The sequence below is a fragment of the Gouania willdenowi genome, chromosome 10 (assembly GCF_900634775.1).
Source record: "Gouania willdenowi chromosome 10, fGouWil2.1, whole genome shotgun sequence".
NCBI lineage: Eukaryota > Metazoa > Chordata > Actinopteri > Blenniiformes > Gobiesocidae > Gouania > Gouania willdenowi.
The window spans coordinates 2,738,084-2,810,172 of record NC_041053.1 but is presented as its reverse complement, the minus strand read 5'-3'; the positions used below and the strand labels follow the sequence as shown (position 1 = coordinate 2,810,172).

The window sequence follows — 72,089 nt, the reverse complement described above, 5'->3', positions numbered from 1 at the left end:
ATATTTTCACTGTAATTCTATTTCATCTCAAAGATCTATTTTCCTGTAACAACATGTGAACGAGGCTGTAAAAGTCATCTGAGTGTGAGATCCAGTAAAATGTGATCCAGCTGTGGTTTGTGGTGAAATTGTGTGTGTGTGTGTGTGTGTGTGTGATGTGAAATTAAGAAGAGGGAACAGTTGGTAAATCTCTGCTAGGATTAGGTTGTGTGTGTGTGTGTGTGTGTGTGTGTGTGTGTGTGTGTGTGTGTGGCCACTAGGGGCGCTGCAGACTGCACTATAAACTCACTGCAGCAGGACGAGGGAGGATTTAAAGCTTTGGGTTTTAAGACTCACTGAATTTATTTTGGGCTTCAGTCGTGTTTAAATGTAAGAGATGTTTCAGCAGATGTGATGAGATGATAATCACGTTAGTAATCTGTTGCTTTTAGCAGTAAAAGAAAGAAAGAAAGAAAGAAAGAAACAAGGTTAAATATCCTTACAAATAAAAATGTTTGACATAAACTGCGAACATTTTTGCTGAATTTATTAAGTCATCCTCAGGTAAAGATGAAATAATTTACAGTGTGAGATAAGCTTTATGATTAATTCTTTAAAGTGTCTAACAGATGATATCAGCATAAAGTAAACATGACTCATTGTGTAAATGAACTCATTCATTAATAATCATCTCAGTCCCATCAAACACATGAACTCAATGAAACAGTATTTACACACTTTGCTCATATCACATGATATCAGTGGCTTTTAATCTCTCACTGTTTCCACGTTTCTGCAGTTTTCCTCACATTTTTTCACAAAATTTCCCTAAATTAAAAAATAAAAATAAAAATTGACGTGAAGCTCCTGCAGGGACTGAAATATTAAACTTATTGTTACATATTATTTATACATGGAGGTACAAACGAGGGACATTCATGTTAAAATTGCTTGTTTTCCAATTTGAGATTAAACTGATCTGAATTTAATCCCAGAACTGAAACAAGTTTGACAGAAACAGAGATATTTGTATATGAACAGTTTTAATGTTGATGTTTTAACACAATCTTATTTTATTCAGTATTTATTAGAAGTTAGAAGCTTTTCATGTTCAGAATTCTGTGTTATCGCTGCATTTTGCAAGATTAAATCCATATGTTTCAATAGTTTAAAGAACAAGTGAATGTTTTTTGGGTTTTTGCTGTTTTCCACTTTGCCAACAAACATCTATTTTGTAAGACAAATGCTTCCAGATATTATTACAGCTCAACTTTTCTTATTTGCACAAAGAACCAGTTTAATTTTTCATTTTTACAGGCAAACAACGATTCTGAGTTTTGTCCTAATCCTAACACACACTGTCACAAACAGTGTGTGTGTTTGTTCTTCTACCCAGCAGACAAATATATTATTATAATAGACCAAATGTTTGACTAAAGGAAGGAAATGTCAATAAAAGTAGTTCCTAATCCTCATCACATGCTCTGATCTCTCCTAAAGCGTCTTCTCGCCTTTGTTTATGTCAGGGGTTCTCAACTGTTCTGACCCTGGGACCCACAGTTAGCCACAGTCATTCAATCACAACCCACTTTCTTTTTAGAATTCAACCAATCAATCAAATATAGTTTTTCAAAAAAGGCTGTTGAAAACACACATATATAATCTTTTTTTTTTAAACATAAATCTATATCTTTTCCTGTGCAACATGAGAGATATTAAGAATGTATTTATTTTTCACCATCTGTCCCGACCCACCAGTTGAGAATCACTGGTTTATGTCACATTTGAATCACCACTAGAGGGCAGCGCTTTCACCTTTTCTGTTTGTATTAAAGGACAAAAATATCACAATCAGAAAATAAGTCATTGGAATCTTCACTTTAAGAGGAAAATTATATATAATAGCTTTTCTTCATAAGTGGAAGAACAGCAGCTATGGAAGCGTTGTCATGGAAACTAAACAAACAGATGAAAATGTGTTTTTTTTTTTTTAATTATATGTGCAGTGAGAAAAATGAGCCAGAAATGTCATGAATAAATTATTATTCTGTTTGTACAAATAAATCACCTCCAACCTGATAGACAGGAATATTTAATCATGTTTTTTAGCTCAGATTATGGAGCAGTTTGTAGCTGATAATAACATGACATGACATTTGGCTAATGCTACAGGACCTAGCCAAACAGACTAGCTTACCACGTTAGCCAGGGTTGGGCTCAATTACATTGTTCAGTTATAATTATGTTTTCAATTACACATGTTCAATTATGATTACAGTGACCAGCATTTTCACTGCAAATTCTAATTAAATTCCAATTATTTTTTTCATCATCAGAAAGTCAATTACAAAAAGTTCTCGATTACTGAAGTTCAATTACAATTAATCACAATTACTGAGCCTGAAATAAATAACCTAATTAAAGTCACCCTTCCTCTTGTCTTAGCTTTCTGTTAGCATCTCTAATGATAACAGGTTCTAAATCAGCTGTAAAATACACTAGAAACTAATATCTATCATTTCATTTATTTCCTATTGATTGGTTACCTTGTTAATAATTAATATATGAGTTTTAATATTTTTTGGTGTGGGCGTCTGAGCCGAGATTTCATTTTTGTTAATGGTAACATGTGTGAAAGCTTGATATGAAACATATGTAAATAAATGTTAACTACATATGTGTAGAACTGTACATAGAACTGTAACATGGTTCCCCAGTTTTGTGGTAAATTAAAATTGACCATTTTTATAGAATGTTCATAGTAATTACAATTACAAAGTCACTATTCTGTAGCAATTTACAAATTAATTACAATTAAGACAATAACAGCAACAAAATGATGCCATCATTGTAATTAATTATCATTTACGCAACTACAATTATCATAGACCCCAACCCTGCTGTTAGCCACACTGCTAGTCCCTCAGATGCTTGTTTAAAAGGAAAATATTATGATATAATAATAATATGGTCCCAGAAAATGTTTTTAAAAGATTTAATTACTAAAACAGCAAATCACCCTCATGTTTCCCACAAAATCACCAGTTCAGCTAATACACCAACAGCTAGACCAGTATGTGTACATTAGGCTTTTCACATTTGAATGCAGTCATAATAATCAGAACCAACACATTAAAAACACACTTCAGATGAAGCTCTGTGTTCATGTTTTAATCACATGATCACTAGTTTTTGTCTAATCAGCATATTGAATCTGATTGGCCTAAGCTACAATAATGCTAATGTTTAGGGCTGTGCTAATGGAGCAAGTTCAAATACACACATTGGCATCCATGTCTCACACTCAATGTATTTTGAAATACAACAGTTAAAGCCAACTTTGTGAAGATATAAACACTTAAAACAATAACGTAGATTCAGGAGAATCATGTGTTTGAATGATCTGACAATATCAATCAATTCAGCCTTAGCCAATAAAAAGAAAGGAGTTAAAAGTTGTTCATTTGGATAAACAAGTGCTTATGTTGTTAGACATAGAAAGTGTTTATACGTGCTGAAAATGTCTTGAAAGTGCAAAAAATGTGGAGAAAAGGCATTGAGATGTGATAGAGAAGTGACAGAAATGGGAGTACTGTAGCAAAAATGTATTAAAAGGAGCAAAAATATGGCAAGAAACAGTGAAAAAAATAGTAAGTTTGGTGTAGTTGCAGACAAAGGCTAAAAAAAAGAACAAATTGGTTCAAATTGTTCTGAAAATATTCTTAGTTTCTTGAAGACATTGGGCGACCCCCTCCCAGTGTCTCAGGACCACAGATGGGGTTTGGGCCCCAAGGTTGAGAACCCCTGCCTTAAACCACATTAGAAGCAGGCTCACTGTGCTAAAAGCCAACAATGTGTTGCATTTTTTCTGCCTCCATCACAGACGCTGATGAAGGAATGAAAAGCAACGGCGTCTCCGCGGCTAATGCTAATTAGCCAAAGCCTCCCAACGAGAGGAAAAGCAATCCCTGGCCTCTCAAACAGCTGCCTCATTAAACGCCAGCGCTGCTCTGTTGGCTCGCTAGACTCACATTTTCACACTGTTTGGTGACATTCACAGAGAAAAACCTCCCGTTACTGTCAGACACGGCCATGGCAGCCTGGAGGGAGAGCTGATTGGCTGCCTATTACCTCTGCTTTAAACAACCAAAGCTGATTTCATACGTGCCTCCCTATCAGTGAACAGAAGAATGTGTGTGTGGTTCATTAGACGTGCAGCTCAACACCTCTGTGGAAAAGCAGGAGTCAAAGTGAGCTGTATTCAACATCTATGGAGGATTTCTAATAAAGCAGTCCCCGCTAAAGGACACTCCTAGAACTGAACACTGCCTTCAGGGTGGGTGTGGCCTCCATGTCTGCACTAATACATTTCATCCATTTCTCATTCAAAGTGACGTTTTTTAAAAGCAGCTTTGGTCAGAGAAGATGAATCCAGATGAAATATTCACTCTACAAAAGCTTCAGAATGAGTCTGACAGAATCATTCATTTGATCACCTCTCAGACTACACTGGACCTTTTTTTCATGATTTAAAGTCTTTTTGTGTTGCATGACTCCTCTTTCCAATCATTACGTGGTTTGTAACACAATATAAACATGTTCAGAACTCCACATGGATCAGAGTCAATCAGTGTTTGTTAGCGACACATTCAAACTCTGGCCCATTCAATGATGTTTATTGACAGTAGAATAAATCTGTCATTCTGACTCATCATCATCTCTTCTGTTGACAATCACCATGTGACCATAAACTAGTGACCAAATAAAACAAACTACAAAACAAACAAACCTCCACAGTTTAACCTGAATGTTCATTCAATAACAACAACCTAAGACACATGTGTCAAACTCAAGGTTCGGGGGCCAAATCAAGCTCTTAAAACCATCCAATTTGGCCCCAGGAGAAAGTTAAAATGATAAATTATTAACATAAATTATTGTCTCAATTACCAAATAATTCAGTTGCAGATATCTCAGACTTCTAAATACACAAATTCAATGAAACTCCACAATATTTGGATGATTGTATTTTTTCCATGCTTTTATCACAAGACTGCAGTCATTTTAAATCTCAAGTTGTTCAATGAACTAAATGTTCCTAAAATTATTTCACATAAAGTCCCCAAATAAAATGAAATTGGTCACAAAATCAATGAAATATCTGCCACTTATTGCCTGGATATTATTGGCACCTTACATACTTTATGTATGATTTACATGTCGTGTAAAGTACAAACTGTGGGACATTAATGTTGAAATAACTCGTTTTCTACCTAAAATCTGTGGCCCACTGAAGATCAAACTACTTCTTATTTGACCCCTGAACTAAAATGAGTTTGACACCCTGAGCTAAGCACTTGTTTATGAATGTACAATATTTAATTCCTGAGTATTTATGTAAAATATTTTCATTTAATCTTCCAACAGTTTAATTTCAAACCTGTGGCAGATATTATCAGACCATCTTAATAAAGGATCCTCTCAAATCTACGCTAAAGTGTTTTAAGAGTTTATATTTTCACAAAGTTGGCTTTAACTGACTGACTTCATAATATATTGAATATGAGATGTGATACCAATGTGTGCATTTGTACTTGTTCAATTACCATAGTCAAAAAGATTCAGCCAGTTACAGTCAATACGCTGATTAGACAGTTTGGGTTGTGAAGAACAACATCAGATACTTTAAGGTAGGAGTTTCTAAACATGAGCCTCTCTGGTAAGATCTACTCATGGGTACTGACTGTAGAGGAGGGTCTGCTGAGTAGTCCAACCTTAGATCCAGGAGAAGCAATGAGGGTTTTCATCCAGGTCGTAGAACAGTGGACCAGATCTACACCATCATCAGGTCCTTGAGGAGACATTGGTGTTTGGTCAACCAGTCCACATTTGCTTTGTGAACTTGAAGAAGACATTGTACGTTGTCCTTTGGGGAGTCCTGTAGGGTGTTCACCTGGAGTATGTGGTATCTGACACGGGCCATACGTTCCCTGTATGACCAGTCTCAGAGCTTAGTCTGTATTTCCAGCAGTAAGTCAAACTGGTTTCCAGGTCTCATCCTGGGCTGCCCTTTGTCACCAAATCTGTTCACAACTTTCCTGGACTGAGTTTCTAGGCACAGCCAGGACATTGACAGGATCCGGTTTGGTTTCCTCGGGTTTGAGTCACTGCTTTTTGCTAATGATGTGGTCTTGTTGTGACCTTCAGCACTTACTGGATTGTTTCACAGCTGAGTGTGGATGGTGGAGCGGGTTCTCCGGGTCAGGGATGTGCTCCTGCCCCAAGTGGAGGAGGTAAAGTACTTCATAAGTGAGGGAAGGATGGAGCAAAATAATGGTCAGCAGTGATGAGGACCCTGAATGTGTAAAGAGACGCACACAGACTTTGACCATAATGAGCAGACTGGAGAGAAACGAGCAGGGAGAATAAGTTTTATACATGAGGCTGACATAACGCTGTGATTATCTGTCATTAGCATTAATAAGGTGTCATGAAGTGGATTATCTAAATGTAGTTGTGATGATGGTGATGTTGAAAGATCCTCCTCTGATGCCGATATGATATAAATATAACATTAATTCACATATAAAAACAGGGTCAGTGTACAGACAACCATGGCTTGTCTGGAGAGATACATTTCCAATGTGTACTCTGCCTCAAACAGGAAAAACAAATGCATATATGATCTGAACAGAAACTTGAAATCAACATATTGTGTCTAAATTAAGCTTTAGCTTTAACCAAAAAAGGAAGGAGCAACTGTTTCTTGTGGAAAAAAACCCCTATTTGTCAAAGCGCTGGAGCCAGAATCAGACATTTTTATAACTAACAACTGTCACAAAGGAAGAAGGTCGTCTGGGACCAGAACACCTTTGATGTTCCCAGATCACACTATGACAGAGACTACTTGTTTTAAGTGTAAAAGCATGTGTGCATGTATGGGAATAAACCAACAATCAGGTTTAGTTAAAAAGAGTATATAGCATCAAATGATTTTACTATAGCGTAGTTAATATACCACACTGACATTAAGTGTTGTTTTATATATGTGCAAATAAGCTGGTTGTTAAGCACAGTTTTTTCACAAAAAACAATGATTCCTGCTGCATCTGGGCTCTAGCTTACCACCCCTGTTAAAACAGGGCAAATGGTACGACCCGCATGTGTATCTGCTGCTGCTGTGGCAGGTAGTCTGAACTGTGGATGTGACATGGAGCAGGAGATAGACAGCAGCAGGAAACCATGTCTTTCCTCAAGAAAGGAAAACCAGACCATAAACACAGAGAAAGAAAGAAGAAGAAGAGAAGGTGAAATGAGAGAAATCTGCTGCTTAATCAATTCTTCAGAGGTGAACTTTAAGACACACATCTTTTTAAGGAAATATATTCTTTTGTTTGAAATAAACTACGTACACATTTAAATGTTGGAACATTCCTTTTGCAAGTCAAATCTTAATGGGAAATACAATTATTTTAAAAAAAAGATTATATATATATACCCCCTTCCCCACTAATATCAAATAACTGTATCCTATACTTTAACTTTCTCAAATATAAATCTAATTCAAATAAAATGCAGTATAAAAATATCTAAGGTGGTGCACTTATCACTTTGTCACTAATCCTGGTTACTACACTTAATAAACACAATCAAAAACATTTTGGATATTAAAATTAGGTCACGACCCAAAAAAGGTTGGGAAGTAAAAAGAAAGCTTATAAAATAATGCAACAACACTAGTAAAAAAAAGTGTACATAACTTACAGTAGAGGCCCAACAAGATGTTTGTACCCAGGGCCTAAAATGTGGTGCTACGCCCCTGGTTAAGGTTATGGTAACAAAGGGTTAGGGTTAGCACAATGAATGACACTAAATGACTGCCTTAATGACACCTTATTCATGCTAATGACAGGTGCTCATGTCATAATAATGACAGAATAATGTCAGCCTCTATGTATGAAACTTTAATTTATTTTATTTCATGTGTGTTCCCTGACACACTCTGTTGCTTTGGTTTAAACACACACACAGAGTTGGACTGTCCTGTGATATACGGCTACATCACATGTGTACCACACTTCTCTGTGTACGGTATAAAGAGGGGGCTCGGCCCAGAAGATCACTGTGCTTATGTTTTACTTTAGAACAGACAGAGATACACAGACTTCTTCCTCCAGACACCTGCGTGTGTGCTTAGTCAGCTAAACTTTAATTGTAACTAGAATAAACAACATAGAAAAAGACCAGATCATGGAGCTGTTTAATTAAAAGATCTAGGAAGAAGGTGGAGAACAACCTGACACTGTGTTGCAGACATGTGTAACAGTAACAATCATTGTGTGTTGTTTTCAGCTGTAGGTGACTGGTAATCTCTTATGGTGCCTCTTCTTTGTTTCTGCCTGTGAGCTCCTCCCTCCTGCTAAGCAGGGGGAGGAGCCAGGTGGAAGCCCCTCCCACTCACGAGTGTGCACACCTGGTTGTTTTAATGACACAATGGCAGTGTTAGCTTAGCAGCTACAGAGGAAATAGTTCTTTACCCTCAACAAGGACTGAACGTTGATATAAAGACTGTTTAATGTTTGGATGAACATCTGGTAAGAACCTCTACATAACCACAGGTTTCATTGAAACTTCTGTTGCTTAAACATTTAATTCAAATAGCCGTTGGCTACAATCTGGCATATTTACTAGTGATGGCAATATGAAGCCTCATGAAGCATTGAGGGATCGCAGCCTATTACGCAGCACATGGTTCGAAGGGTCGCAGTGATACATGCTCCACTACGCCATCATGTGGACAAAAAAATGTAATACATGCCAAGGGCCTATAACAAATGGTGGGGTCTGAACTATGGTCTGAAAGAATACAGCCAATAATGTGGAGAAAGTTGTGATGTAAAATGAGCTTGTGTGACTTTGTTCATGTATGTGCTTATGCAACTATTGACAGAGTTTAATAAAAACAAAAAAAAAAATTATTCATTTTTATTTAAAAATAATAATTTTTCGAGAGTATTTGGACTGAGGCGATTTCTTTTTATGCACAGAATTTCACCCGCCTTTGAAAAAACCCGTTCACAGGGCACAGATGATGCAGGTGTACATAGATATGTAATGGCAAGTTTGTACAGATTTGGAAATGTAGATTTATGTTTTTCCCAATATTGAAGGGGACTTTCAAGTCGAGCAATATTTGTTTCACCCAGGTATGTTTGGACCTCCACTGTAGCATTGGCAGTTATATTAGGGGTTCTTGTCTGCTGGCATGTCGTGTCAAAACGTTGCCACAGTTTGTTCCCTAGAACAGAAAAAACAGGCTGTAAGTGACTTATTAGCACAATTAGAGTACACATATTACCTTCTTCTACAGATGAAGAAGGTCCTGATGATGATGATGATGATGAAGCTGAAGCAGATGAGGACAATCCAAGTCTTAAGACTCGAGCACATTCTCCGATCAATCTTTTTTCTGCTTCTGCTGCCTTATTAGGGTTGAAGAATCCTACTTTTTTGAATCTTGGATCAAGTAACGTAGAGAGGGACATGATGCTCATTGATTGAAGGTGGCTGAGCTTGTCCCTCAGCTGTATATGCAAATACTCAGCCATGTCTCTGCTCTCAGGTGTCTGGATATTTCAAATCTCCTCTTCTTCCAGAGCATTATGAAGAATGGAATGACTTTTGACCCAGAGACTTTCTTCTCCTCAGACACCTCAATAGTGGCATAGTTAAAGGGGGCGAGTACTTTCAGACAGTCTGCAATTATATTATATTGTTGTGCTGAGAGTGGTACAATGTCTGTACGGAGCCCAGCCAAAGCTGCTCCAACGGGCTCTCTCAAATTAAACAGACGCTGAAGCATTAGGTATGTGCTGTTCCATCGTGTATCCACCTCCTGAATAAGTTGAAGTACGGAGAGACCCATTTGCAATTGAATCTGTGTTAGTCTCTCCTATAAAAGAGTAAACAAAATAAAACAATGCAGGAGCAGAAATAATAATAGACATATTACAAGTAAGGACCTTACCTTTGCAGTGGTGCTGCTCTTAAAATATCCAACCATCTACGACAGTTCGTCCTGATGTCACACAATTCAGGACTTCGGTCGAGAGCTTTCTTTATAATTAAGTTTAGAGTGTGTGCCACACAAATTGTGTGACGCAAATGTAGCTCTCGAGCACAAGCACCATATTGGCAGCACCATCAGTCACCAGACATGTCACCTTTTCAGCTAAACCCCACTCAGATATGAGAGAGGTCTTCACTCTCGCTATATTTGCTGCTGTATGTGCCTCAGGGAAATGCTGCACCCCAAGGACAACAGTCTGCAGAGAAGTTGTCTCATCAATAAAATGACAAGTCACAGCGAGATAGGCATCCGTGTTGATTGAGGTCCACATGTCTGCTGTTAAACTAACAGCAGATGCAGTAGACACGACCACTTTGGCCTTGTCTTTGGCTTCCCTATACCTCTTCTCCACCATGGCTTTCAAAGTCTAAAAAAAGTAAAGTATTGAAATAGCAGATCTGAGAAAAAGAACTTGTTAACATTGTTTCATTTGTTCACATAAATACCTGCCGCGTGGGAAGAACATAAGATGGAGCCAAAGCTTTTACAAGCTTCCGGAAGCCACTTCCCTCCACAATGGAAAAGGACTGGGAATCCTCAATCACCATATCCACCAACACCTCAGTCAAGTCAACCGTCTCAGCTGAATGAGAATGCATATGTTATAGTTAGACATTTTAATGGACAATTAAATTCAAATAACCATATAAAGTGTAATTGTAGGACAATCATCATCAATTATTATCATGAAATAAAATGGTTGGAATCCACACTGCCATGCAAGGCTCAGTAGTGCCTTAACATAGCTGAGGTGTTATTATTATAACCCAGTTGTTTAGAGCACAACTTCACCTACAATTAAAAAAACAATTATTCAAACCTATTTAGAAAAGACAAATGTAAGCAAGAGAAATTATATGTTGTCATATTTGTGTAATCTATTATTACATAATTATTGCTATGCCTTACCTTATTAGGTGAGATCTGCTCAAAGTGCTCCCAAACTGGAGAAAATCTTCTCTTTCTTGCTGGTTCCATCGCAAAAGAAGAAGCGTGAATAAGATGCCAAAAGAAGCGGAATAACCCAAAAACACTAAAAGTGAGGGGGAATCCATTGCGTCGACTCATCTGTTTTATTTTGAATCGCGCTCCAAACCAGCGAATAATTTCCGGATTCAGTCACGTGGTACGGCCGCTTCGCAAGGCTTCGAACGTCACCACATACGTCACCAACACGCGCCTCGACCCACGCTTCAAAAAAAACTCCCTTAGATTACTCGGTACACGCTTTGAAGACTCGGCACGCTCAGCACATTACTAATATTTACATTTTTTTTTAATGTTCATTAATATGTACTGTCCCTACTTGAATAGATAAATAAATAAATAAAAGTAATCAGGAAACTTAGACTCAAACATTGTTTAGCTTGGAAACTTAAATTGAATTCATTTCTTATTTATTTATTTGTAAAGTTTGGGAAATAGTTTATAGTCTGACAGGCAACGTAAGGAATGTTTATTGAGTTTGATTCTTGTTTAATTTAAATATTTATTAGGTTTATTTCAGGTGCCATGTTAACTAAAGTCTATACACAGTGTACACATTATTATTTATTTTAAATATCAAGACAAAACAACACAACAAACCATTGAAAAAAATCCAACCTATTTTAAAAATTATAACACTACACTATAAAACAACATAACACCTACAGATATAGTGTAAATGTCCAGAGGTGTGTTCCATAAAGGAGGGTTAACAAACTCTGAGTTTATCCATAAACTCTGGGTTAACATACAGAATGATGGGAAACTCTGTGTATCTGATTCCATTACAGCTGGTATGAAGTGGGTCAATCAACCCTCAGTATGTAAACCTTGGGTTATTTACGTTGTTTGATGAAAATGATCCTGTTCTAAAGGTGTGTTCACTCTTCAGTGACTATAGTGGTTTACTATAGGGCGACCGTGGTTCAGGTGGTAGTGGGTCGTCTTCTGATCGAGAGGTTGGGGGTTCGATCCCAGTACCTGACTATGTGTCGAAGTGTCCTTGGGCAAGACACTGAACCCTAAGTTGCTCCCAGTGGTCGACTAGTGCCTTGCATGTCAGTCCTGTCCCACTGGTGTGTGAATGTGAGAGTGATTGGATGAATGAGCTGATATGTAAAGCGCTTTGAGACTGTTTCAGTGGTGATAAAGCTCTATATAAATCATGTCCATTTACCATTTTTAAATCACCTGTAATTAGTCACACTTTTTGGTCACTTCATCACTTTCTCTCTTCAGTGACATGACGAGTGGTGAATAATATGAATGAAATGTGTCTGAGGAGACGTGTCAGCATCATAGGATGTCTGCATAGAGAGTCCTCCTGTTACACTGGATATAAACACAGTGACTGATGCTTCATATCTAATCATTTATATTGATTTTTAATGTAATATTGTTGCCAGAGTCATCTCTACATCCTAAAAAAATTCATAAAAAAACACTGAAGCGGGACGCGAACCCGCAACCCATCACTTCCAAGACCAGCGTCACAATTCACTGCACCATCATATCGTCATAGATATGTGATCTACAGATTTAACTGTATAATAATATAAAACAACAATCAAGCCTTAAAAGTGTATTAATTTAAATGATCATCTCCTCCTTTATATTATCTACAGGTTTGTATTCAGTGAACTTTACTACAGACGTCAGTAGATGTTTTAATGTAGATCATCCTCTCAGTGTGTTTCACTAAATGATCTACATCTACAATGTTATAAAGAAAATTACCGTTATCACAAAAAAAAAAAACATAAATCAACACAACATTAGTAATGATGTGAACACGTCTGTGGTGTGTGATGTCACTAATGTGTTTCAGAGAAAAGTGTTAAGGTTTATTAAAGTGTTCAGAAACGGCGTTCAGGTGGGCGGAGCCAGGTAGAAACCCAGGGTTTCTTTGATAAAACCTGCCAGAGACCAGGTTTAGTTCATGGACAATGTTGCCATGGTAACATACTCAGAGAAGAACATTATTCACATTTAGGAATGAGATACTCAGAGTTTCATCATTTAAGTCTGAACATACTCAGAGTTTGAACATCACCTGCTTTATGGAATACCGTTCTGAGGGAACAACAACAACAACAACAACAACAACAACAACAACAATGGTGCAAAATTCAAAAGCAATGCAAAACAGTGCTATCAAAAAATGAAAAAAGGACATTTGTACTTTCCTGTTTGGTTTTACTAGTCAGTAACACAAATCTTAAAACCAAAGAACACAATGTGTAAATAACACAATAGAATTATTTAGAATAAAACAAGATTTAAAATAAAATAAATACAAATAGGCATAAAAATGGGATGAAGATCAGCTGGTATAGTTGCAGATTTTTAATATTAATATTTAATTAGGATAAAACATGTACAATGAGTGTAAAGGGTGTGTTTCACGTTTATCATTCCTTTTTAAATTAATATTATTATTTGGGGGTGGGTGCAATTTGGCACCCCTCCAGCAGCTGGCGGCCTAGGTGGCCGCCTGTGTTGCCTGTCGGGAAGGCCGGCCCTGATACACATTTTAAAGAATTGATTGAGATTAAGAGTGGAAAACTTTGTTTAGAAAAATCCGTACAAATTTAAAACTGTAAAAAGCTAAATTTGATTTTATGGTTGTCTAATTGTTCTGTAGTTGTTGTTTTATTCTGTTGATTAAAAATAAAGAAGTAATTGAAGCTCTGGTTCTTTGACTGAAGTCCAGAAAATAACGTCCAGTGAAAATAAGTTATTTTTAAGTCAGGAACGGCACAAAATTGACATTTAGTTTTACAGAGATAAACGATATCTTTGTGGTTTTAAATGATCCTGTAAAAATGATTCAGCCAAAATTTTCACTTATGTTTTTCAGAAGATCACACATTTATTATTATTATTTTTATTGTTATTGTTGTTATTGTTATTTATTTATATTTTTTTGTGTGCTCCTTTACATTTATTAATATTATGTAGGTGACCATATTTTGATTTCTAAAAAATTGAAGAAACACATGGGTCGACATCTTAATACTCAAAGAACTCTTGAATGTACCTTGTAACAAAATACAGTATAGTAGATAAATAAGTTGTTAATGTCAATGAGGTTTAAGAATATATTTCTCTCTTTATAACAAAAACTTAAAAAATATCTGAAATCAGTGGTGACTCAAGTTAATCACTTTTATTATACATTATAACAATTTGTCCTTGAAAAATCTCATATAAACTTTAAAATCTCTCAATTATTGAAACAATATGATAAATATCTCCTCCTAGACATTAAAATATAACAAAAACTCGAGGCTTACAGAACAGTAAATAAATATAAACTTTAATAAGTAACCTTTTCAATTAAATCCACTGCTAATTGGTTTATTTTAGTCTCTTTTTCTCTTTTCCTCGTGTGTGACGATTTCATCTAAACAAAGTGGTATCTTTAATGATTCTGTCACGTGTGAGTAAAATTACTGTAATAAACCATATTGGCTTTAAGGAGCAACTTCTAAGCTTTGATAAACTGGTGGACTTTAGTCTCCTAGAGCAAATATTAGCAGAGTTACAGTTATTTAAATTAACATGTTCTCCTTGATGCGTTCAGGGTTTCTGTAAAACGCAGACATTTTCATTAATTTGCAAAATATTCCTGGACACCCTGGACAAGATGTGAAAAGAGGACATGTTTAGGTAAAACCAGACATATGGTCACCGTATAATATTATATGTTTGTTCAAGTAGTTGACAATATGGCTAAATGCTAAGCTTAGTGCTAGCTCAGCACTAGCTTGATTATTGTAAAGTGAACTCAATGGGGATGAAATCAGTATGTATGTTAAAAAAATACACTGGGAGCAGAACGTATGGTCAAACATCGCCTTTTCAAAATAAAAGCATCTCTTCTTGTCTTCCATCATTTTATTTTTTTAACTTTTGTAAATAGGACTCTTGTTTTGAAGTTAACAGGAAGTTTAGTCAGTAGCACAATGAAGGGTTTCTGAAAATTTGTGAAAATGAAATATGTCTACGTGAGTTTTATGGATCAAATGAGCACATGTTGGTATTCTACTTGGTCACTTTCTCACTTCAAATGTTTTCAGAACTTTCAAAGTAAAGGTGAGCTTTATGTTTTTAACACTTCAGTGGGAACGCTCATCATCCTAATCATACTTATAGTAAATAGTAAACCAGGGGTCACCAACACGGGGCCCGAGGGCACCAGGTAGCCCGGATGGACCATGTGAGGGGCCCTCAGGAGCTCTAGTCACCAATGAGCTCCAACTAAAATATGTTTTACTTTCCAGGAACTCACACAGATAATTACATATGAAAGATGTAGTTAGTATTTAATAAAGTGAAATACTGCTGTACATGATAAAGTTTTAGATTTACAAGGTGGATTTTAAATGGAGTTAAAATTTCTTTGTTGGTAGCTAGCAAAATAAGAACATGATGATTTTTATGAAATGTAATGAAATTAAACAATTTCTTAAATTACAAGAAATATTGTTGCATGTTGAAACTTCAACCTTTCCTAACTGTTTAAGTTACTGATAGTAACTAGTTGACTAGGACTAGTTGAAGGTTGAAGTGCTACCTTTTTAAAGCTAGCTATTAGCTAACAGCTAGCTAATGTTATGAACGTTTCTTTCACTTGTACTCAGTGTTTTGTAGATTTATCAATTAATCATGTTTTATATTGAGCCACTTTTCAGCCCTTAAGCTGTATTTTGTGCTTCAAATGTGTCTATTTGAGAGTTTTAGGCCTTGTCCACAAGTAGCCAAGTATTTTTATGAATGTATATCCACTCTCCTCCATTTAAAAAAAGTCCACATGTCATTGTTTTTTTTTAAAAATCCATCCACACCAAACCGCATAAAGCCCGTCCATACAGCGGCCACCGGAGAGGGTAGATGGCGCAGACGAAGCACGCCAAACAGCACGGCCTGAAACCTACCCTGCGGCACCTCTCAAACCACACCAACAGTGCACGTTGCCCCCCCCACACACACACACACACTACCCAGGCTAAGCAGGGCCACGAGCAGCCTGCCTCGCCGCAACAGGGAGCGACCACGCAGCAGAGAAACCTGCGCCCACACCAACACAGGCCCGCATGGCCCCACAATACAACATCGTCCACAGGGAGGTGACCCCGGCCCCACTGAGGGGGCCAAGCACCCCGTCAGCCACAGACTGACAAGCAGGCGTACCAAAGTACCCCCAACCGGACACCGCTACCCCACACCAGTGCCGCCAGCACAATCCCCATGACGTTTGTTAACTTGTAAACTCTGGTTATTAGTGTCCACACTCAAACGCAAAGCTGGCGTTTTCCTCAAATCTACACTTTGGTCAGAGTTTTTATAAAACCTGGTTTTTCATGATAAAAAAGTGTCTATGATAGGATGATTAGGCAAATCAGAGAAAAATATCTCTGTTTTAATTGATACCCTGCTACGTGTGGAGAGGGCCTTAGTGGCTTAAATGTGACAATTCAACAGATAAGACTTAAAATCATTGCTAAACTATTTAGTGTTAGCAAGAATGCAACGTAGTGTGCATCATAGGATGAGGTGTGTGATTAATGTGCTGCTGCTTCCACTTGGTGCAAACCTACACCTGTTTCCATTTTATTACATTGATCCATGAGAGATCAATAAAGGTAAGAGAACAGTTCCAGATAAGTAGAGGAGACACACTGAGACCTTTGGGAGAACCACTCCAACTATACATACGTATTAATGTGTAGATGCTTTCCTACACTATACATCCCACAGGCATCACTAATCAATAGTTCACGTCACACAAAGGAAACAAAGCACATCTAAGAGGTAGATCACTCTATGTGGAAGGAGTAGAAAGTAGAGGCTACGTCTAGTTATTATTGTAATACTAATTCATAACTAACATTATTTAGTTTTGACTTTGTTGCTTTATTCATGTTCATCACTTTTAGACAACATTGTGTACATAGTGTTATTATAAAATAAAACGTTTCACAAATAAAACAAAAGGGCTTGAAAAGACAAATATCCTGCAATGGGGCCTCCCCTAGGGTCCCGCTGGGTGGGTGTGTGGAAGCGGCCTGTGGCTTCCGGCCTGGCTGATCCGTGTCGGGAGTGGCTGGTCTGCTGGCTGGGTGCCGGGGTTGGGGTGTCTCTGGGTGGGTCTTTGGGTTGGGCCTCTCGGGGAACGCTTTCCTACCATCTGCTCTGAAGCTGGCCGCGGTGCGGTTTGGTGCCGCGCTGCCTTAGGCGGGGTAGGGCTTGGCTGCTGTCCTTGCTTTATCTGGGAGTGTGCGGTCCTGCTGGATGGTGGGTGATGCTTGGGCTGGGGCCTGGCTTGCTGGCTGGGCCGATCTTGGCAAGGGTCGTCCGAGGCAGGGTGCGTAGACTGCGCCCTTGCATGCCTGCGGGTGCAGCGTGGGGTGGCCCCTGCTTGGGCGGTGCTGCCTTGGGGCTGTGTGTGCCGCATACAGTTAAGACGGTCGAGCTGGGCACTTGGGGGGGATCCCTGACTTTCACCATAACTAAGGCTCAATGCGCTGGCGGGATCGATAACGGGGTGATCTGGGGGTCTCGGCCGGAGTGCTTGGGAGCCGATGGGGCGACTTGCAGCATCCCCTTGGTGCACCGGGTGGCTGAGTATGTGGCCGTCATCCTTGGGCAGGCTGTTGCCGGTGCTGCTTCTGTTCCGGTTTCTTCCGGCCTGAGGTCCGATCCCTGCTGGCTCTGGGCCTGCCGGCGGGCGCCCACTGGCTGGTGGGGGGGATCAGGGGGGGTCCTCGGCTCTTTGGGGCTTTCTCATGTGTGTGGGGGGTGGTGGGTGCCTTTTGGCTTGGGATCTCGGGGGCGTCTGGGGGACTGTTTGGTCGTGGGGGAGTGGCCTGAGGCTCGTTGGCCCCCATTCTTTGTGTTGGCCTGGCTGCATCTTGGGTCCAGGACAGAACTTGGGTTTGCAGAAGCATTGGTTACTATGCACTACCTGCTTTGTTTCTTACCCTTCCTTAGGGTAGGCTGATGATGGTCACAATTATGCAATTAAATAAATTCATTTATTTAATTGCAATAACAAAACATGCATTGCTGTCTTTAAAAGATTACACTTCTTGTAGCGTTAATCTTTAACAGCATGTGCAGACAATTAAAAAAAAAAAAGAAGAGACAAATAGCCCAGGTGTTCTCATCCTCAGGGTTAGAATGCCAGATGCCTTCAAGAATCAGAATATTTTTATATAATTCTGAGCTTATTTCTGCTTATTTTTATCCTTTCCACTTTCTAGACATGTCCAGACATATTTCACCCTTTCCACCACTTTTCCACCTAATGTCACATATGTTGACCCATTATTGTCACTTTAAACCTCTTTTCATCATATTTTATGCTTATTTCAACAATTTGTCATGCCCATTATTTGCCATTTTAAACAAATTGTTTCATTATTGACACTTAGAACCCTTTTCCTTTTTCCGTCTGTTTTTGTCCACCTTAATTTGCAACTTTTAACCCAATTTCTGTGGTTTTTAAAATCCCATTTCACCACCTTTACCACCATTTTTAGTCACTTTGAACCCCTTTATTCCCCCTTATAGATGGTCCTCACTCCACATGACTGTTCTTCAATGCACACAACTAATTGTCTTTACTGTTCTCTAACATTATAGACATGCAGTGTATTTCTGTCTCTAACTCCATCATGCAGTAGTGCAGCTTTCTCTCTGACAGGTGATCTGTAATGACTGCAGATACCTGTGAGGAAGCGTCTCCAGTTATAGCAGCGATCATCCTTCTTCCTGTCAGCGTGTCTTGTTGCCCATCGCTCCGTCCGTCCTGCGTCTCATTTCTCTGCAGAATTATGATCCATACACTTATTCCTGATGCACCCTGATTGATCGGCTTTGCAGATAACTAATAAATTGGTCCTTCAAGGTTGTGCTTCACTAAGAGTGTGAACTGTGCTAACGCAGCTCAAACACTCCTGACACCACACATTCACAGCTCAGTGTATTTAAAAGTGTCTCATTAGTTTAGACTTCAGCACCAGGCTTTAGTCAGGTTCCAAATGGATGCATTTCAACTTGTTTATTACCCAACACGTAAAACTAGCTTTTCCAGCTTTGTTCCAGTCACTTTCATTTTCCTTTTACCTACAGCAGTGGTTCTCAACCTTTATATCCCACGACCCCCAAAATAAAGGTTCCATAGAGCGGAGACCCCCACTGTACCTGAAGGTGGTTGAACACAGACATGAACATTGAAGAACAGTCATGTGGAGACAGGACCATCTATAAGGGGGAATAAAGGGGAGAGATTTTTGGGGTCCATCCATAAAGTCAGTAAAATGATGGTCCATTGTTCTATGAATCTGTGATAACCACATTTATTTATTCATCTGAATAATATCCACTGTTATTCAGGAATGTTTATTTTTATTATAGTCATCTTAAAGATGGAAATCCAGGTTTTAATCACTAATAAAATGGGTTCAAAGTGACCAAAAATGGTGTAAAAGGTGGTGAAATAGGATTTTAAAAACCACAGATTTGCAAATTAAAGTGGACAAAAACAGACAGAAAAAGAGGTAAAAAATAAAAATAAAATAATGAACATAACAAATGGTGAATGTGGTTAAATTGGCAAAAATAATCATGAAATATGGTGAAAAGAGATTAAAAGTTTCAATAATGGGTCAATATATGTGACATTAGGTGGAAAAGTGGTGGAAAGCGTTTATAAGTACTGAAAATGTTTTTTTTAAAGTGGAAAAAATGTGTAGAAAAGGTATTAGAATTAGAAGTGTCAGAAATGGGAGTAATGTAGCAAAAATGCATTAAAAGGAGCAAAAATATGGCAAGAAAAAGTGATGAAAAATTGCTTAAAATATGTCAAGTTTAGTGTAGATGGTTTCTTGAAGGAACCTGGTGACCCCACATTGGGTCCTGACCCCAAGGTTGCAAACCCTTTAACTACACAAATCATCTTTGTAACATTAACTGTCAACGGTGTAGAAACCAGTAATTACAGTGAAACACATATTACACACATTAATGTTCCTCTGGGGTTAATTTGACCCCAAGCTGTTTTATCTGTGTAAAACATCTGTATGTGTGTGACCTTACATCTCCACACCTGCAGAGTTGATACTTTTGAGTTGATACATAACGGGGGTGGGGCTTAACAACAATATTCATCTACCTGCCAAGCTTGTCCCGATGGTGGAGCAGGTCAAGGTAAATCATTTTCTGGAGGCAAATATCTCTGGGGTCAGATTGACCCTAAGGGTACAATATGTTGGTCATATTTGAGGATAATAGGAGGGTTAATGTGGATTTCTGTGGATAAGTGTCATGTTTAAATGGTAGTGCAGAGAACAAGGAGAAATTGTTTTAAAACAAAAAATCAGATGAATCTAAAAATCCATATTTATACTGTGTAGAAGAAAATAAAAAGACCAAACCAAATGCTAACGGACTGACTCACATGCTGCTTCACCACATTTTCTGCCACTTTTTAAAGGAACGCTTGGACACAGAGAAGTTTATGGATCATCCAGTTCCAGAGTGGGAACACCTTGGTGGAGACAAGAAGGAGGAGGGTACAGGACACATGGGCCACATACAGAGACAAAAACTGATGATTATTACCAAGCGAAGAACCAAAACAGAGGCTAATATTTAAGCTAACTGGATTAGCATCCCCACCATGGCTGGAACTAACAACCATCCAAACTAAACGCTAAACCAAACCCTTTAAAATCCCACAAATAGGAAGTTTTGACAATACGGACACAATCCACAGATTGTGACTTAATTATTTACCAGAAAAGGAGAATTTTTTCCAGTTGTGTAGAATATTTGTACACCATGCAAATAGTATAAAGTCTATTTGTCTGTTTATATTACGAGATCAACAGATGAAATGTGTTTAATGCAGGATTTGATTAAACTTTTTAAATCTCCTAGATGAATAAAAATGAAGCCAAAGGCAAAGGTTTTGTCGTCAGGTGGAAGTGGAACATGAGAATACTGTAAATGTTAACATTTGTTGCTACTTACAGTATATTCCTCAGATTCCTCTCTGGTCTTTTGAGAGAGCAGACGTGTTTTTCACTCGCTCCGATAAGACGACCTTGGACACCCTGAGAAAAGAAAACTTGGGCCAAAGACGAAAAGAAAAATGGTTAAAAAACAGCCTGCAGGCCCTTCAGAACCCGATCCGGGTTTGGAAGAGGTCAAGGAGATGATAAGAAACCTCAAAGACGATCTTTCTGCACGGATCACAGCCGAGATAAAGTCGCTGGAAAAGACGCTGGAAAAATCACTGGAAAACCTTCAAAATGAAGCAAAGGTACTGAAAGAAAAGAATGAAAGAAATGCTGAAGAGATAAAACTGTTGAACACGAGGGTTGAACAGTTGGAACAAAAGGAAAGAGAGAAAGATGTCATCATCACAGGCTTAAAGATAAAACCCAGGAGTTACGCGAGTGACGAAGAAACAAAGTCGATTGAACAACAGGTCATTGACTACCTGGAGTCGAAGGACATTGTCCTGAACCCTGACAACATCAACTCCTGCCATCTCCTGCCAAAGAGAAATGATACCAGAGCTGTAAAAATTACCTTTACGAATGTCAAATTTAAAGGAGAACTACTGAAGCAAGGCAAGAAACTGAAGGAAACAAAGGTCTTCATAAATGAAAACTTGACTAAACAAAACGCAAGCATCGCATGGAAGGCACGCCAAATAAAAAAAGGAGGAAAAATTCTAAAGACGTGGACGAGAAACTGCAGGATTTATATCACACCACTGGGAGAAGAGAATGGAAAACCAATCTTCATCAAAACGATGGAAGATCTGGGAAAATACGAAGGATCCACCTAAACAACAACATTACTGATGGTAATCATGGACATGGACCCAGATCTATATAAACACTGAAACAAAACTCAGACTGTGATTATTTTACTGACACTGAATTCAATGTGAAAACCAAGAGTTAAAAAGGTCTGTCATTTATTCATTTCAATTGCTAGGTGGTGGGGTGATTAAGGATTGCATTACTGCCTTGCTTATGAACTAAGACATGGTGTTGTGTTTATACAAGAAAGGGTTAAATATAGCGGTGGAAAACACAACACTGCCAAGGGAGCTGACAACAGCTGGAATGGCCTTGATGTGGAGACAAAACAAGATGAACTTTTTTTTGAACTGGAGGCTGATACGAGCAGCGATGGAGAGGAGGAGGAATAAAAAAAAAGAAGGCACTGACTACAGATGAGAATAAATCCGACACAAAAAAGGACTGTTCAGAACAACTTAAGAATGTTTGACCAGAGAGACATGTAAACCCATGTAAATTTTTGATGTACAAAACAGGGGACGGGACCTGAATAAGCAAATTGCTTCTCTCGTCTCCTTTTTCGGCATGTACAAAAAAACAAAAAAAAAAAAAAAATGAATGTAACCAAGTGAATGTAACCATGTCGGAAATAAACTGAATAAATGAATAAAATAAATAAATAAATATTATAACACATGGTTAATGTGATGCTGGCTTGTTGATGGATGAATACAATTTTCATGGTGCATATTTTTCTTAAGATACTTTTTTCTACTTTTTAGAGTTAATAGTATTTTTGACACCTAAATGTTTTTCTCAGTGATTCCTCTGACTGCAGCTCAGCTTCAGGACACGCGACACAAAGTCTGTCTTTGATCCAACGTTGGGTTGTTTTTTTTTTTACTGTCAGACACTTTATTAATAATCAGAATGAGTTCCTTTTGGTAAATGTTAGATTCATTTATTAGAGTCTATTCTTATTAGCTTCTGGCTCTCAAATTAAGCTGTAGCTACTGTGACATTCATCAAGGTAAAAAAATAAATAAATATGATGTTTTTATGATTTTATTGTTTCATATTTGTATTAGTTTGTGCTTCACCATCCAGCCCAGCTGGCACAATGAAAACAAACAAACACTAAAACCATTACAGTCGACATGTCTAGAATGATAAAATAAAGTTATATAGCAATGTGTCAACCTCAAGGCCCGGGGGCCAAATCTGGCCCTTTAGACCATCCATTTTGGTCCGTAGGAGTAAGTTAAAAAGACAGAAAAAACATAATTTATTGTCTAAATTACCAAATCATTCAGTTGTAATATTGTAATAAATATAATAAAACTCCACAAAATTTGGAGGATCACAATTTTACCCATGTTTTTATCACATGACTGCAGTTATTTTAAATCTCAAATTGTTAAAATATTGTATGTCATTTAGTTAATGATCAAATTATTTTACATAATTTCCCCAAATTAAATAAAAATGTGCAGGGACTGATATCTGTCACTTATTACCTGGATATTGTTGGTGCCTCACATACTTTATGTATCATTTATACGTTGTGTAAAGTACAAACATGGGGACATTAATGTTCTCTCTAACGCTAAATTAAAGGTCTCCTAATTGCTGTGTAACCGTAGCTTAAACTGGTGTTTGAATATTATCAGATGAACTTGCAGAATAGTCTAAAATACATCACAGCTGCTATTAATGATAAGTACCTGCACCACCTGATAACACAGTTTAAACAGCAGATTAAATCAAACACTAAGTTTGAACAAAAACACACTTGAACACAGATTGTTTGCTGATAGTTTTATTTCACCTCTTTAATGATTGTTCCCATGCAGAAAGCATTTTAAGAAAGCATTAGAAACTCAGCCCTGCTACCTTTACTAAAAGAGTCACATTTAGAAGTTAGAAGTCATCAAAGCTCCTTTGAAAGAAGCTTTGATCTTCATTAATTCATCATCTAATAACATCACTAAAAGCAAAACATCACATGAGTTGGTTAACAAATGTATTCAACCACCGACTATTTTTTTTGTTTAGGAGATTAGCCAAATGACAGAAACAAAGATATTTACCATTGCTGTGATTTAAGCTCACAGTGGGTGGTGGTCTGATAAGTTTGTTAAGATCTCTATGTTTGATGTAGGATCCACTAAAGATTCACCCAGACTTTAATCAACCTTTTAATGGTTTTGTCAGCAAGACAAAGAAACTGCTTTTACGTGGTGGGAGTAGTTATCCCTTTCTATCACAGGGTGGAAGGGTTGGTTCAGGAGTGGTTTCAACTGGAACACACTTTGGTTCAGCAGTTGTTGGTTCAGCAGTTGTTGGTTCAGCAGTTGTTGGTTCAGCAGTTGTTGGTTCAGCAGTTGTTGGTTCAGCAGTTGTTGGTTCAGCAGTTGTTGGCTCAGGTGCAGGTTTTGCTTTCTCACACTCAGCTGGAAAACTGAGGGCACCAGCGAAGCCATTAACAGGCTTGTAGCGTCCAAGTATCTTGTCGGGGTGACAGAAGTTTTTAGTTGCACACCCACTCTGATGAGTTCCATTTCCTGCCAAAGACAAAGTCAAAGAGTCAAACTTTTAAACCTCCTGCAAATAGAATCAATACATGGTTGTTTCACAGAGAGGTCTGTGATGCTATTACTCAGCAGGGCTTTGTAATATGAGTGTTAAAGTGACACCAACCATCCCATGAAAGCTCTTTAGATGATCACTCTAAAGCTGAATAATAAATAGTTACTACTTCCAATCAGAAATGTCTTTAGAGTCAATTACATCCACATTTAGCCTCAAACACATGTAATGTTCCTTTAAGAGGGGGTGTGGCCATTTTGGAGATTTCAGCCAATCAGCGTTCACATATCGTGTGATCACTTCAGGACTACTCTTAGTATTCAGGCTCCTATAGAGAGATTGTTATGATAATAATAATTTCACTCTGAGCTTGTAGTGCTTAGTTAGGAGTCACTAATTCATTGGACGTAATGACGTTATTCCTAAAAATACCAGGAATATCACAGGGGACAGATTCTACTGTTGGACTTACCAGGAAAGGAGGAATGGTACTTCTTACTATAACTTACTACAGATCCACACATGACTTCAGCTGAACAAGGAAGACACCTTCAAACAGGAAGTCTATGCTACCATGGCAACCATGGTAACCTCGTCAAACCAGTCTGAGTTAGTGAATGGAGCACTTCCTGATAGTTTGTCCAACACGTCCACCTCCACAAGCCTGAGTTTAAGAGCTTTTTATTGTACCTGCAGCTTCTACATCAGTACAAAAGATCACAGAGAACAGACTTTCAGCTGATCTGTCTTTGGACTTTAGGTTGAGGATCCCTTTAAAGTTTGATGACATTTAGATATTTCTTACAGTTTGATGTCCTTTAGAAACTACCAACAAATCTTTGACACAGGATTCTCCAACAATGGGCCATGAGAAGGTTCAAAGTTCACAGCAGTGGGAGAAGAATGGAAACACACTTACTGATTGCTCGCACGCAGTGAGTTTGATTTCCAATGCATTCCTTGACTTTGCATTCCTTTGGGTTTTTAGTGTTGCTGCAGAAAAGGCACGTCAACCCATTTCCTGATGGTATCTTAGGGTCTGAAAAGAACAGCATAACACACCAGTGTAAACTACCCACAGAGTATGGAGCAGCATTAGTTTGATTGTGTTTCAAAGGTCTTACGGGGTTGACGTTTTTTGTTGCAGAGATGGGACTTGCAGCACTTAACGTTCGCCACAAACACCTGATAACCCAAGCCGATGGACAAGGTCTCTGCTTTTTCACTCTTTGGACAGTATGAAGGTGACGTACAGGACCTGTAGTAGGATTTATTCTGATGTCCATGTGTGACTTCTGTAAGGTATAAAGTGGATTAGCATGCAAAGCCAAGCCGGTCACTGTTTGTCTATCAAAGGAAATGAAGAGAAGCAAACAGTACCGATAACAGAGGCGCTCATGCAGACCTGTCCTTCACTACAATACTGTTGTTTTTTGCAGTATTTCTCTGTACAAGTGTAACACTTGAACTTTTTGAACTTTTCTTTTTTAGCTTCAATGTCTGTGGAAAAGGAAGCATTAGATGTGCATTAGTACAGTGTGAAAGACTACATTATCAATCAATACATTCACGGCAAACAGTTGTTGGTGCAAAAACAGAATCAGTTCTTCTACTTTCTCTCAGTTTTTCTAACATGTTTATTTTTAATCATTAGCATCATCAGTTCTAAGTGGATACCAGAACATTTTAAATATAATATCAGACATTGTGACATGAACTAAATGTGATTGAGTGGAGGATGTTGTTACCTGTGCAGAAAAGCAGCACGAGGACGCTCAGGCAGAGGATTCTGATCATCATGATGAACAGGTTGGTGCTGAGGTTTGGTTCTTCTAGAGATTGATGTTCAGCTGGTTGATCTCCACTGTTACCTCTGTGTTTTATATCATTCAGGTGACCTCACAGTTTGGGTGTCACCTCTCTTTGGGTTTTTGGGGATTTGACAATTAATCTCCCTCCCATCATTACCTTATTGTACCAACTAATCCGACCACGCCACTGTGATGTTATGTTTCTTTGTTGTTGTTTTTACCATTAATGGTCAAATGTTTCATAAGATACAGAATGGACAGACATGAGGACCAGAGAAAGTTAGAACCTAAATGTTAATAAATGTTTATTTAGATGAGTGTGAGATGTCAGTCCATTTGCTGCTGTATCAAAGAGCATCTTTAGACAGTCTATCACTCATTTATATTCTAGTCTATCTGTCACTGTTTGTGACTCTTACTGTACCTCATTTATATCCATCAAACAAATAGTGGTGTCCCCCAACCAGATAGAAAACTTCTGGTCCATATCTGGCCCACACCTGACACATTCATCCTGCCCACATGAAATGATGGCACTTATTGTAGGTGCTCCACTCCAGAACTTGGCCACAACCAAGCCATCACAACTCCAGATGTCACCAAGATCAGACCAAATAATTATGGTACCTTAAAATGGGACACTTTTGGCTCACATCCAGATTAGTTGCTGCTAACTTTCCATAAAAAGCCAAAACTGGCCCAAATTTGTTCCAAGATAACTGGTCTACATTTGCAGCATCACATGTGGGCCACTTTAGGCTCACATCCTCTTTGTAGTAGCCAGAAGAATGCCAAAAGTGTGGGATAGTTGCCGAATGTGGCCCACATCTGTATGCTATCTGAGATATCAATTTTTGGTTCAGTTTTTTCCCATCTGGCCCGGCCACCCTGAAGAGAACTCATTCTAGCCGTTTGGACTCATAGTAGAGTTCTTGGGTCATTTCTCAAAGCTCATGACCATAGGTGAGGGTTGGAACGTGGATGGACCAGTACTTGGAGGTGCTGATCCTCATCTCAGCAGCTTCACATTCAGCTCAGAACCATCCCAGAAGGAGCTGAAGATCTTTGTTCAACCAGATCAAGAGAAAACCGTTGACAAACAATGGTTTATTTAATAAAATTATTGCAGTTTGTGGATCAGCTGCATTTTTCTGTCAAAGCCACAGTTAAAATCTTATACTATAAGTTACAGGAAAGGTCATTATTTAGTTTTGGGATCCGCCCGTTACTTTTTCTCATGAATTATCCTGTAAGGAAACAGATTTACAATCAAATAGAATAATCAATGTATTCATTGTGTGTGTGTTAAAAAGCTTTATTGGTCTTGGACACACCCACACACACACACACTGGGTCTCAGGCGTTAAAGGTTTAAACCAACAATGGTCAGTGTGTTCTTCCTTTGGGGCGTTTTCACTCACTCCTGCTGCTGTTTGACAGTTTCATAAATAACTTTGTTTCTTTTTTCAGACAAAGATGTTAGGAGCAGGTTTTACTTCATATGTTTAAATGTTGTTTGCAGTCTTCCTCAGAGGTGGTGATTACTGCTACGTTGTCCTATTCTATGATGTGTTTTGTTGTTTGCAGTGATCTGATATTACACACAGTAACACACACAGTAACACACACACAGTTACACACACACACAGTGACACACACACAAGTAAGTAAGTAAGTAGTTTATTTATAAAGCGCTTTTTACAGATAAAATCACAAAGTGCTGTACAGAGTTGTGGTAAAAGTACAAGTGCAACAAGCTCTTTAACACACACACAATGAATACATTGATTATTCTATTTGATTGTAAATCTGTTTCCTTACAGGATAATTCATGAGAAAAAGTAACGGGCGGATCCCAAAACTAAATAATGACCTTTCCTGTAACTTATAGTATAAGATTTTAACTGTGGCTGATCCACAAACTGCACTAATTTTATTAAATAAACCATTGTTTGTCAACGGTGAAGGTCTTTTCACATTAAAAGTGTGCTTTATCTTTTTCAGTATTTATTTACAAGTGGTGGACGTGTAAGGAGTATAGATGGGAGAATATGTTTTTACTTCCTAGACATTATCTATAGATGGGGATACTAGAACCAAAGAGGCTGCTCACTAGAATCAAAGTGACCTCCATGAACGATAACCTTTCTGCTCTTTGTGGACCATGTTTTTCTCTTGATCTGGTTGAACAAAGATCTTCAGCTCCTTCTGGGATGGTTCTGAGCTGAATGTGAAGCTGCTGAGATGAGGATCAGCACCTCCAAGTACTGGTCCATCCACGTTCCAACCCTCACCTATGGTCATGAGCTTTGAGAAATGACCCAAGAACTCTACTACGAGTCCAAACGGCTAGAATGAGTTCTCTTCAGGGTGGCCGGGCCAGATGGGAAAAAACTGAACCAAAAATTGATATCTCAGATAGCATACAGATGTGGGCCACATTCGGCAACTATCCCACACTTTTGGCATTCTTCTGGCTACTACAAAGAGGATGTGAGCCTAAAGTGGCCCACATGTGATGCTGCAAATGTAGACCAGTTATCTTGGAACAAATTTGGGCCAGTTTTGGCTTTTTATGGAAAGTTAGCAGCAACTAATCTGGATGTGAGCCAAAAGTGTCCCATTTTAAGGTACCATAATTATTTGGTCTGATCTTGGTGACATCTGGAGTTGTGATGGCTTGGTTGTGGCCAAGTTCTGGAGTGGAGCACCTACAATAAGTGCCATCATTTCATGTGGGCAGGATGAATGTGTCAGGTGTGGGCCAGATATGGACCAGAAGTTTTCTATCTGGTTGGGGGGACACCACTATTTGTTTGATGGATATAAATGAGGTACAGTAAGAGTCACAAACAGTGACAGATAGACTAGAATATAAATGAGTGATAGACTGTCTAAAGATGCTCTTTGATACAGCAGCAAATGGACTGACATCTCACACTCATCTAAATAAACATTTATTAACATTTAGGTTCTAACTTTCTCTGGTCCTCATGTCTGTCCATTCTGTATCTTATGAAACATTTGACCATTAATGGTAAAAACAACAGCAAAGAAACATAACATCACAGTGGCGTGGTCGGATTAGTTGGTACAATAAGGTAATGATGGGAGGGAGATTAATGGTCAAATCCCCAAAAACCCAAAGAGAGGTGACACCCAAACTGTGAGGTCACCTGAATGATATAAAACACAGAGGTAACAGTGGAGATCAACCAGCTGAACATCAATCTCTAGAAGAACCAAACCTCAGCACCAACCTGTTCATCATGATGATCAGAATCCTCTGCCTGAGCGTCCTCGTGCTGCTTTTCTGCACAGGTAACAACATCCTCCACTCAATCACATTTAGTTCATGTCACAATGTCTGATATTATATTTAAAATGTTCTGGTATCCACTTAGAACTGATGATGCTAATGATTAAAAATAAACATGTTAGAAAAACTGAGAGAAAGTAGAAGAACTGATTCTGTTTTTGCACCAACAACTGTTTGCCGTGAATGTATTGATTGATAATGTAGTCTTTCACACTGTACTAATGCACATCTAATGCTTCCTTTTCCACAGACATTGAAGCTAAAAAAGAAAAGACCGAAAAGACCGAAAAGTTCAAAAAGTTCAAGTGTTTCACTTGTACAGAGAAATACTGCAAAAAACAACAGTATTGTAGTGAAGGACAGGTCTGCATGAGCGCCTCTGTTATCGGTACTGTTTGCTTCTCTTCATTTCCTTTGATAGACAAACAGTGACCGGCTTGGCTTTGCATGCTAATCCACTTTATACCTTACAGAAGTCACACATGGACATCAGAATAAATCCTACTACAGGTCCTGTACGTCACCTTCATACTGTCCAAAGAGTGAAAAAGCAGAGACCTTGTCCATCGGCTTGGGTTATCAGGTGTTTGTGGCGAACGTTAAGTGCTGCAAGTCCCATCTCTGCAACAAAAAACGTCAACCCCGTAAGACCTTTGAAACACAATCAAACTAATGCTGCTCCATACTCTGTGGGTAGTTTACACTGGTGTGTTATGCTGTTCTTTTCAGACCCTAAGATACCATCAGGAAATGGGTTGACGTGCCTTTTCTGCAGCAACACTAAAAACCCAAAGGAATGCAAAGTCAAGGAATGCATTGGAAATCAAACTCACTGCGTGCAAGTAATCAGTAAGTGTGTTTCAATTCTTCTCCCACTGCTGTGAACTTTGAACCTTCTCATGGCCCATTGTTGGAGAATCCTGTGTCAAAGATTTGTTGGTAGTTTCTAAAGGACATCAAACTGTAAGAAATATCTAAATGTCATCAAACTTTAAAGGGATCCTCAACCTAAAGTCCAAAGACAGATCAGCTGAAAGTCTGTTCTCTGTGATCTTTTCTACTGATGTAGAAGCTGCAGGTACAATAAAAAGCTCTTAAACTCAGGCTTGTGGAGGTGGACGTGTTGGACAAACTATCAGGAAGTGCTCCATTCACTAACTCAGACTGATTTGATGAGGTTACCATGGTTGCCATGGTAGCATAGACTTCCTGTTTGAAGGTGTCTTCCTTGTTCAGCTGAAGTCATGTGTGGATCTGTAGTAAGTTGTAGTAAGAAGTACCATTCCTCCTTTCCTGGTAAGTCCAACAGTAGAATCTGTCCCCTGTGATATTCCTGGTATTTTTAGGAATAACGTCATTACGTCCAATGAATTAGTGACTCCTAACTAAGCACTACAAGCTCAGAGTGAAATTATTATTATCATAACAATCTCTCTATAGGAGCCTGAATACTAAGAGTAGTCCTGAAGTGATCACACGATATGTGAACGCTGATTGGCTGAAGTCTCCAAAATGGCCACACCCCCTCTTAAAGGAACATTACATGTGTTTGAGGCTAAATGTGGATGTAATTGACTCTAAAGACATTTCTGATTGGAAGTAGTAACTATTTATTATTCAGCTTTAGAGTGATCATCTAAAGAGCTTTCATGGGATGGTTGGTGTCATTTTAACACTCATATTACAAAGCCCTGCTGAGTAATAGCATCACAGACCTCTCTGTGAAACAACCATGTATTGATTCTATTTGCAGGAGGTTTAAAAGTTTGACTCTTTGACTTTGTCTTTGGCAGGAAATGGAACTCATCAGAGTGGGTGTGCAACTAAAAACTTCTGTCACCCCAACAAGATACTTGGACGCTACAAGCCTGTTAATGGCTTCGCTGGTGCCCTCAGTTTTCCAGCTGAGTGTGAGAAAGCAAAACCTGCACCTGAGCCAACAACTGCTGAACCAACAACTGCTGAACCAACAACTGCTGAACCAACAACTGCTGAACCAAAGTGTGTTCCAGTTGAAACCACTCCTGAACCAACCCTTCCACCCTGTGATAGAAAGGGATAACTACTCCCACCACGTAAAACCAGTTTCTTTGTCTTGCTGACAAAATCATTAAAAGGTTGATTAAAGTCTGGGTGAATCTTTAGTGGATCCTACATCAAACATAGAGATCTTAACAAACTTATCAGACCACCACCCACTGTGAGCTTAAATCACAGCATTGGTAAATATCTTTGTTTCTGTCATTTGGCTAATCTCCTAAACAAAAAAAATGGTTGGTGGTTGAATACATTTGTTAACCAACTCATGTGATGTTTTGCTTTTAGTGATGTTATTAGATGATGAATTAATGAAGATCAAAGCTTCTTTCAAAGGAGCTTTGATGACTTCTAACTTCTAAATGTGACTCTTTTAGTAAAGGTAGCAGGGCTGAGTTTCTAATGCTTTCTTAAAATGCTTTCTGCATGGGAACAATCATTAAAGAGGTGAAATAAAACTATCAGCAAACAATCTGTGTTCAAGTGTGTTTTTGTTCAAACTTAGTGTTTGATTTAATCTGCTGTTTAAACTGTGTTATCAGGTGGTGCAGGTACTTATCATTAATAGCAGCTGTGATGTATTTTAGACTATTCTGCAAGTTCATCTGATAATATTCAAACACCAGTTTAAGCTACGGTTACACAGCAATTAGGAGACCTTTAAGTTAGCATTAGAGAGAACATTAATGTCCCCATGTTTGTACTTTACACAACGTATAAATGATACATAAAGTATGTGAGGCACCAACAATATCCAGGTAATAAGTGACAGATATCAGTCCCTGCACATTTTTATTTAATTTGGGGAAATTATGTAAAATAATTTGATCATTAACTAAATGACATACAATATTTTAACAATTTGAGATTTAAAATAACTGCAGTCATGTGATAAAAACATGGGTAAAATTGTGATCCTCCAAATTTTGTGGAGTTTTATTATATTTATTACAATATTACAACTGAATGATTTGGTCATTTAGACAATAAATTATGTTTTTTCTGTCTTTTTAACTTACTCCTACGGACCAAAATGGATGGTCTAAAGGGCCAGATTTGGCCCCCGGGCCTTGAGGTTGACACATTGCTATATAACTTTATTTTATCATTTTAGACATGTCGACTGTAATGGTTTTAGTGTTTGTTTGTTTTCATTGTGCCAGCTGGGCTGGATGGTGAAGCACAAACTAATACAAATATGAAACAATAAAATAATAAAAACATCATATTTATTTATTTTTTTACCTTGATGAATGTCACAGTAGCTACAGCTTTGCTATGAAAATTAAAAACATCCATTATTTAAATGATGTTTAATTTGAGAGCCAGAAGCTAATAAGAATAGACTCTAATAAATGAATCTAACATTTACCAAAAGGAACTCATTCTGATTATTAATAAAGTGTCTGACAGTAAAAAAAAAAACAACCCAGCGTTGGATCAAAGACAGACTTTGTGTCGCGTGTCCTGAAGCTGAGCTGCAGTCAGAGGAATCACTGAGAAAAACATTTAGGTGTCAAACATACTATTAACTCTAAAAAGTAGAAAAAAGTATCTTAAGAAAAATATACACCATGAAAATTCCCTGAATACAGATGAAAACTGTTTTATTCATCCAACACATTTATCATACACATGTCCCACATTTTGCATCAAATATATCCCTTATGCTCCCACATGAATGCATACTTCCAATGGGCACTGTACTAGTCTATTCATAAGTTCAAGGAAGGTCTGTGTGTGTGTGTGTGTGTGTGTGTGTGCGTGTGCGTGTGCGTGTGCGTGTGCGTGTGTGTGTGTGCGTGTGCGTGCGTGCGTGCGTGTGTGTGTGTGTGTGTGTGTGTCTAAATACCCCGAGTTTGTGCATCTGTTATTTTGGAGTAATTTCACTTCTGAACGGCACGGAGAATGAAACCTATTCATCTTTTGACCTCAGGGTGTGAGGGGGCGCTAGTGTACCATCTATATCTGTTTCACTACACAGCTCACTTCCAGTACGTGCCAGAGCTCCTGTGGACTTCTCTTTTGAGGAAACATACTTTTTACTGTTCCTTATTTGGTGATGATGTTTCAAAACGTTTATTTTCATGTTAGTTTGACTGTTCGCTATTTAGACCAGACAGACCTCACCCCAAACTTAATGACGGCAATGGCTGCTGTGTTGAAAGCTGCACATTTATCCGCAGTGTGTGTGAGAGAGAACCAAAGGAGGAGATTAGTGTCCAAGGTTGAGAGTCTCACACACACACACATTGATCAGGTGAGCTTCACTATTGATCACCGTCTACGTGACATGAGTGCAGGTATGTGAGTGTGTGTGTATAACGGACCATCATTTAGTCCTGTTACAGTCTGTGTCACTACACCCGTCCATAGGGTGGTAGTGACTGTAGTGTTACGCTCTGAGTGAGATCTTAGTGTTTATATGTTATGTAGACGGTGCTACATAGTGAAGGTCACCTGATTACTTCAGCTTCACCTGCCACTACACCTAACTACTGAAAATGTATTCCTGTGATTCCAAACTTCCTTTAAATCGCAAGTCATGGACTCCACTTCCTCCTCTGTCTCCAGCTCTGTACCAGACTCCACTTCCTCCTCCGTCTCCAGCTCTACTCCACTTCCTCCTCCGTCTCCAGCTCTACTCCACTTTCTCCTCCGTCTCAAGCTCTACTCCACTTCCTCCTCCGTCTCCAGCTCTACTCCACTTCCTCCTCCGTCTCCAGCTCTGTACCAGACTCCACTTCCTCCTCCGTCTCCAGCTCTACTCCACTTCCTCCTCCGTCTCCAGCTCTACTCCACTTTCTCCTCCGTCTCAAGCTCTACTCCACTTCCTCCTCCGTCTCCAGCTCTACTCCACTTCCTCCTCCGTCTCCAGCTCTGTACCAGACTCCACTTCCTCCTCCGTCTCCAGCTCTAATCCACTTCCTCCTCCGTCTCCAGCTCTGTACCAGACTCCACTTCCTCCTGGGCCATGCTATCGTTAGCATCTCAAACATCTAGATCATTTGAAACCATCAGCCACTGGTGAGTCTTTTACCGACAAGTTTCCCATTGTTTAAACCATAATTTTGGTTCTTTTTGACATAGAAGCATAATATCAGTGGTGAATTATTACATAATCAGACACATTCAGAAAAGATCAAAACTGATTATTAAGACAAAACAGCTCACGCTCGTCATGCTGACTCATCTAAATGTAAAGAATTGTCTTGATCAAATAGCAGTGGTTTAGGTTTTTAGGCTGTAGATGAGTAGTGTTTAATTTTCAGTTATTGATAAATAAATTCAGACCTTAGTCTTAGTCCGCTCTAACATGGAAACATTGTTCACTTCCTCAGTTATTCTCTTCTACAGAACATTTAAATGAGCTCCTTTAAATCACACGTTTGTTTTTCTCCACCTCAGCTGTGAGGATGATGATTTTCATCTCAGAAACGTTTATTTTTCTTGCAAATGTTTGTTTGACGTCAGTGAGGGCGTAACATGTTAATGACGTTAAAATTCATCTGCAGCATCTATCAACACCTGATCATTGGTGCTTCTATGTCAAATAGAACCAAAATTATGACAAAATGTTCAAATTGGCAACAATGATGGTGGCCATCTTGGATTTCTTGATGTTTAAACAAACACTGTGAGGCTGCATCTCACTGCTGTGTGTCTTAGATTGGTCATGTGATCAGGACGTCAGTCCAGTGCACTGCAGCGTTCAGCAGAAAGTAGAGAATAATAAAAGCTTTATTGACTTCATTATACATCACATAATAATTATACATCAGTTTTATATAGTGCTTTATCATAGACGCTCACTTTACAGAACTAAGGCATTATTCTTTCACCTCACACTTAGTGGTGGTAAGCTACTATTGTAGCTACAGCTGCCCTGGGGCAGACTGACGGAAGCGAGGCTGCCATAGTGCCATTGGCCCTCCCACCACCACCAACACTCACTCACACACTACATTCATACTAGGCAATGTGGGTGAAGTGCCTTGCCCAAGGGCACAATGGCAGATACCACTGGGGTGACTGTCCCCCTGACATTGATGTGTGTCCTACTGTAGATCAAACATTAGCCAATCAGGAGTCAGTAGTGGTGAGTTCCTAATGTTTTCATGCACTGGAGCTCACAGCAGACACGTGCACACAAATGTGTTTAAAGAGAATTTAATGTTTGTGTAAAATATTCACATTTGTATAGTTTATCAGTCCTGAGCTACGATGCTTTAACAGAGACGTACGTTTTCTCACCAGTGCGTCTCATGACAGTTTATCTATCATTACTGCTCTCAGAATGAGATTGTAATGAACACAAGGTGCTTCTTTTCTTCCTCTACCATCTGTGGCTCTGCTGGACTGGACCACGTTCTGCTGAGTCAGCTGTGGATGTTCATCTGCTCACCGTTTAGAAACAGTCAATGTGTGGCCAGTCCTTGGTTTTCTTTGTTTTTCTTTTTAAAACCTCCAGATGGAACCAGGCCTGTTCTGATTGGTCCATCAGCTCCTCTTCCTCCAATCAGTGGAGCTGGACGTTCTCCTTTTACTGCTTTAAAGGTTTGGAATCACCACAATGAATCAATCTTTAATTATTGATATCCTGCATGTTTTTCTTTCTTCTTCTTCTGAGGAAATCCTACTTTCCATGGTCAAACACTCACCTGATTGGTCCCAAAGCTCCAGTTTCCTCTCAGATAACATCAGCTGTAAAAACAGACCAGTCGTCCAAAAGGTGGCGCTACAGCAAACCTCTAAAGTTAGACTTTGGAAAATACACAATAAATCAACCATTTCACCAAAATGTCGCCCCAACATTGAATAAACTTCTGTACTTTTTAAACCTATTGTAAATGTAGTGTTTATTAAACTGTTAAACTTATTAAACATAGCTCCTCCCACAATTAAATGCTAAACTGACACCAAACAGTTCATCTTCAGACTGTCCTACACAAACCATCCACATTTTTGATGTATCAAATATTGAGCTCACAGTGCGTTGAAATGAAATGAAGAATGAAACATTTTGGAGTCATCGTAGATGATGTTTGAGGAAAAAATAATAATTTTATCCAAAAAAACCTGATTTTATTTTATTTTTTTAACAGCATTTCACTGTCATGTTAACAATGGGAGTCAATGCAAAAATTTCATTTTTAAACATCAGTTTTTCACTTATGAAGCTAATAAATCATTGTTAAACACAGATGACTAACATCTTTATATTATCTAGATCAGTGGTTCTCAAACTGTTTTGGCTCTAGTCCCCCTTTCTCTTATTTATGAATACATGTCCCCCTTTGTCCGACTACAACATTTAGCTTATATAAAATTATTTAAAAACATCTATAGATCATAACCATGGAATAAACGAGTCATAACACATTTTAAATAATATCATTTTGTGGTTGTGGTTCACAACCTTTTTTGGATTGTGACCCCATTTTAATATCAATTTCTGCCAAGACATTTTTTTTAATAATTAGTTTTTGAACATGTTTGAATTGACATATTTCCTTCCCTAAATTTTATTTGAACTATTTATATTTCACAAAGTGAAAATATAGAAATAGTTGTTTAAGATTGTGCGTTGTTTTGATAATAATAATAATAATAATAATAATAATAATAATAATAATAATAATAATAATAATAATAATAATAATAATAATAATAAAAGATAATAAAATAATTTTTAAACTCATTCAGTGCCATTGACGTAATATTATGTCAATTATGTTTTTTCACAGAGATTACTAGAATACACCCTGGTGGAGGTCCCTCATCAATATCTAAACTGTAATGTAATGTAGTGACCAACGGTGCTCTGAAGGTGGCAGCAGCACACCTTTAGATGATAGATTAGCCACTGATGCTACCATTAGCTAAAGAGAAAGAAGCAGGGATGAGGGAGATTATGGTGCTATGAAGTGATATTGTGAAGTATCCAGCAGCTCACAGCTCCACATACTAACACAGAACATGAGTGGACCTGAGTAGATTATTGATTATGTTGTTTTCATGAGATAAAACCATCAACTAACCGGGCTAAACAGGTCATCTCTGTGTGTCGGGAGGAGGAGGAAGTTACGTCTGTGTGATTGACAGGGGGGGAGGCAGTCAGCAAAACATTCAACTGTGAGCCAGATAGTAGCACACGCTTGGATGAGAGATCACCTGTGATGGGCAGAGCTCAGAGGGAGAAGAAATGAGTTTACGAGACAGGAAATGGTTCTACAGAGTTGGTGCTGAAGTTCCCACCAGCTCACAGCAGCTCACACTCAACCACAGCATGTGTGGAACTAAGTGAACTATTGAGAATGTGGTGATGGTGAGAGAAAATGATCAAAAACGGGGCAAGCGGTGAGACTCTGCATGTCCAAGAGGAGGAGGAAGTTGTGTGTGTGGAGAATGACGGGGGAGAGACTTGGAGGAACGCCAAAATACAGGAAGAAATCCATTCAACCCTGACATAGAGAGTAAAATAATAATAATGGTCTAAGTGTTGTTTTTGTAGTTTTATAGAAGGAAACCAATGTTGAGGTGTCACTCAAGCAAGAAAAAAAAAAACAAAATGCTTTAAAGTCACGAATAGATTTTTTTCAGAAAAAGACGTTTTTTCTCAGTTTTTTGTCACAAAATGGTGATTTGTGTGAAACTTTCCTCTATTCAACTGATGATTACAGAAGAACAAAACAAGCTAGAAACATAATTTTTTTTTTTCGGATGAAATTAGAGACTTTAATATTTCAGAATTCAGATAGTCATAGTACAAAATATTCTGTGGGTCTTTAAAAATCAGTCAAAATGCTCAAAAATGGCTGGCACTGAACGAGTTAAAATCAATTTTAATTTTTCAAAAATTTCAGATGACCCCACATGGGGTCACGACCCAAAGGTTGAAAAACACTGATTTAGTGGATCTTGAATATATTTATGGTCTGGGGTGGGACCCTCTAGTACCCCCTGTATACCCCAGCTATAATCAATAAAATGACTTCCAGGAAACCAGGAGGCATAAATATTCCCACTCTGTGCACAATGTGGACGTTTTCTCTTTAGTTTTTTAAAGTTGGAATTTATTACATTTATAGAAAGAAAATTCAGCTGAACATGAGTTTATGTTTTACTGATTCTGTACTTCTGTTTTTCCTTGTTTCTACAAAATATGACAGGACAAACACTTTTTTCAAAGCAAACAATAAAAACTATAGAGTTGTAAATCTGTTATTTTAGTATTTTTGACTAAAAAAGACATTGGTGCAACTAGAAAGCTAATTTATCTCTTATTCATCACCTCAAAAGTTTCTTTCTTTTTTTTTGGGCAATAAATCCTGATCTGTATCTGACAACATTTAAATCTGACTAAGTGTGTTTTAGTGCATGATTTAGTAAAAAGTCAAATTCATTCTGCCTTTAAATATCAGCATTAAAAGACTTTAAGAGGCAAGAACTGTCAGAGAAGATAAATATGGAGAACATTTAGGAATGTATTTCATTGTGCTCTGACTGCTGTGTTTAAAATATTTATAAATACATATATACATATATATCTAATGAGGAAAACATGCTTTGATAGTTTTACTAGACACTCAGAGGACATTTATTATCTCACACTGCTTTCTATTCACAACCAGAGTTTATTGTTTTAAAAATGACTTTATGACATTTAGTGAGAGATGATTTTATTGGTTTTCCCTTCACTCACTGTTTCCTCTGTTATTACACAGAGAAATGTGACGTTCATTTACAGTAGCAATAAACAATGTGTAAAGAAACACAGCCATGAATAACGTAGACATTAGTGAAGATATGTGCAGCTTTAGGACAATTCATTATAACTAAGTTTTTGATAAATGGGCGTGTCATGACTCTTGGACTGTTTTATTATGCTAGCATTTTCTATTTTTTACACATATAAAACATTTAATATTTAGTGCTGTCAATAGATTAAAAAAATAAAAAATAAACTTTCTTAAATTTATTTTCTTAGTTTATTAGGAAATATGAACCCAATGGGGCTCTATTTACTTCATTTTATTGAAAATTGGGGTATCTGATCATTAGAATGAATGATGTCATCATTATCTGAACAACATTTAACCTTCAATGACAGGACGCCATCTGTGGAACGTGTGTGAGAAACAGCTGATGTCAGCGTTTTGAGGAGTGTGTGTGTGTGTGTGTGTGGGTAAAACTATCCTCACTGTGAGTTACAGTGACTCAGCAGAATCAGCAGTCTACCTCTCTGAGCAGCACTAACTAAATATTAGTTCTAAACAAATCAAACACTGTTGTTTTTACACATGACAGCGGCTCCAGAACACCTGAACTCAGCAGATGCGTTCAGGGCCCTCGTAGTTCTCCATCATCTCCCCTATTGTCCCACACTCACTGTGTTTATCCTTCATCCTTCCTCACGTCTATTTGTCTCATCTCCTCTGCTCCTCTTCCTCACACACGCACGCACGCACACACACACACACACACGCACACGTCTTATTTCTGTTGTGCTCTCGTCCACGTGCACAATCACTGGTGACAGTTTGACGGACACAAGCTCCGTCCAGTCAGGCCTACTGAGCGTGTGATTGGTGGGAGGACAGGGCAACGATTCTATTGGTGGATAAAGAATGATGATGACCCCACTTAGTTTCAGTCCAAATGCTGTTTGATGTGTTTAGATTAATCTCTGTTTAAGGGATGGACTCCAGGAAAAAGCAAACAGTGTGTGTGTTGTTCAGATATGTTGTTAATCAGGCTGGTGATAGAAATGTTGACCACAGTATGAGAGTTTTTCCACTTCCAGAACATTCTCTGTAACCAGTCAGTGTTTCTAAGCCTTAGTAAGCCACGCAAAGCTAGTTACAAAGTTTCTGCCAGTGTGTGTGTGTGTGTGTGTGTGTGTGTGTGTGTGTGTGTGTGTGTGTTGGGCTCTAGATGTTCCACATACAAAGTTACTATTTGTGTCAGAGAAGAGAGGGAGGGAAACATGGAGTTAAAGAGAGAAACAGTATTTTGGGGTCACTAGCGTTGCCCTATTTAGCATCTCAGAGGCACAGCACACACACATTAATACACACTAGGAGTGTGTTTTGCTGACTAACGTCAGCTCAAGCAGTGACTAAATATTACCTTTAAACAATAAATCATTCTGTCTCTATTCTGCAGGTTTCTACCATGAATGTAGTGGTTTAGATCATTCATTCTCTTCCATTCTGTTAAAAACACACCCAGGGCTGAATATGTAACAAACACACATTCTTAAAAGCCCCTCAAAGCACACGTATATTTTACCTTTAAATGCAGTCATGACGGTCATACATCAGACTGTACATCTCAGTGCAGCACATTACACACTTCTGTTGTTAACGCTTAGAAACGCAGCGATGGACTTATAGTCAGAGCCTCACCCTGAATCTATCACCCTTCAGAGGATGTGTGAGACAGGCAGAAAGGAAAGGAGGAGCAACAAAGAGTTTAAATCCTTTATTGTTTTACTCTTGTTGAATCGTTGCCAATAGCATTTCAAACTGAAGCCTTGAAGTTTGTTTCCTCTCAATCAGACATTGAGGGTTGAAAATAAATCAACAGGATTATATAAGATTATAAGTGCTGTTCTCTCCAGTGGCTAAAACGTTTTTATTCTTCCATGATTACGTTTTTCAGCCGTTTCCATATTAAATGTATGGTTAAAGCTCAATGGAAACACTGTTTACACAATTTTGGTCACATGACCCCTTCTCAACAAACCTACTCTTGATTCCAGCACTTTAGCAAACTACAGGCCTATATCTAATCTTCCTTTTATTTCAAAGATTCTTGAGAAAGTTGTGGCGGCTCAGCTCTGTGACTTCCTTCAAAACAACAGCCTGTTCGAGGACTTCCAGTCAGGTTTTAGAGCTCAACACAGCACAGAGACTGCTTTAGTTAAAGTAACTAATGATCTACTCTGGGCTTCAGATGAAGGACGACTCTCAGTGCTGGTTTTATTAGATCTTAGTGCAGCTTTTGACACTATAGATCACTATATTCTACTAGAGAGATTAGAGAAATTACTTGGAATCACAGGGACTGCCCTAAACTGGTTTAAGTCCTACCTATCTGATAGGTACCAGTTTGTACACGTGAATAATAAGTCTTCTGTGTACACTAAAGTAAGCTACGGGGTTCCTCAGGGCTCTGTGCTAGGTCCAATCCTCTTCTGTATCTATATGATCCCCCTTGGTAATGTTATGAGAAAATACTCTGTTAACTTTCACTGCTATGCTGATGATACCCAACTGTATGTATCAATGAAGCCAGGTGAGACAAATCAGCTATCTAAACTTGAGGCCTGTCTAAAGGACATTAGGGCCTGGATGGACCAAAATTTTCTTCTTCTCAACTCAGACAAGACTGAGGTCATTGTACTGGGCCCGCGACACCTTAGAGAAACCTATGCTAGCCTAACTGCCCTAGATGGCATTACTCTGGCACAAAGCACAACTGTTATAAACCTTGGGGTTCTATTTGATCAGGATTTATCCTTCAACTCTCACATAAAACAAACTTCAAGAACTGCCTTCTTTCATCTCCGTAACATTGCTAAAATCAGATCTATCCTGTCTTAGGGCGACGCCGAAAAGCTAGTTCATGCTTTTGTTACCTCTCGACTGGATTATTGTAATTCTCTTTTAGCAGGCTGCCCGAGCAAGTCGCTTAAGACACTTCAGCTGGTTCAAAATGCTGCAGCACGTGTACTGACTAAAACTAGGAGAAGAGATCACATTACTCCTGTATTAGCCTCTCTGCATTGGCTTCCCATAAAATATAGAATAGAATTCAAGATTCTTCTTCTCACTTATAAAGCCCTAAATGGACAGGCACCAGTCTATCTCAAGGAGCTTGTAGTGCCATACAATCCCCCCAGAACACTACGCTCTCAAAATGCTGGACTACTCGTTGTTCCATTTGTCTCTAAAAGTAGTATAGGAGGAAGAGCTTTCAGTTATCAGGCCCCACTTCTCTGGAACCATCTACCAACCACGGTTCGGGGGGCAGACACCCTCTCTACCTTTAAGGTTAGGCTCAAAACATTCCTCTTTGGTAAAGCTTTTAGTTAGGAACCAGCTCATAGCTCATAGTTAAGATGCAATAGGCATAGACTGCCGGTGGGGGGGTCTGGCATGCTCAGTTGGAGAGAGGTTGGAGAGGGCGTTAAGAGAGAGGTCATTTAGGTTAGAGAGGGACCGGAGAGGGTCCCATTCCTCTCTCTAACACTCCCTCTATATCTGCTTCTTCCCTTGTGTGTTTGCTCCTGTTCTCCTTCTGGCTTTTGTCTTGCAGGTCCGTGGGATCCTCAGTGTGGAGTTACAGAGTCTCAACAACTCTGTCTCCACCCTTTCCTCTGCACACACCCAACACAGCATAACGTGGATGGCTGTTCATCATAGGAATGGGATCCACACAAGGTTCCTGCTGCTTAACAGAAGGTTTTCCTTGGAGCCATGATGAATTCATGTTGGGTGTGGGATACATATGTATGTGTATATACGTATATATGCATATGTGTGTATCCATAAAATGAAGAGTCCGTCCTTAAGACTGCTCTACTCTAAAGTGTCTTGAGATACCATTGGTTATGATTTGGCGCTATACAAATGAAGATTGATTAATTGATTGATTGATTGATGACCACTTCTGTCTGAGAAAACATACGTGTGACCATTAGAGGAGACCCAGACATTTATTATTATTAGACTTGATAATGATTAGTGCCACGTTAGACGTGAAACACCAAAGGAATACGGAGTGTTCTAAGGAGGTTTGGAGCATCCATCTTCCTGTAGAGTCTCACAGGAGTTACCAGGCTCCGCCCTCACAACGACCTTCAATGGAAACCTGTTCAAAGAGATATTAGACTTTGTGGAAACTTCAGAAATCTCACTTTTATTTTGTGAAACACTGTAATGGAGACTCAGCTAGTGTCTGGTGTCAGTGATGTATTAATGAAGGCTTGTAACACCTGATTTCCTAAATATCGCTTTACTTTTGCAAAAAATTGTCATGGAAACAAAACTTGTGTCAGCTTCTTATAACTTTATAGCATTTTCTTTATTTGGAAAAACGTAAATGCATATGTGAAATGAAAAAACGGCAATATAATATATTAAGATGTATGACTCTCCTGCTTCCCGTAGTAGCTCAGACGCTGTAGTGTCTACAAAATGGAGGACAACGTGGATTCTCCGTCAACTCATAATTCGGTTGTATGTAGTGATGCCCTAAAAAACAACCCAAAAAACAGCAAGTGATCAAACACCACGGTCAGTGTTCATCTGTAAACGTACCAACGTGTCCATGGAACGTCCTTATTCAAACACGTGACACTAAAGCTTGTTCTAAGCAGAGGTTGAGATGGAGCATGGAGTGAAAACAGTGATGTGTTCACTCTCAGGTGCTGCTCAAAGCTACACAACAGTTAGAGCCACACCATTGAGACCATGATTGGGAAATGAAAAGCTACGTCAAACACAACACTAGTCATGTTTGAATCACATACAGGCCCAAACATTGGTGCAGTACTGAAGGAGGAGCTAATGAATGGAAAGACCCTCAGACTAAACATTTACACACTTTATGTTACACAAATAATAAACACAGTTAGAATGTTTTTATTTTTTTATTTATGAAGCTAAACACTCCCACGCACTTTTTATATCGTATCGTGAGCTATTTCGTAATGTGAGCCCATATATCGTATGTCATATGGTATTGTGTGTTGAGCCCTACTGATGTATACTGCACCCCCGTGTTTTGCACATCTCTGAGTGCTGCTCCTTCAATATTTCAATTTACATTTGCAAAGAGCAAAACTTCTTTGTTACTTTCTCAGCAAACAGTGGGGGGCTTTCCAGGTTCCTGCGTTGCAGCAATGAAAAGTATAATTTTTTGTGTTGCTAGAAATGTCTAATGCTTGGAACTATTTTTAAAAGTTTTCCACTGGGGACTGTCTACTTTACCGTTGTTGGCTCATGAATGTTAAGTTTTCTCCAGGCAATCTAAAATGATCTAAAACATGTCCTAAGAAGCACTTTTAGCATTAAAGAGCAATCAAGAAGCTAAAGGCTCTAAAGCAAACATCAATCCACCATAACAACTAAACACAGCATCACCATGTTTACTGTGAGCTCTGGGCTCCACTATCTGACCTGTGTCCATAGATCTCAGAGACCTGCTGGGTGCATACCTGACTAACATCTCACTGATGTATTCTGGACCAAACCCATTCACAGATTTATACACCAGCAGCAGAACTTTACAGTCTCCTCTGAGGCTGACTGGGAGCCAGTGTAAAGACTTTAAAACTGGACTAATGTGTTCTGACCTCTTTGTTCTGGTTCAGACCCGAGCTGCAGCGTTCTGAACCAGCTGTAGATGTTTGATGAAGACCATTACAATAGTCCAGTCTGCTGGAGATAAAAGCATGGACCAGTTTCTCCTGATCTTTCTGAGTCATTAAACCTTTCACTCTGGAGATGTTCTTAAGGTGGTAGAAGATGTTTTTGTGATAGATTTGATCTGATGCTGAATGTAAGATCTGAGTCAATCAGAACACCAAGGTTTTTGACTTGGTCTTTATCTTCTAAAGATCCAGACTCAGATACTTGCTGACAGCAGTCCTCTTTTCCTTGTTACCAAAGACAATCACCTCCATCTTGTCATGGTTTAGTTGAAGGAAGTTTTCACTCATCCAGCAGTTTACTTTTTCTAAACAGTCACACAACACCTCAATGGGACCATAGTCATCTGGGTTCAGTGATAGATATAGTTGTGTGTCATCTGCGTAGCTGTGATAATCAACCTTACAGTTGTGTAAAATTTGTCCTAAAGGAAGCATATAAAGGCTAAACAGAAGAGGTCCAAGAACAGATCCCTGAGGAACCCCACAGGACATTGGTAATCTGTCAGATTCAAAGTTTCCAGTGCTTACAAAATAACTTTGCTCCTCCAAGTAGAACTTAAACCATTGCATTACTTTTCCATTTAGTCCAACCCATGTTTACAATCTGTGCAACAAAATTGTATGATCTACAGTGTCAAATGCAGCACTTAGATCCAATTGACTCAGTTGGTTGAAGACCACCTTCTCAATGATCTTGGCCATGAATGGAAGGTTCTGATTGGTCTATAGTCAGCCAGTATAGAGGCATCCAGTGTCCTCTTTTTTAACAGAGGTTTACCCGGGGTTTCCACTGGATACGTCTCCGCTGCGCCACGGCACCGATCCGGTTTTTCACCGCTGTCCGCCATCGGGTAATTCACACCGGTTGAGTTTTGAGTGCGCCGCGGTGCGCTCCGGTTGAACAAGTGTGACGTCACGAGACAGAGCAGTTCTCACAATATTTATATAATCGCGCGAGAACGCGGTTAAATGTATGTGTTATAAACACAACAATAAACAGATAAACAGGTCAATGTTCCTAACAAAGGAGAACTAGAAAGTTGGACTCTGGATTTGTCATAGACACATTTTTTATCAACAGCCACAGAGACGAGATAAAACTGTAAAACCAGTAAAACATGAACTAAATCAAAGTTGCTGCAGTTTACAGTGAGTTACAGTATGAGAGGAATCAATATAGTGGATGTGAATTGGTTTTTACACATTATGACGTTTTGGTGATGTATTTACTTGAAATATAATCTGAAGTGTTTTATTTTGAAAAGTAACCATATTTTATTTTATTGCGGAGTACGTGCTTAATTTCCTGTTTAGCTTCATTTGCTCTGTGCTGATTGATGCGTCGTGCTCCGGTGTCCACCAGAAATAGAAGCCCTGTGTATATCTGGTGGAGGGAACCGGACTACCACATCTGGGAAGGAGCTGACACGCAGCGCAGCGGACCTGGTGGAAATTAACACATAGAATAAAATGGAAACCTATCAGCTCCGGTGACGCGGCGGTGACGTTCCGCAGCGGAGCCGCATCCAGTGAAAATTGGGGGTTAACAGCAGCTACTTTCAGGGATTTTGGTACGGTGCCTGATTGGAATGAGCAGTAAATTATCTGACACATCACTGCTTAAAGTAGGATTTTATTAATATGTGTGTTAACATATGTTTTACCTCATTAACAAATAGAAATCACTAGACTGATATGCTGCCTTGTTATGTAGCAAATGTTGCTAATGCTAATGCTACACCACTTTAGTTAAACAAAGTAAAAAGACTGTGTGACTATAATAACTTGTCAGCCCTTTTGTTTGATTTTAATTGTACTTGGAACCAGTTTGATAAATTACTTACAAACAACTTAAAAAATATTTGAAAATGACCTCGTCTTAAGTGATCTTTTATTCTTTTTTTTTTTCCATTTAAGGCGCTGATTTTAAGTAAGTGAATTGGTTTGTTTTATTGGTAAATAACTTTAAAATAGTCTAAATGATTTGAATGAAACAAAAAATTGTGATTTTACAAAGAAAGAATTGTGATGTGATTTATTTTTTATTTTTTTCTCTCCATATCACCCACTCCTACCTGTGTGTCTGTGCTAGACATTAACTTTAATTAAAACTTTTATTCAGCTACTAGCTGAATTACACTTGTAGGTTATATCAGCGTAATAAACGAAACAAATGTATTACAATTTAAATCTAATATTCATTTAAATTGTTCTTATTTGATTATTTTTGTATGTAATAGTGTATTTCTATGGACGTTGAATATGCTGCTAAGACATTCATTCAATCAAATCACTTGATGTTTGAATGTTTTTACATTATTTGCTGTTTTAATTTCCTCCTTTCTGTTGCAGACAAGGAGAGCTGAGGTAAAGGCCACAGGGTTTTAAGTGGGAGTCCCTTACCTCTGTCATCACAATCTGAGACAAACACCTCCAACATGAGACATGTCCCCAGCTAAATGACCATTTCTGGTTGATTAAAACTAGCATTAGGATGCTACAGTGCAGGAAGAGCCACTGGCATGGAGATGATGACATCATTCTGAAGGTAGAAATCAATATTAAAAAGTGACACTTTTTTTTCGCAGGAACGCATCAGGTGACTAAAGTCTCACTCTTGTCATTTTCTGAAACTTGGCAGCCCTGCTAAGGCATGTTAGCAGCTAGTGCTAAACAGAAACAGATAAAATACTAGCTTAACAAAAGCATTGAGTACATGGTAACAGCGGTCTATGAATTCATATAATTGTAGTTTAACATCATTTTAGGAGAACTATGTATTATGTACATATAAGGAGTGACGTCACAGTTTGTGCTTTATACAGAAAGCCTTATTTATTTAATTGATATGTATAAATGACTTAACATGATCTATAGAGGTAAACATATAATTATTAAGAACGTTAATATTTCTAATTTAGCCGAGACCTTTTTACTTTTAATAAGTGTATTCTATATGTAAACTTGTGTTTATTAGTATTCTGTGTCACTCGAACTCATAATTAATAACTTTTATCTGCTTTGTGCTGCATCTTAAATGTGTACAGCTTTTATTCTATTTATAACTATATAAATATGTATCAATTTCTAATCACATCATGTATATCCTATGACTTGGTTTGCTTGATAGACGAGTGGATTCACATTCTTTTTTTGTGGTGATGTCATCGACGACGTCGCTGGCAGGAAAACCAGGAGAATGAACTTATAAGGCTGGACTAAAGGATGAATGGATGGGGCTTTTTTAGCTTATGTTGGTTAAAGTTGCTTTATAAAGCACCACCAGAAAATGACACTATTTTTACGAAATAGTTTCTTTGTGCAATATCTTTGCACCTGCAATTGTTTAAATTGATGTGTTCGTTACTGCATTTCCAGTATTATGTTAAATCTGGAATTTTTACATCCTTTCACAAAATGTGAATGTCATTAGTAAAACATTTTAGTCCTGAGTATTTAGATTAAAAAGAATACTTGATGAACCAACCGACCACTATCATTTATAACAATGTTTAAAAAAAACAAATATTTTGAATGTGTTACTAAGATATTGGCTTTATTTACTTGTTTGTGTTCTTTTGTGTATGTGAAACTCTTTTATCAAAATTAAATAAATTGTCAAAAAGTACTGTTGCTCATATTTTCTCCTCATGTTAAGCATCTTTGTGGATATGGTGAAGACCACTATGCAAGTGTTAGAAATGATTCTGATAATAATATAACAAATGTAAATATAATTACCTGGTATATAAAAAAACCCGCTAAATAATCGTTAGTTGCAGCTCTAATTGAGGCTCCAACTAATGAGACAAAAAACAGTTTTTGAAACAAATCTCCAACTGCTTTCCAAGGAAGGATGTCCGTGTAACATGACAAAAGGACCTATTAGGGCATTATGCATAGTCCTCTCAAAAAGAAAAAGTAAAAGGCTTTCCCCTGGAGCTGTCCACATTTTGCATCTCATCATTTTCAAACAGTAACGGGCAGCAAACTACCGTATAAAATGTGCAACAGAGAGATTTGATGGAGAAGCACCCCAGTTAAGTCAAGGCATATAATAAAATCTCTGCAGCTTACCCCTAATGATGGGCTGTTTTATTGGAGTTAGGAGTCTCGTCTGTCTCTTCTAAAGTGGCCGATTTCTCCTGGTAGATTTGCCTTTTTTCCCCAAAAAAATTTACAAATTTAAAATTCTTAATTCTTGAGATACCCGCGAAGGAAGCTCAGCTCAAGACTTGGAAGCAAAATTTGTTTGCCCATTTTTAGTTTTGTCTATACCACAAACAACTGGTTGACAGGCTAGGTCGCATACCAAAGCAAAGAAGGAAAAACAACTACATCTTTTTTTTACATGAGGATTTGACTTATTTAACAAGAACGATTGAAGATCACATTAGACTTCATCCACTCTGTTGGCAATTCTTTTCATAGTGGGTCTGGGTCGTGAAGCGACCTTCTCCATGACTGCCGGCCTCGCGGAGGGGGGCGGTCCGCTATCGTTGCACCTCATTTAGCGACGATTTTGCGACGTTCACGTTCACGGACTGGCCATGCCTTCTTCTCCTCCACATGCAGATGTACCTCATCTCGGAACCATATAGGCTGTAGAGAGATAATCCAAGTCAGTATATTTAAAATAAACCTTTAGATACAGTCACTTAATTCCAAACCCCTCCCACATTATTCACTGGTAATTTCTCCTGTCTTGACGCGTTGCTGTGTCACTTGTCACTGGTGTGTCAAACTGCCTCAGCAGATTTCTAGACCAAACATGATTAACTTCAGCTGCAGCAACCGTGTAAAACAGTTTCATAAAGTAATGTTGATTTGTAACATGAACATTTTGTAGTGAACTACAGTTTAGAATTTTCTGATACTTTACAGCTGGAAAAGGGATTTAATCACGCACAAGAATGATCAACTCCTGGGTAATAAAGCATTAGGAGACAAAATCACTTTTTAAATTTCATGTTCCATTATTAATTCAGTGTAAAACAGTGAAATGATTTAAACATTTGATGCACCAGGCGGGCCAATCCCAACTACACCATCCAATTAAATCAAGAACCAAACCACCACTATGTGAATGAAAGTGGGTAATGAAGTTTGATAAATGCCCCTTACCTCAGCCTGAAGGATATTTTGAACAGGATCAGAGCTGTCGAAGACCACAAATCCAAAGTTGGGCAACTTTCCACTAACACCCCTGGTGTTAATGCGCAGCTCCACCACATTTCCATATGCTGCGGGAACACAGATGCAGGACAATTTACCACAAAAATCGGTTCAACTTATCCCTCTTTTTCTTAACCTTATATAACTAGCATATCTTTATTTAGACTAGTGAAACTACTGGTGTTTGGCAAAAAACCTACTCATGAATAATTCCTTGAGCTCGTTCTCATCAGTGTCATGTGGAAGATTCCCAATAAACAGCTGGTGACTGTCAGGGTATGGAACAATACGCCTGTTGTCCTTAACCCCAGGCTCACCATCTCTGCCACCTGCCAGTCAAAGCAACAAACAGAAGAGAAGTTACACACCGGGTCACTTCTGTAGTGTTAAATACAGGACCAATATTCCTAAACATAAGGAATATTTATCTTCATTAACAAAACTCACGCATCATTCCACTTCCCACGATGCCATGTGAACCTCTGGGTCCCCGATTGTTGAGCCTCATTTTCTGTTCACGTTCACGGACTGCCCACGTCTTCTTCTCCGCCATATGCAGACGCATCTCACCTCGGAATAGTATGGGCTGTAGAGAGATAAAGGAGGTCTGGTGTTACCTAATTTGAAATGTTATTACTGGGCAGCCCAGCTTACTGTGATTGTAACTGGGATCAGCAGAGGCAAGGAGGCAAAGTGGACCCAAATAGAACAGGGTGAGGTTAGGGATGCAGTTATTTGCTCTGCCCTTTGTGGACTTGAAACTTATTCATAAAATGAAGATTGGAAATGAATGAATAAAACCTAATATAAAGGTTTGGGCAGAAGTTAAAAAGATGCTTAAAAATAGTGGATCTATTTCTCCAACAATGTCCATAGTGGGCAAAATTGATTTTCTACCTTTGATTTCAGATCATGGTTTTAGGAGATGAGCAGCTAAAGGTCTCATTATCTTTAATCAATTATTGGAAGGAACACACTTAAAATCTTTTACCAAACTGTAGGAATAATTTCACCTTTCCTCAAATCATATTTACAGGTATTTACAAACTAGGCACTACTAGGCTTGGGCCATATCCAAATTTTGATACCGTTGGTTTGGAATCATATCCATACCAAACACCTCAAGGTTCATGGAAAAACAACCCAACAACATGAGCAGATCTCCAATAGCCTGATATTTATGAGTAGCTCATTAACAGCCCTGGTGTCTACACAATGGAGAAGATGAAGACTTAAAAAAGCTTGGATGCATATATTTTCTTTAAGGTTGACTCATGTATGTGTTTTTGTGTCTATATAGGCCTGTGTCATCATGATACTTGGCTCGTTACGCATTGTGGCTATGCTAGGCTAGCGCCACGAATAATATAATAATATAATATCAATACAGTCTAAATTAAAACATAAATGGGTATATGAAGCACATTAGTTTATTTAATATACTTACAGTTCATATACAAGGAACGTGTGTGACAATATTAACTTTTCAAAACTGAACCTTTTCACAATATTCTAATTTTGTGAGACACATTATTTTGGGTTTTCATTATCTGTAAGCCATAATCATCAAAGTTTCAAGAATTGAAGGCTTGAAATATTTCACTCTGTGTCATGAGCCTATATCATATATGTGTTTGACTTTCTGAAATGAGTGACCAAAAATATTAAACTTTTTTAAGATATTTTATTCATTTATTTATTTTTTTTAGAAGTACCTGTATGTATACGACATGTTTTGTACCTTTTTTATACTTCTTTGTTTTATATCATTGATCCTGTCTGATAATGTTCTATGTTTTGAAAAAAAAAAGTCTAAATAAAAAGTTGTAAAAAAAAAATAAATACTTTGAATATTCGGGTTTACAATGTCAGTGAAATGATTTAAACATTTGATGCACCAGGCGGGCCAATCCCAACTACACCATCCAATTAAATCAAGAACCAAACCACCACTATGTGAATGAAAGTGGGTAATGAAGTTTGATAAATGCCCCTTACCTCAGCCTGAAGGATATTTTGAACAGGATCAGAGCTGTCGAAGACCACAAATCCAAAGTTGGCCAACTTTCCACTAACACCCCTGGTGTTAATGCGCAGCTCCACCACATTTCCATATGCTGCGGGAACACAGATGCAGGACAATTTACCACAAAAATCGGTTCAACTTATCCCTCTTTTTCTTAACCTTATGTAACTAGCATATCTTTATTTAGACTAGTGAAACTACTGGTGTTTGGCAAAAAACCTACTCATGAATAATTCCTTGAGCTCGTTCTCATCAGTGTCATGTGGAAGATTCCCAACAAACAGCTGGTGACTGTCAGGGTATGGAACAATACGCCTGTTGTCCTTAACCCCAGGCTCACCATCTCTGCCACCTGCCAGTCAAAGCAACAAACAGAAGAGAAGTTACACACCGGGTCACTTCTGCAGTGTTAAATACAGGACCAATATTCCTAAACATAAGGAATATTTATCTTCATTAACAAAACTTTTCCTGTTTGTGATTCTAAGGAACACCATTTCATTGTGACAGAGGCATGCAAACAACATGAGACGTGTGTGCGCCCATTCACAATCCTACAACTAAACCCACAAGAAAACACCAACACGTGAACCACTCCCTCCTCTAGAAGTTTCAATCTCAGCCTTACCAGGTCTAGGGCTTCGTGGAGGGAAGCTTCGTCTGTCATGAGTGCGCTGGTTTCTGGGAGGCAGGGGTGCCTTTGATTTGGACCCAACTCTGGGCTACACCAGATAAAACAGACAGAACAAAAAATTAAAAGATGACCCCCTTATTTGGCTGCGTCTTTGATCAATGTCAGCTACTGTTGAGTCAAAAACTCAACACATTCTTCAGAATAATATGTTCATTACAATTTAATTATGATTATGGTAATCAGTATTTTTTTTCCAATTGCAGATAAATTTGAAATATTATTTTTCCCCTGTAAGTCAATTACAATTCTCAATTACTACTTTTAATTTCAATTACAATTTTACAAACTTTTATTAATATAGTGTTGTGGTGATTGTACTGTATGTGCTTTTGTATGTGTACAATGTCATGCATTGATAAAATGTAAAAGCCCAATAGGGACAGGAGTTGGAATTTAGCTCTGCTGTAAACTCTTTGTAGAAAATATCAGTTACATTCACATTATTGTTACTATGTAAAACTGTATTGTCCCTATTATATTATGTGACACACTTGCCCCTCACTCTTCTGACCCTTACACCTGTAGGGGTGTAAAGATTAACTTACAGGTGTTTGGAAAACTTGATTTGAAACATATTTTAATAATTGTTAACTACGTGTGTGTAAGCCATAGAACTGTTTTGCGATTAATCAAATTCTAATTGACAATTTTTACATATTTTCCATGGTAATTACAATTACAAAGTAAATTATTTGAACTCATTTACAATTCAAATACGATTACAACTGCAACAGATATTTTCAATTACAATTACAATTATAATTAATGATTTAGTGTAATTAATTATCAATTGCGCAATTATAATTATAATTGACCCCAACTCTGACCATCACTGTACTTTGTCTCATATACAGTTTTAAATAAACTACAGACAACTGCTTTACCTTGGGTGTCTGTGGTTCAGGCTCCACATCTTCCTTTGGTTCTAAGACGACTGAACAGAGGAATGAGGAAAATTAGTACAACACTCAGAAATTAAACAATAGAGATCATAAAAAAACAATAATGAGCATCTTACCTTCATCAAGCTTAGCATCAGATTTTCCAAATGCTTCTTCCACATAGCAGAAGATGTTGCTGTGTATATCATACTTCTTGGCAACCGAACCCTGAAAACATTCATAGTACCAATGTTACACCCCAACTTTCAAGCACGTGTTTATCACAAATGACCCGTGACCACTGACATCACCAGTCCCATTGCGTAATTAAGAATTGGTCTATTGGTCTACTTAATCCATACAGTGGTCAACAGATTCATTGAAGCCTTCTTTCTTCTAGCGTGCTCAAGTATATTTTATTAACTACGGCTTCTCTTTCCAACCATCGTCAAGCTGTGTTGACAGGGCATTGGATTGCTCACACAAAATTCTACTGTTCAGTCAGAAATAAAATGACCACATTGATAAATGTTGTGTAGTGACGCTAAAACCAGAATGGAACAAAATTATTTTTTAGGTGAACAAGATGATGCAAAAAAATACTCACTTCTGGAGCAAGCACAAACGTCTGCATGAACTTCCTCATTGGTTGGCCACTGTTGGACAGCTCTCCAAGTACCTGTACAACAATTCTATTATTCAGCGTGGCATGGGCATCCACGCCCCTGATCTTTGTGTGGCATTCCCTGATCTGCAGTGACGTGATCTTCTCATGGATTCCCTAAAAGACAGAAAAGGCACAAAAAGAATTTACAATCAAAAATAAAATCCACCTTCAATATTTATAAATCCTATGCTTTCTTGTTAAAACACAGCAGTGATAATAAAACACAATGAATCACATTTATTTCAAGATTTGGCAAAACCTACCGCTTGTCCATACACAGGTTCAGCCAGGTTTCCATCCGTATCAAGTCCTCCATAAACATAGGAAGAATTACTCCTAAAACAACAACAACAGCATTTTATTTAATTATTCTGGTAATTGATTATAGCATTTGAAGTCTTTATTTACCTGTGCAAAACACCTGGAGCCTTGTTTCGGAGTCTATAATATTGCCTCACAAACTCTTGCGCTACAAACACGGGCCTTGACTTCTCCATCTCCATTTCTTTGGTAAACAATATTAGATGCTATAGAAGAAAAAATGGGGAGGGGGGAAGACATCAGACAACATCAAATTGTCTAAAATAAGTGCTATCTAATACAAATGCTTTATAACTCAATGTGACAATAATCATAGGGTTTTAGAATTTTTTTTATATTAAAGATCATTATAGAGCCTAGGGAAAGAAGCAGATTAGTCTACAAACCTAAATTTGGGGTACTGACTGGCAGCATAAATTTGCACTTTTTGTCAAAAATAAATGTTGCATAAATGTGGGGGCAAGCAAATCAGGTTTTTGAGCCCGTTGATCTGTTAGGGGTCATGGTAGTTCAAGGACTCATTTTAAGACACATTCAGATTAATGGTCTCTATGGGGCGCCGATTGTAAAGTTACACATACTGAAATTAACAGCCACTTTTTGCAACATTCGACAACAAACCACATTTAAAAAACATGTATGAAGTTTTTGTTACTTTTGACCAGATTTACAACAATATTCATGACATTTCTTTTCTTTTAAAAATATGTCAATGTCAAATCTTAATCAAAAGGTTGAATGTTAAAGCTAAATGTTAAATCTGATTATAAATGTCAAATCTAAATGGTAAATCTAAATGTTAAATCAAAATGTTAAATCTGAATATAAGAGTTAAATATAATTGTTAAATCTAAATGTCGCAGGTGAAGCTATACAGTATATTGCAAAAAGTTGCTGTTTTTTTGGCATGCGCCAACTTTACAAACGGCGCCCCGAACATCTTCGAGGTAAACAACAGAAAAAATGCATCATCACATTCATCAAACACCTATTACCAGTGCTATCAGGCTAATTTAGCCGTTTCTACATACCAACGCAGTGTGCTCTGACGACGGTCCAAAGTACTATTGTTAAAGTACTTCTTGTTCCAAAATTAAACTTTGATGTCTACCCGTGAGTTACCATGACTACCTGTCCACAGTGCTGTTCTAATTTATCCTGAGTTACCATGACCACCTGTCAACATCAGTTCTTTCAATTTTAACTCAGATTAAGTAACTACAGTGAAGCGCCCGTAGTTCCATAGTTAGACTTTGATGTCTAGCCATGAGTTACCATGACTACCTGTCCACAGTGCTGTTCTAACTTATCCTGAGTTACCATGACTACCTGTCAACATCAGTTCTTTAAATTTTAACTCAGATTAATAACTAATATTATTAATTATGAATAATCTAGACTTGTTAATTTTATTAAATGACCTTGAACCGAACACTGGCTGTGTAAACCATTTGGAGACAACTACGTACAAGGCCTTATGTCTGTTTCTTTATTTCTCACGTCTCTCACATGTTCACACAGGAGTATCACGTGTGGTGAAGAAGTGTTCACTGGTTTGATATAAATTTACACTTTTTCTAAGTGGACAAAAAACTTCAATGACACTGCTCCAACTCATCCTGTCTAAAGCTAAAATGCTAACATTAGCCTTGTACCCAGTGACGTGCCGTGACCACTAGGGTTGGGTAGGCACGTTGCAAATCGAGACCACCAGCTACAATTTCATATGTTTCTGCTGTCAAGTGTTAATTCAATTCAAATCAACTTTATTTGTATAAAGCAATTCACAACAAAGTCATCTCAAAATATAAAATTCATAATAAGAAAGAAAAAACCCAATAAGATCCACATGAACAAGTGTTTAGCCATCTAACAAAATCAACATCATAAACACCATTAAAGAAACATGAACAGTTATTTAAAATAGCCTCCATACTCTCCCAACAAGAAATATCTCATGACACGACAGCACATCTGTTGTTTGTGTTGGAAACACAGAAACATGGAGAAACAACAACAACTCAGAACAGCCTCAGTGAGGAGCATCCACAAAGTCAATCCTTCCTTTTGTTCCATTCACTGTAGAAAGTACCAACAATGTTCTGACCTTACCTTTGCTGAAGGTCTGGTAATTCAGGTGTTGGTCTCCATCTTTTAAAAGCTGTCGTTTTTCCTCAAAAAAAAGTTTCTCTATCATCTCTGGTGCTGTCACCCTGCCTGTAGTGTTGTCCCGCCCACTCGCTAGAGAACGTAGCAGCAGCGGTCACATGGCATCTATTCACTAATGTACTGTGAACTTACGTAAAGCATTTAGCATAGCACGGTTACGTCCAAAAGCAGCTCTCTATGCTGCCTTTGGACGTAAATGGGTGTCATCTTGGGGACCTGACTGCGCATGCGCAAACATGTAAAAACACGCTCTAGGAACAGAGGCAGAGGAGCAATGAGACTTTAAGAGGGGGCGTGGCCTCCCTCTGGCTTACAGCGGAGTAAAAAAAAAAAAAAACTGCAGCTGTTCCAGGAAATAGCGCTGTTTAGTCATTTGGGCTATGAAACGCACAAAATACAGACACTTTCAAACTTATAGGTACTGTAGGCTATTGAAAATGGAAAAATAAATAATTTATAATTATATTATAATTAAAACAAATAATCAAAATGTCAATTCACCCTTGGGTAGGCACTGCCTACCTTGCCTACCCTGACGGCACGTCACTGCTTGTACCTCACATCATATTTTAGCTCGCGAGCTAGCTCAGACAGGCTAACTTGTGGCGTTGTTGTTTCACTATTACTTTTGAACACCTTGACAATGAACAGGATGTTGCAAGATTGCTTTATTTTAACACAAACATCCAACGCGCAGAGTAAAAGCGGTAAAACAGTGTGGCAGACACACCGCTCAACCAGTGTTTCGATGAGACTTGGGACCATATTACCAGGTGATCAAGTGTTTTCTTGTGTTGCAGGTTACCGACGCTGTTGGTTTGCTCTATAAACCAACGCTACTTTAATAGGCGCGAAATAAAGTCTGAACACATTTGGATTTTTTCTTTAAACTTGTTTCATGAACACAGCTCGTTTATATCGAACAAATGCATCCAGCAAAGAAGAGGCTCGTTCTGTTACAATTTACTATGAAGAAAAATTATTATGTAATTGTACACACCAACAGTAGTCAAAAACTAACAACAGTTTAACAGACATTAAACAATGAGTGCAAATAATGGAGGGAGAAGTTATATTTTACAGGTTTCTGAGCGGCCGCTATCAACACACAGTGATGCAGTTGGAAGTAAATCCTCAATAAAACGGGATGCCAGTTGAACCGGGACACTGTTGAAAACCGCCGTGGTGCTAAGCGCTCTGATCGAATAATAATACCTGCGCTATGAAATATATCCCCCCAAAATAAGCAGTGGGGTTACCTCTGTGTCGAACCAAAATACAATTAAAACTTATGCCAACAGACCAGCCATAATCAAGGAAAGAAGTCAAGTGCTTAGCGCCTTGTCATGACCAACAAAGGAAGGGAAATATTCATTAAATACAGTAAATGACAATACAATGATTTTTGTAACCGATTTTCTTTGCAAGATACCAGACAGGTAACTTTAATTATTAACTGGCAGGACTCCACCAGCCCTGGTTACAATCAGACAATTAGGCTAACCTGAAGCTAGCTGCTAGCCAGCCACCAAACACCAAAGTGAACACAGAAGATTGTTAACTTACCTTGTGAAAGACCTATATCAATCTATGTAAACAAAGATATATTAAGTAAATAAGTAATGTTTATTTGTATAGCACCTTTCACAGACAGAGAGGACGCAAGATTCTCCACAGAATTACAATAGAAACATAAGGTACATTTACAGTCACAAAACATGATGGTCATATAACAACTCTTAATCCACTGGAATTAAAAAGCTTTCTGAAACAAATAGGTTTTCAGTTTGCTCTTAAAAACATCAGCAGAATCATGTGAGGGCAAAGAAGACAAAGATTGTTCCAGAGCGTTGGTGCGTCGGCCTGGAAGGGGTGATCTCCTCTGGTCCTGAAACCAGTACGAGGGACCACGAGCAGGTTCTGATCCAGAGACCTCGGCCTCCTAGAGGGGGTATAAGGACACAACAAGTCTCTAATGTTGGAAGGAGCCTGACCATGCAACGCTCTGAAGGATAGCACCAGGATTTTAAAATAGAAATGAAAAGTGACTGGGAGCCAATGAAGGGCTTTTAGAATGGAGTAATATGAGCTCTTCTGTTTGTGTGAGTCAGTAACATCGCCGCAGAGTTTTGTACCTGCTGAAGACGAGACAGCTCGCTTTTGTATAGACAAGAAAATAAACTGTGACAATAGTCTAAACGAGAAGACACAAAGGCGTGAATAATCATTTCAAGATCATCTCTGGACACAATTGTTCTAAGTTTAGAGATTTTCTTCAGTTGGTAAAAACAGTTCCTTGTTAGCAGTTTTGAGTGATGCTCTAAGGACATTGCTTTGTCAAAGGTAACGCCTAGATTTCTGAGGCTTGTTTTAGCAGACAAACTCAGGTCGCTCAGATACTGGTGAATCCCTGGGATGGCGTCATCAGGGGCAATCACTAGTATCTCCGTTTTGTTTAATTGCAGCGAATTTGCGCCGAGCCATTTTTAACTTGTGCAATTTCAGCAGAGAGCTTAATTTCTGGGTCTCAGAGGTCTTAAAAGAGTAAATAAAGCTGAAAATCATCAGCAAACAAATGATAGGAAATATCATCAAAGCGCTGAATAATTTTTCCTAGTGGAAGGACATAGATAGCTTCAATTTATTGTTTGACCCATGCAGTCTGGAACAGCAAATGCGTTTCAACCGAATTAGCCAAGAGAATGCTACAATGACATCACGCACATAAATAAACAACTCTTTACACATGAAAGTCATCACTTTGAAATTGTTTTTATTCCGTGACATTTCTGTCTCTCTCTTACTGCCGGAACCATGGCCTGTACGCAGACTAAGCGGCTGCTTAGGGCCCCTTGGCCACTAGAGTGCCCCAACCTGGGAACCCCACTTGCATGTTACTGGTACTGCTGTGCATTGCCCAAATCAAAACTGAAAATCCTATTACTCTTAAACATGTTTATAAAAAATGCCTTACCCTTTAGCACTGAAAGAATATCTGTCATGTTTTTCTATTATCTCTTCTTCACTGCTAGAATAGCTGCATGCCAACCGACCACTGGGTTACCAGCGCCCTCTGCTGGTCAAAACAAATATCTGATAGTTTAACATACAGTACACTGATTAAAATTCATTTCAACTCAATTCAATTCAACTTTATTTATTTAGCGCAAATTACAACAAAGTCATCTCGAAGCGCTTAACAAAAAAATAAATAAAAAATAGAGTCCATAGTAAGAAAGAAAGAACCCAACAAGATCCACATGAACAAGCATTTAGCGACAGTGGAAAGAAAAAACTCCTGCAGAACCTGGTTCAGAGGTGGCAGCCATCCGCTTTGGCTGGTTGGGTTAGTGAACAGAGGGGCAAATAGAATAGGATAGAAGGATAGTCCATCTGAGTGTCCCAAACAAGTTGAACAATGAAACAATTATCAGTTCATCCAAGTGTTCCAGACTCGTTGAGCCGCGGACCATTGATCAGTCAATCCGGGTGAACCAGTCCAGACTAGGCGTTTGTTCTGGGACCTCATGATTTACAAATTAAGTGCTGCATATGCTCAGGTGGATGATGGTAAAATGTGTGATTTTGTCTGCATTAAGACCATTAAGGTGGTTAGAGAAAGTAGATTAATGGAGCCATAAATATGGTGAAAGTACAGTCATGACATTGTTAAAATAGATTGATTATTTTAAGCTTACCAGGGGCTCAGGTCATCTCTAATACACAATAAAGGAAGTTTGATTAAGTTTGTTCATTACCACAATAAGAACAAGGCCAAAGAAATCTGTGCTAGGAGGACGGTAGAAGCAGAATACTAAAACAAGCTTAAGATGAGGCAGGTAAACTTGTACACAAAGAGTAAGTCATTCAGTGCCAGCCATTTTTGAGCATTCTGACTCATTTTAAAGGCCCACAAAATATTTTGTACTATGACTATTACTATTACTACCAGATTCTGAAAGATTGAAGCCTCTACTTTCCTCAGACTTTTTTTTTTGTTTCTGGCTTGTTTCGTTCTCCCGTAATCAGCCATTGAATAGAACAAGTTTTACACAAATCTTCAGTGTCAGAGCAAAAAGCTGAGAAAACAGCCTTTTTCTAAAAAACCCTGTGACTTTAAAGGTTTTTTTTTTTTTGTTTTGCTTTAGTGACAATTCTAACATCTGAACTTTGTTTCCTTATATAAAACAAAAAAACACTGAGACAGGGCTTTTGATTGCAAAATTTCTATTATTTATCTATCTGGGTCAGAGTTGAATGGATTTCCTCCAAGTCTCGTTCCCGTCAGTCCGCACACACGCAACTTCCTCTTCCTCCTGGACATGCCGAGTGTCACTGCTTGCCTCGTTTTTTATTGTTTTATCTCACCATCGCCACACTATCCAATCGTCGACTAAAGTTCCACACATGCTCTGGTCGGGCATGCGCTGCTCTGTGCTGGTGGGAACATGGACATCATCTCTTGTAGCACCATTTTCTGTCTGGTAAACTCCTTTCCTCTTCATCTGAGCTCTGCATCCAAAGGTGCGCTGCTACCATCGACACGTCACCTATTATTTTACCATCTGGCTCACAGTTGAGGCCCACCCCACGTCATACCTGTCAAGTTTTGAATTTGAAAATAAGGGAAATTTTCTGATGCCCAACCAAGCTACAGTATCCCTTATATTTTAAGATAGTACAATAAATCTAAAATACCCACTCATCAACCACTTACTAAACACAATGATGTGATTATAATCTGGTAGGTTGACCTTTATTAACATTGAAATGCTGTGAACATTCCTACTAGGGCTGGTGATATGAACCAAAACTCATATCCCAATATATTTTCTCAAAATAGTGATATACAATATAAATCTAGATAATTTTATCAAATGAAGTCTGACCAGAAAGACAATTCTTTAATTTAACTGAGCTTTACATGCTGTTCTGAAAAGTAAAAACAGCGAATCCTAAAACTAGTATTTTGATACATATTAAGCTATTATGTATCAAATCATAAGCTATATATATATATGAAATATTGTAGTTTTCTATATCGCCAAAATAAAAAACCTCAATAACACAGATGTAACTTCCTCTTCCTCCCGACACGCAGCGATGACCGTTTTGGCTCGTTTAGTTGATGGCTAACACTAGGTTAATGCTAATGCTATTGCTAGGCTAACGCTAAGCTTAGGCTGTTGTTAATGTTAGGTTACTGCTAATGCTAGGTTAGTGTTAAAGCTAGGTTAATGCTATTGCTCGGCTATGCTAATGTTAATGCTAACCAATGCTAATGTTAATGCTATTACTAATGTTAATACAAATTCATGCTAATGCTAATTCATGCTAATGCTCAGATAATGCAGTTTAAGGTGGGCCAGCACCTGCATTTTCTTCAGGAAATACAAATGTTCTTGTTACGTCTGATTCAGTCAATGAATCATCAAGATGAGTCTCAGAAATAGCAACAATGTTGATAGAATTACTTTAACAATATTCTCTAGTTCCCTAACTTTATTGCATAAACTGAATACATTCACATGTAGACTCGCCCTTTTTCAAGACCCGTTTTAGTGCAGGCATTGACAGTAGTGGAATCAGTCATATGACCTCACAGTGAAACATGAAGTAAGACCATACATTTGTTTGCTTATTTTGCATGTTTTTGAAATCATTTTCTGTATTTCTGTTGTCACTTTGTTTTTGTTTTTTTGTCATTCTAGGGGTATGCTACAAATCCAGATCACCTCTTATTGCGCTAAGCCGCTAACTTCTGGGATTTAAACAGTGTGTGCTGGAGTACAAAGCTTGCTAGAGCTTAATTACTATGGCAATTAATGCTGAACAACTAACCTGCTCACGAGCAAGTTTTTCTCTGGCTTGGATGTTAGCGAGTTCTAAAGCCCCGCCTCCTGACCAATCAGAAATCTTAGGAGACAACCTGCCCAACTCAAAACTGACAGTTGCAGAACTTAATTTGGCTTTACAAAATATGCAAAATAATAAAGCCGGGCCCGGATGGATTTCCGGTGGAGTTCTTTAAAACATTTCACTCTAAACTGATTCCGATATAATATTCAGTTTATATTGAATCCTTATCATGTGGCAATCTCCCCCTACACTGAGGCAAACCTCTATTAGTGTCCTTCTAAAAAAACATAAAGATACAGATATAGACCTATTTCTTTAATGAATGTAGATTCTAAAATACTGGCTAAAGCTCTCGCTCGTCATTTGGAGAACGTGTTTCTAAGCATTATCTCTAAGGAACAGACAGGTTTCATAAAGGGGCGCTCACTGATTTAGAATGTTCACACTCTGCTAAATATAATCTATTCTAAAAGTACCGCTAATAAACCAGAAGTAGTATTATCGATTGATGCAGAAAAGGCATTTGATAGAGTTGAATGGTATTACTTTGGAAATATTTGGAAATTTGGATTGAGCGACGAATTCATATCATGGATACGACTCCTTTATACATCACCATGTGCAAGTAGCGTCACCAGTAATGTTAGATCTAGATGTTTCCCCCTGAACAGAGGCTGCAGGCAGGGCTGTCCACTGTCGCTCCTCCTATTTGCACTTGCCATTGAGCCCCTGTCAATTTATTTGAGGTCCGCTCCAGACTACACTGGCATTACCCAGCTACAAACGGAATTCAAACATTCACTGTACGCTGATGATTTATTGTTGTATATTACAAATCCTAAGACTGTTTTTCTGAATATTCTGTCCTTTTTTCATAGATTTGGCTCATTTTCAGGATATAAAGACTGAATGCTACCCTATTAATAAACTGGCAATGCAAAATGTGTCCATCAGATATTCCTTTTAAGGTATTTGGGTGCCAATATAGTTAGATCTTTCAAATCTCTTAACTCTGCCAATTTCTCCCCCGTTATCTGAGATTAAAACTGATTTTCAAAAATGGGCTTCACTCCCCCTCACGTTGATTGGGAAAATTAATACAGTAAAGATGAATGTCTTACCAAAATTTTCATTTTTGTTTCAGTGCCTGCCCATTTTTTTACCAAAACTGTTTTTTAAATTGATTGAGACAACTATTTCACACTTTTTGTGGAACGGAAAAACACCTCGTATCAGGCAGAAAGTACGTCAAAGTTACAAATTTGATAGTAGCTTGTTCTTGCCTAATTTGCAGTTTTATTACTGGCAGTGAATATATCTAGGATTACATATTGGTCAGGGTCAGTTGATGTTCCCTGGTGTAATTTGGAGTTGCTGTTCTGTCCCTTGTCATCCCTCTCTGCATTATTAACTGACTGTTTCTGTCAACCTCTCTGGCCTTACTTGTAACTTGGTGGTGATTTCTACTCTTAGGATTTTTTTTTTTCAGTTTAGGAGGCCATTCAAATTTATTGATTCTACGCCTTCAACACCATTGTTGAAACATCATAGGTTCAAACCCACATTTACTGTTTTTGAATCATGGCATAATAAGGGATTGAGGCATTTTAAAGATTTCTAAAAAGACGGGGTTTTTCACTCTTTTACAGATTTATCACTTGACTTTAATCTACCGACCACTCATCTATTTAGATATTTCCAGGTGAGAAATTGTGTTAAACACTATTCCCTAGTTTTCCTTACCTTCCTCCTGAGCAGCCTTGGATTGAACTTTTACAATTAACCCCCTCACAGAAGTCAATCACCTCTAAAATATATAACATTATTCAATCATATGATAATTATTTAACCACAAAAACAAAACAAGCCTGGGAGAATGAACTAGGAGTAGTCATTGAAACGTATTGATAAGTCAACTATCTGTGCTTGTTTGACATTGATTCAGTTTAAAGTTTTGTTCAGGTGTCATTACTCTAAAGCAAGGCTTGCTCACATTTTTCCAACGACCATAGACATTTGTGATAGGTGTGGTGGATTGCCCTGTAATCTTGTTCATGTGTTTTTCTCCTGTCCAACTCTAAATAGGTTTTGGCAAATATATTTTAGTACCATGTCCAAAGTGCTTTCAAAAAACGTTAATGTTTCTTCTTATGTGGCTATTTTCGGTATTCCCGAGAACTACTCCAACTAGTCAGCTCTTCACCTCAACATTTTAGCATTCACATCTCTCATGGCCAGACGGCATCTCCTCATGCATTGGAAGTCAACAAGTTCCTCATCCAGCACTCAATGGATAAATGAGGTCATGTCTTTTCTGAAAGTTGAAAAGATTAGATATTCCAAGAAAGGTTTGACTGACAAAATCTTTCAAATGTGGCAAATATTTATCAACTTTTTTAAGGAAGTGTAAACCCCTCCCCCTTTTTCTTTTTTTTCTCTTTTTTTTTTTTTTTTTTTTACTTTACTCTATATTGTGTTAAAAAGAAAAAAACAGAATGAAACAGTGTGCTTACTTTCACTTGTATTGTACAATTGAGATATAATGTTCCTGTGCATATTAATAAAAACATTAAACAGAGAAAACCATCTGCCCATTTGTAGCAGGATGGTGTCTACTATAACCGAGAACTTCTTCCACCAGTACCTTGAACCTTGGGGCCAAGAGAAGCTTCAACCTTGCCACTGGTTACAGCTCCGTGGTTAGCCATTCCCTACATAGGCTACATAGAACTTGAAATTGAGCTCTGTGGCAAACTGATGCCGCGTTGTGGGGTGTTGGTGGTTAAGGATCATCATGTATACATGACTTTCTGCCTCATTCTAACAAATGCTACTTTAAATATGAGGTCATTCTGGACTTATGGGTAAACAAGGTCATATTCATGTCAATAAAGTCATTAGCCCTAAAGATTTAAATGAGCTATTTGAAGGTATGAAGTTTGACTGAAAAAAGATTGGATTTTAAGACAAATTGGAGTTAATTATAAACCTTTAATAACTGTTAAACCAGACAGGGTCATTCTGAGCCCAAAGCAAAACCCTGTCAACACGTCTTTGAAGTAAACAAGGTCAATTGTCCCTGAAAAGAAAAGACAGCAGCTCATGTCACTATTTATCTGGGAACCCTTGTTAGGGTCACGTTCCTGCTGCTTTAGGGCTCAGTTAGAATGAAACAGACACCCCAGGCCTCCATGGGCCATGTTGAACAAGCATTGATGTGCTAGAATCAGGAAGATGACGTTGGGATCCCAGGGCACAGTGGAGTAAAAAGAGAGTGAGCAGCAGTAATAACATTGTTCTACCTTTGATGGTTCTCACTAACGTGGGTCGTAGCTCACAGAGGCAGAGCCATCAGTGTGAACAGCTCCAACACAAATACTGATTTGTCCCGATGGCAGTAAACACACCATGATGTCCCTCTGAAAATAAACAGTGGGCTGTAGTCCAACTCCACCTGAAATATATACATATATACTGTGTGTGTGTATATATATACTGTATCATCAAAGGAGGCGGAGCGTTTTGAATCAGACCTACAACTAATCTAAGAATGTGTATGTTGAATTAGTTACAAATATATCAATAATATTAATAACAAGCTGAACACATGGTTTAGTTTTTAACAGTAATTATTATTGGGTTAAATTATCATAATCAAAAGATTAGATTCTGATCAATGAAATGTTTATGGTTACTTTATTAAATTAAACCAAACATGTGAAGGTATTGAACATTACATGTTGAATATTGAACATCTATAGATACAGGTTTTCTAGTGCAGTGGCACCAAATCAAGGCAGTGAATAGTATGGATGGTTCTTTATGGTCTATTCATCCTCAGCTGATATTAAATCTTGTATTACAGTTTTTCTCAATTGCTAAGACACATTTCTTGAAACCTGCTCTCCTTTTCTCTAAACTGTGAACACAAAACACAATTTCCAAGCTACATTCACAAAACGTCAGACTCTTCTTGCAAAACCAAACTTTCACCTCAAAACAGTTCAATCTGTGCTCAAAACTGAACTGTGTTGTCAAATCATGTCCCAAGTCAATCAGAATTAAAAACACTACTGAACAGTCACTAAACACTACGTAGAAAAATAGAAAACACAATGCTCAGGACATGAAACTGGAGAAATAAATGTTTATTCACTGTAGGCTAAATGCATGTTGCAAAACAAAGAACCTGTGCATAGCACTTGTACAAAAAGAGAAAACACAAATCTTATGCATTTACACGTATCTTATGCGTTTGCCACTTGTGTACAGTAAGCCCATGTAAAAAAGTACAAAAATATATAAATAAGTGCATTACTCAGCCACAGCATCATGTCTCCGTACTGGGTCAGGCCACAGGACTTCATCCACATCACAGGCCACATTTTGTCTGGCCAGGCAACGGGGGAAAAAACCCCTGGCATGCCGTATCCAGGCTTGCCAGATTGACGTTTTTCAATCTAGAGGTCCAGTGGGGTTTTACGGATGGGCGGGACTTACCAGCTCTATAGTATGTCATACAGTAATTGCTGTCAACATTTACATACTGTACTATAATGTCAAAGAAAAGGTAATTACCTGTTCTCGTCTCTAAATCTTCGGATTATGGTGGACACAGTGAATCTACTGATGTTTGGTTGTACCCTTTGTCCAGCCTCCCTCAGGCTCATACCATGGACAAGAACATGGTCAATCACAGTAGCTCTGATTTCATCAGATATTACTGTTCTTTGTCTTCGCTGACCACCTCGCCCTCCTCTCTCACCAACTCTTCCTCTCAGATTTCTATCCATTGTAGGGCCTCACAAACCAGTGCTCTTCCCTTACATCATTAGCCACAAGTGTGATCAGTTTTGAGTTGTTGTGTTCAAGTGGTGACACCCGTGCTTTCATTGTGTTCAACTTTTGATGTCTGAGTCTACCATTTTGCATTGTGTGAGCAAAAGTGTGTTTTAGCAAGTGTGAAAGTGTTTAGCATAAGTGTGAATGTGTTTAGAGCAGTGCAAATGTGTTTAGAGTTCTGCAACATGTGTTTTGGCAAATGCAAATGTGTTCAGAGTTTTGTGAAATTGGAGATTGAGGTGAAATGTGTTTATAGTTAAGCCAACTAGAGGCCAGATTTATTAAAGTGTTTAGGCAACTGGTCATTGTGCTCAGAGATCTAGAAATTGTGCTTTAGCAATCGAGAAAAACTGTAATTGTGTTTGACTTTTGTCACCTGTGCTCACCATTATGCAGCACGGGTGCATCACAATGAAAATGTGTTGGCAAGTTGTGTCTAAACAGGTGAAAAGTGTTTATGGTTTTGCCAAAAAAGTGATTGTTTCAATCAGTGGGTTCAGGAAACTGAGCATTTGGTTCAGACAATAGGGTTTAGTGTTTTAGCAAATGAGAAAAACTGTAATTCTTCTGAATGTAGGAGAAAACCAACGTGGGAGCTGACACAAGATGTTTCCTTAATTAAAGAAAGACGCTGTAAACTCTGCAAAGATATGTTGCATTTCAGGATTATCTTGTATTTATAAATGTCATCCACTATTTAAATGGAGCACGCTGAGAATTATTATACATGTTGTAAATACTTGTTGTTGTTCTGTCTTTATAATTTAAAAAGTAGAAAGTGATGTCATGAGCACATGCTGGGCCCTACCCAGTATCCTACCACTGTTCACAGTCATTTTTCCGGTCACTGACCGTCACCAAAACATTTTTGAATGAATGTTGACCCATAAATATTTAATTGGCTCCCTCTGTGGCCCCTGGGAAGAGGGACGTAAACCTGAATATGTGACTAACAAGAAGGACCAGGCAGAGAACCAGTGATGAGTCAGCAGATGACGTGTGTGTGTGTGAATGTGTGTTTTCTTCTCAGTGAGTTGATGCATCAGCAAACAGCACAACACTGATGTTCTAGTGACGTACACCGTGGGAGGGAGAGACAGTGGGATGGGTGAGGATGGGTGAGGATGGATGCGGATGGGTGAGGATGGGTGAGGATGGGTGAGGATGGGTGAAGATGGGTGAGGATGGGTGAAGATGGGTGAGGATGGGTGAGGATGGGTGAGGATGGGTGAGGATGGATGAAGATGGGTAAAGATGGGTGAAGATGAGTGAGGATGGGTGAGGATGGGTGAGGATGGGTGAAGATAGATGAGAATGGGGGAGGATAGGTGAGGATGGGTGAAGATGGGTGAAGATGGGTGAAGATGGGTAAATATGGGTGAAGATGGGTGAGGATAGATGAGGATGGGTGAGGATAGGTGAGGAGGGTGTGACGATGGGTGAAGATGGGTGAGGATAGGTGAGGATGGGTGAGGATAGGTGAGGATGGGTGAGGATGGGTGAGGATAGGTGAAGATAGGTGAAGATAGGTGAAGATAGGTGAGAGTAGAACACTGTATTTTGAGCTTTAAAGAAGATGCATTGACTGTTTCTGCTGGAGTTAGAAGAAGGAGGAGGACTGGGAGGAGTGGGTGGTGTTCATCATGATTGACAGATAAGGAGACAGGAGCTCATAACAACATGCTCATTATTTAACCCTTCTGTTATCCTTGGGGTCAGTTTGACCCTAAGCAGTTTTAGTTGTGTAAATGTTGTCTGTGTGTGTGTGACCTTACATCCCCACACCTGGAGGTGCAGAGATGATACGATACTTTTGAGTTGAAATATGACATGGGGGCGAAGGGTGGGGGCAATATCCTCATTCTGGAACAGCTCTTCACCAGTGAAAGTGACAATTTTTATAGAACTTTAAATAGAAAAAACCCAAACATGTTAAAAATAAGTAAATAAATATGTGTATGAGAGGAAGGGGGGTGGGGCCACCAACATGAATCAATATAGTTCATTCTGTGAGAGTGGCAATATCAACCAATAAACAAAGTGTCTGACACAAACACTTGGTCAACAGTTTTATGAAAATCATTTTCTGGAGGCAAATATCCCTGAGAACAGATTGACCTCCAAGGCTAAAATTGTGTTAATGATAATAGCTGACCATTAAAAAAGAGATAAAGTATAAATGTTGCTCTCATTAGCATATAATAAAAGCCTCTGCTTAGCATGTGACTCAACTTGGTGAGTAATTAATGTTCTGTGTTCTGTGGGCCGTACGGTCCAGGGGACAGTGACATTTACCAATGAACTCATCATTCACAGTCCCATTAATACAGCTTTAAAGACACTGAGTCACACACACACACACACACACACACATATTTACTGTCTCAAAGATACGTCTCTCCTCACCTCTTCGTTTATTTGTATCGGATGCTTTTTACACTAAAAGACTTCTTCAGATATTTTCAGGTTCATCATCAAACATTGGAATCTGTTTTTTTTGTTTGTCATTTCAGGTTTTAGTCAGTTTTGAGGTTTTGGTATTTACAGTAGTGTTGTGTTTTGTATGTTAATCAGAGGTGGAACAAGTCACTGCTTCTCAAGTCATGAGTCCATAATGTACCACAGCCAGGGCTGGACTGGGACAAAAAGTAGGCCCAGGCATTTTGAGCTGAGACCGGCCCACCAGGTACTGATGGAAATACTATGAATGAACAGTAACTGGTTAGCTCATGAAAGTGGTTGCAGTAACTGGTTACAGTGGCCATACCAGCCTGTCATTGCCAGATCTTGTTAGATCTCTGAAGCTAAGCAGGTCTGGGCCTGGTTAGTAGATGATGGAGACCATTGAGAATTCCAGGTGCCACAGTTGTGGACAGTCACCCCAGTGGTATCTGTCATTGTGTCCTTGAGCAAGACACTTCCAGTGTCCACCATTAAACCATTCAGACCCAGTCCACTATTCAGGGTGTACTCACACTGGCAACTGGGGCCGTTCCAAGATCACAGCAGGAATCCCCCCCTCCCTGTCCCTTTTCTGACACGGTAGAACGGACGTGATCACCAGCTCAACTCGGTTCCCACAGACAAACACATCATCACGTTAATTTATGACACACGTATGGCGTTACGTCACCATTAAGCGACTCTGGGTTTGTTGTTGACAGTACATTCTGTTAATTTCATATTTTCTGTTGCGTAGGGTAACTATAAACCAAGATTTACCCAGACACGTGCTCTTTTCACGGACTGGGTTTCCCAGGGCCCCTGAACGCATCACGTTAATTTAAATGACCCTAACTCTGCTCATATTTGTTCTATCGGAGAAATTCCACCAGTTTATGAAAGATAAGAAGTTGCTCTTTACAGCCAGTGTCGGTACATTGCGGTAATTCTTTTTTTTTTTTTTAAAGGATTTTTTGGCTCTAGTGGCCTTTATATGACAGTTGTTTAACAGGAAAGGGGTCAGAGAGAGCAGGGAATGACACGCAGGAAAGGGTCCCAGGCCGGGAATCGAACCTGGACCCGCTGCAGGTGAGGAACTATAGCCTCTGTACATGGGGCGGGCGCTCAACCCACTGAGCTAAACACCACCCCACATTGCGGTAATTTTACTCACACGTAACGGAAACATTAAAGATGCTGCTTTGTTTTGATGAAATCGACACAAGGAACAGAGAGAACCAAGTGAGTGAGAAAGAAAGAGATTAAAACAGACCAAATAATGGTGGATTTATTAAAAATGAAAGACTCTCTGATGATAAAAACCACCATGAATGGAGGTTCAAATGGATTTCAAAACAAAGGAGGAAACTGAGCCTATAAAGGTAAGATCAGTTTAATTTCTGGATCAATAAATGTCGTTCTGATTTTGTGGAGCTAGTCTTTGTGTACAATAATATAATTGTAAATAGATGCTTTTAATGTGTGAGACAGTTTAGGACAGAGTATTTGTGTGTTTGTTTAAACTTTGTGTGTCTGTGTCCATCTGAGCATATTTTCTGTAATTTTATTTTTTAGATGTTTTTAATTGTTTCAATAATTTAGAGACTTAAGGAACAGATTGTTATAATGCATAATAAAGGTGATTTACTTGAGTCATCACTAATTTCAGATTGTTTTTAAGTCTTTGTATAAAAATACTTTAACAGGACAACAATGATGTGCAGAGCTGCAGTAATGTTGGCTTCATACAATAATAATAATAATAATAATAACCACTGCACACACCACCAGAGAAGCTTCCAGTGAATAATTTACAAATAAAAAAAGTTCACTGATGGTGACATTGAGATCTCAATGTCACCATCAGTGAACTTTTTTTTTTTTTTTGTAAA

General features: G+C 38.4%; 4 protein-coding genes across 4 annotated transcripts; 1 reads left to right on the top strand and 3 right to left on the bottom strand.

Annotated features, from left to right (window-relative positions):
- Window positions 1–17,132: 17,132 nt before the first annotated feature.
- Window positions 17,133–17,988, bottom strand: LOC114471528 (proline-rich protein 2-like). The gene is made up of 2 exons (XM_028460366.1): window positions 17,946–17,988; window positions 17,133–17,839 (listed from the first exon to the last, which is right to left on the bottom strand). Exons 1-2 carry the CDS (start codon window positions 17,986–17,988, stop codon window positions 17,133–17,135), a joined length of 750 nt encoding a protein of 249 aa, XP_028316167.1.
- A 6,175-nt stretch (window positions 17,989–24,163) lies between these two features.
- LOC114471058 (keratin-associated protein 16-1-like) lies at window positions 24,164–26,359 on the bottom strand. Its single transcript, XM_028459598.1, has 5 exons — window positions 26,259–26,359; window positions 25,891–26,010; window positions 25,635–25,805; window positions 25,430–25,549; window positions 24,164–24,485 (listed from the first exon to the last, which is right to left on the bottom strand). The coding sequence occupies exons 1-5, from the start codon at window positions 26,308–26,310 to the stop codon at window positions 24,172–24,174; spliced, it is 777 nt and encodes a 258-aa protein (XP_028315399.1). The 5' UTR covers window positions 26,311–26,359; the 3' UTR covers window positions 24,164–24,171.
- A 3,192-nt stretch (window positions 26,360–29,551) lies between these two features.
- Window positions 29,552–32,121, top strand: LOC114471059 (phospholipase A2 inhibitor and Ly6/PLAUR domain-containing protein-like). Its single transcript, XM_028459599.1, has 5 exons — window positions 29,552–29,642; window positions 29,891–30,028; window positions 30,114–30,284; window positions 30,370–30,489; window positions 31,434–32,121. Exons 1-5 carry the CDS (start codon window positions 29,591–29,593, stop codon window positions 31,700–31,702), a joined length of 750 nt encoding a protein of 249 aa, XP_028315400.1. The 5' UTR covers window positions 29,552–29,590; the 3' UTR covers window positions 31,703–32,121.
- Window positions 32,122–49,565: 17,444 nt separating this feature from the next.
- Window positions 49,566–56,019, bottom strand: LOC114471057 (ras GTPase-activating protein-binding protein 2-like). Its single transcript, XM_028459597.1, has 13 exons — window positions 55,917–56,019; window positions 54,973–55,091; window positions 54,828–54,900; window positions 54,505–54,678; window positions 54,035–54,125; window positions 53,901–53,950; window positions 52,951–53,044; window positions 52,546–52,674; window positions 52,295–52,413; window positions 50,744–50,882; window positions 50,497–50,625; window positions 50,246–50,364; window positions 49,566–49,723 (listed from the first exon to the last, which is right to left on the bottom strand). Exons 2-13 carry the CDS (start codon window positions 55,065–55,067, stop codon window positions 49,628–49,630), a joined length of 1,308 nt encoding a protein of 435 aa, XP_028315398.1. The 5' UTR covers window positions 55,068–55,091; window positions 55,917–56,019; the 3' UTR covers window positions 49,566–49,627.
- Between the last annotated feature and the right edge of the window lie 16,070 nt (window positions 56,020–72,089).

Excerpts from the sequence above, each read along its gene's own strand:
- LOC114471528 (XM_028460366.1), bottom strand. The coding sequence starts at position 17,988 with ATGGGGGCCAACGAGCCTCAGGCCACTCCCCCACGACCAAACA. Across the intron at positions 17,840-17,945 it reads CACTCCCCCACGACCAAACA|CCAGTGGGCGCCCGCCGGCA; the intron begins GTCCCCCAGACG and ends CCCCCCCACCAG.
- LOC114471058 (XM_028459598.1), bottom strand. The coding sequence starts at position 26,310 with ATGATGATCAGAATCCTCTGCCTGAGCGTCCTCGTGCTGCTTTTCTGC. Across the intron at positions 26,011-26,258 it reads CGTGCTGCTTTTCTGCACAG|ACATTGAAGCTAAAAAAGAA; the intron begins GTAACAACATCC and ends CCTTTTCCACAG. Across the intron at positions 25,806-25,890 it reads CATGAGCGCCTCTGTTATCG|AAGTCACACATGGACATCAG; the intron begins GTACTGTTTGCT and ends TATACCTTACAG.
- LOC114471059 (XM_028459599.1), top strand. The coding sequence starts at position 29,591 with ATGATGATCAGAATCCTCTGCCTGAGCGTCCTCGTGCTGCTTTTCTGC. Across the intron at positions 29,643-29,890 it reads CGTGCTGCTTTTCTGCACAG|ACATTGAAGCTAAAAAAGAA; the intron begins GTAACAACATCC and ends CCTTTTCCACAG. Across the intron at positions 30,029-30,113 it reads CATGAGCGCCTCTGTTATCG|AAGTCACACATGGACATCAG; the intron begins GTACTGTTTGCT and ends TATACCTTACAG.
- LOC114471057 (XM_028459597.1), bottom strand. The coding sequence starts at position 55,067 with ATGGAGATGGAGAAGTCAAGGCCCGTGTTTGTAGCGCAAGAGTTTGTG. Across the intron at positions 54,679-54,827 it reads AACCTGTGTATGGACAAGCG|GGAATCCATGAGAAGATCAC; the intron begins GTAGGTTTTGCC and ends TCTGTCTTTTAG. Across the intron at positions 53,045-53,900 it reads CTGAACCACAGACACCCAAG|CCCAGAGTTGGGTCCAAATC; the intron begins GTAAAGCAGTTG and ends TATCTGGTGTAG.